This window comes from Vigna radiata, chromosome 9, assembly GCF_000741045.1.
Source record: "Vigna radiata var. radiata cultivar VC1973A chromosome 9, Vradiata_ver6, whole genome shotgun sequence".
NCBI lineage: Eukaryota > Viridiplantae > Streptophyta > Magnoliopsida > Fabales > Fabaceae > Vigna > Vigna radiata.
The window spans coordinates 1,277,472-1,346,188 of record NC_028359.1 but is presented as its reverse complement, the minus strand read 5'-3'; the positions used below and the strand labels follow the sequence as shown (position 1 = coordinate 1,346,188).

The 68,717-nt window shown below is 32.4% G+C and overlaps 10 protein-coding genes and 1 non-coding gene across 16 annotated transcripts in view; 6 read left to right on the top strand and 5 right to left on the bottom strand.

Moving 5' to 3' along the window:
• The window catches only part of LOC106773605 (stem 28 kDa glycoprotein), a 1,079-nt gene extending 800 nt beyond the window's left edge, over positions 1-279 (top strand). Inside the window, exon 3 of the mRNA XM_014660323.2 lies at positions 29-279. Within this exon, the coding sequence (XP_014515809.1) occupies positions 29-206 (178 nt within the window). The 3' untranslated portion in view covers positions 207-279. The remainder of the gene's footprint in view (positions 1-28) is intronic.
• A 4,888-nt stretch (positions 280-5,167) lies between these two features.
• Positions 5,168-7,954, bottom strand: LOC106773696 (protein IQ-DOMAIN 14). The gene is made up of 4 exons (XM_014660433.2): positions 7,564-7,954; positions 6,671-7,472; positions 6,068-6,274; positions 5,168-5,970 (listed from the first exon to the last, which is right to left on the bottom strand). The coding sequence occupies exons 2-4, from the start codon at positions 7,055-7,057 to the stop codon at positions 5,377-5,379; spliced, it is 1,188 nt and encodes a 395-aa protein (XP_014515919.1). The 5' UTR covers positions 7,058-7,472; positions 7,564-7,954; the 3' UTR covers positions 5,168-5,376.
• A 9,790-nt stretch (positions 7,955-17,744) lies between these two features.
• On the top strand, positions 17,745-22,637 carry LOC106774117 (nuclear poly(A) polymerase 4). 5 transcript variants are annotated; one of them, XM_014660971.2, is made up of 12 exons: positions 17,745-18,256; positions 18,351-18,428; positions 18,880-18,987; positions 19,234-19,296; positions 19,381-19,542; positions 19,662-19,775; positions 19,885-19,947; positions 20,064-20,393; positions 20,515-20,679; positions 20,809-21,322; positions 21,425-21,579; positions 21,987-22,637. In XM_014660971.2, exons 1-12 carry the CDS (start codon positions 18,143-18,145, stop codon positions 22,095-22,097), a joined length of 1,977 nt encoding a protein of 658 aa, XP_014516457.1. In that variant the 5' UTR covers positions 17,745-18,142; the 3' UTR covers positions 22,098-22,637. The 5 variants fall into 5 exon arrangements, with proteins under 5 accessions (XP_014516457.1, XP_014516454.1, XP_022642047.1 ...); XM_022786326.1 differs by having other exon boundaries at positions 17,746-18,256; positions 20,809-21,567; positions 21,987-22,063; positions 22,160-22,637; XM_014660969.2 differs by having other exon boundaries at positions 17,746-18,256; positions 20,809-21,579; positions 21,987-22,063; positions 22,160-22,637.
• A 227-nt stretch (positions 22,638-22,864) lies between these two features.
• Positions 22,865-27,460, top strand: LOC106773066 (hexokinase-1). The gene is made up of 9 exons (XM_022786327.1): positions 22,865-23,745; positions 24,252-24,402; positions 24,542-24,724; positions 25,186-25,260; positions 25,384-25,539; positions 25,664-25,762; positions 25,856-25,986; positions 26,501-26,582; positions 26,869-27,460. The coding sequence occupies exons 1-9, from the start codon at positions 23,474-23,476 to the stop codon at positions 27,193-27,195; spliced, it is 1,476 nt and encodes a 491-aa protein (XP_022642048.1). The 5' UTR covers positions 22,865-23,473; the 3' UTR covers positions 27,196-27,460.
• Positions 27,461-30,636: 3,176 nt separating this feature from the next.
• LOC106773928 (auxin-responsive protein IAA2-like) lies at positions 30,637-33,807 on the top strand. Its single transcript, XM_014660696.2, has 6 exons — positions 30,637-30,732; positions 31,346-31,825; positions 32,178-32,461; positions 32,951-33,146; positions 33,415-33,479; positions 33,569-33,807. Exons 2-6 carry the CDS (start codon positions 31,458-31,460, stop codon positions 33,586-33,588), a joined length of 933 nt encoding a protein of 310 aa, XP_014516182.1. The 5' UTR covers positions 30,637-30,732; positions 31,346-31,457; the 3' UTR covers positions 33,589-33,807.
• A 928-nt stretch (positions 33,808-34,735) lies between these two features.
• Positions 34,736-34,808, bottom strand: TRNAK-CUU. Its single transcript has one exon. It is a non-coding gene; the product is annotated as a tRNA-Lys (tRNA).
• A 3,660-nt stretch (positions 34,809-38,468) lies between these two features.
• LOC106774296 (lysM domain receptor-like kinase 3) lies at positions 38,469-45,227 on the top strand. Of its 2 annotated transcripts, none has more exons than XM_014661243.2 (11): positions 38,469-39,686; positions 41,087-41,164; positions 41,290-41,595; positions 41,963-42,108; positions 42,200-42,289; positions 42,401-42,500; positions 43,319-43,470; positions 43,567-43,664; positions 43,749-43,896; positions 44,465-44,572; positions 44,755-45,227. In XM_014661243.2, the coding sequence occupies exons 1-11, from the start codon at positions 39,089-39,091 to the stop codon at positions 44,917-44,919; spliced, it is 1,989 nt and encodes a 662-aa protein (XP_014516729.1). In that variant the 5' UTR covers positions 38,469-39,088; the 3' UTR covers positions 44,920-45,227. The 2 variants fall into 2 exon arrangements, with proteins under 2 accessions (XP_014516729.1, XP_014516728.1); XM_014661242.2 differs by having other exon boundaries at positions 38,471-39,686; positions 42,401-42,506.
• Positions 45,228-46,138: 911 nt separating this feature from the next.
• LOC106773807 lies at positions 46,139-48,387 on the top strand. Its single transcript, XM_014660560.2, has 4 exons — positions 46,139-46,410; positions 46,595-46,735; positions 46,821-47,577; positions 47,901-48,387. Exons 1-4 carry the CDS (start codon positions 46,327-46,329, stop codon positions 48,119-48,121), a joined length of 1,203 nt encoding a protein of 400 aa, XP_014516046.1. The 5' UTR covers positions 46,139-46,326; the 3' UTR covers positions 48,122-48,387.
• Positions 48,388-48,537: 150 nt separating this feature from the next.
• On the bottom strand, positions 48,538-52,970 carry LOC106774301 (protein PAF1 homolog). The gene is made up of 13 exons (XM_014661248.2): positions 52,747-52,970; positions 51,805-52,669; positions 51,551-51,619; positions 51,348-51,455; positions 51,083-51,263; positions 50,934-51,010; positions 50,715-50,834; positions 50,427-50,532; positions 49,996-50,082; positions 49,827-49,895; positions 49,629-49,700; positions 49,374-49,517; positions 48,538-49,291 (listed from the first exon to the last, which is right to left on the bottom strand). The coding sequence occupies exons 2-13, from the start codon at positions 52,614-52,616 to the stop codon at positions 49,154-49,156; spliced, it is 1,983 nt and encodes a 660-aa protein (XP_014516734.1). The 5' UTR covers positions 52,617-52,669; positions 52,747-52,970; the 3' UTR covers positions 48,538-49,153.
• Positions 52,971-54,175: 1,205 nt separating this feature from the next.
• Positions 54,176-55,706, bottom strand: LOC106773913 (histidine-containing phosphotransfer protein 4). The gene is made up of 6 exons (XM_014660680.2): positions 55,592-55,706; positions 55,299-55,429; positions 55,134-55,205; positions 54,921-54,992; positions 54,661-54,733; positions 54,176-54,446 (listed from the first exon to the last, which is right to left on the bottom strand). The coding sequence occupies exons 1-6, from the start codon at positions 55,649-55,651 to the stop codon at positions 54,399-54,401; spliced, it is 456 nt and encodes a 151-aa protein (XP_014516166.1). The 5' UTR covers positions 55,652-55,706; the 3' UTR covers positions 54,176-54,398.
• A 6,892-nt stretch (positions 55,707-62,598) lies between these two features.
• LOC106772878 (NADP-dependent malic enzyme) lies at positions 62,599-68,177 on the bottom strand. The gene is made up of 20 exons (XM_014659498.2): positions 67,957-68,177; positions 67,470-67,738; positions 67,241-67,361; positions 66,752-66,826; positions 66,435-66,586; positions 66,204-66,309; positions 66,059-66,124; positions 65,597-65,692; positions 65,417-65,488; positions 65,222-65,305; positions 65,049-65,147; positions 64,834-64,881; positions 64,710-64,763; positions 64,524-64,622; positions 64,353-64,442; positions 64,188-64,265; positions 64,017-64,091; positions 63,654-63,744; positions 63,435-63,563; positions 62,599-62,901 (listed from the first exon to the last, which is right to left on the bottom strand). The coding sequence occupies exons 1-20, from the start codon at positions 67,984-67,986 to the stop codon at positions 62,813-62,815; spliced, it is 1,923 nt and encodes a 640-aa protein (XP_014514984.1). The 5' UTR covers positions 67,987-68,177; the 3' UTR covers positions 62,599-62,812.
• Positions 68,178-68,717: the final 540 nt, after the last annotated feature.

Sequence of the window (68,717 nt, the reverse complement as noted above, 5' to 3'; positions counted from 1 at the left end):
ATTCATAGAAAAGTGGATTTTGTTGCAGGGATCCATCTTACCATGGTAAGACAGCAGTTATATACAAATCAAACGAAAGGAGGAAGCTAGAGGAACAGGGATACAACATCATTGGAAACATAGGAGACCAATGGAGTGATATTTTGGGAACCAATGTTGGGGGTAGGACATTTAAGCTTCCTGATCCCATGTACTATGTTAGTTGATACTGTAACTATAGCTTGCTCCTACAAAGGAAATAAGATATGTTACAATAATGGAGCCACTTGGTTAACCTTTGGCACCTGTCTATGTGACTTTTATGCCTTTATAATGTATTTAGAGAACATTATTTAAAGGAAAATGATATTTTAATACTTTTTTTTTACACCATTTTGACATTGCAAACGTGTCAAAATGTGGTTGGACGATTTCAAATTAAAAAAATAAATTTTGGTTTTTCTCTTCCAAATATACTTCTGTCTCAACTTTTTTAATTTGAAATTGTCCAATCATATTTTGACAATGTCAAAATAGTGTCAAAAAATGGTGTTAAAATGATATTTTAACACTATTTTGACACTGCACACATGTCCAAATGTGGTTTGGACGATTTCAAATTAAAAAAAATTGATTTTTTTCTTCTAAATATGTCTTTGCTTTAACTTTTTATAATTTAAAATTATCCAACTACTTTTTAACATTATACATACAGTATAAAAAAGTATAAAAAATTATGTTAAAATATCATTTTCCTATCTTATCATAGACCGAGCTGAATAAGCAACGTGGTTTATTTCTTGTTTTTTCTTCTCTCCTCTTAGTGGGACGTACGAATTCGATTTGACGTGCAGAAATTGAAAACCACAATGAGGTCATCTACGTGGCACAAGTATGTTGTTTTGTTGTCAGGAAATAATAATAATAATAAATAAAATAATAATAATAATAAATACAATAATGATACACTTTCAGACGAAACTTTAAGCTTGTTTGAACTTACATAGTGTTACCGTCAATACCAGGAGTAGATGGTTTTCCTTTTTACTACAATGCTTTTCCATCTATTAGTAGAATAGAGCGAGACCTATATATATTTACACTCGTATAAACTTATGTGTTAGTTTTTGTTAATTTAAAAAAACAAATCTAAGTTATTGTTAAATATTGTAATAATAATTAATGAAAAATATAATTTTTTGAATTAAAAAAATATATATTTATAGGATTAAATCATGTATAAAATTCACTTCTTAATATTATCAAAGTCATTCTAAGGTTGTCCGCATGATTTTGTTTTTGTTTGTTTATTATGTCACTTATTATTAAAATTCAATTATTCTTAAATCTATTTTAATAGTCATTACTAAAAAAGTAAAGATTCTTTTTCCACGAAAAAAAAACAAAGAAAGTAAAAGGATGAAAGGAAGAAAAGAAGAGAATTGATTTGATTGATATATGAATTTGAAAATGTGAAGTCGTTTTCATTACATAATGAAACAAGAGAATTGATTTGGAGCAAGATCCGCGGATAAATAGATGGAGACAACAATGATGTTTTTTTTCGAAAGGAAACAAAACAGTAAAGTACATCACCCACTTTTATATTTATTGGATACAAAATATAAGAGTAAAATATTATAAAAATATAAACTTTTGTATTTTTTTTAAAAAAATAGAATAAAAAGTAAATAAAATAATATTAAATAAATGTAAAAAAAATAAATATAAAAAGTTTAGATAAAATGGACCTGTTCATGACACTGTTAGACATTCATGCCTCAAATGGACACTTGTGCTCAAAGCCTATGTATGGGCTAAATGTTCACCCAAAAATAGGCTATAACATGGGCTGGGCCCTGCGGGCAGATAAAATGGGCTCTTGAATGCATAAGCCCATTGGATTGGACCAATACCATTTGTTCATGTCAAAATACTTATTATCTCCAAACTTTTCTTCTTGTACCTCCAAACTTTTCTGTATTTTTAATTTCCAAAAATAACCCTGTCATATTACCTCCATTTTCCTCTATAAGAAAAAATAACTTCATAGATATCAATATATGTATATTAACTACAGTAAATTTTATGATTTTTTTATTTACTTAAATGTTTTTTTTCATACAAAAAAGAAAAACATTATGATAGTGTAATAAAATGTCAAATATCAGTGAAAGATAATATACTTTGAAGAAAAAATCATTGAACAAACTAGAAGTAATGGAAATGATATTGATAAGAAAAAATAATAATTTGAATATTGTTTTGATATGATATTGTTGAAGTGACGAAAGCAGTAGCATAATGAAGATCCTGGAGCAAGCAAATTCAACATCCATCTTCTTGAACTAAGTGCTTCTGCAGAACACTGTATAAAATAATGTTCAGTAATGGTGGAATCAAATTTCACAGTGGGCATAATGTTTGTTTAAGAATGCACTTAATATATTAATCCCTTTTGGCCATTTCTCAACGTCTCTTTCTGTCTATTCAAACAATACAATTAAATACATATTCAAAAGATTCTTAATATTTTAATTATAAGTAATGCCAGAACATTAGTTAAAAAAATAAAAACAAGCATGTTCTCTTAAAAATAATCTTAGATTATGTGCTGCATCTTACAATATATCCATCCCAAATAAACTAATTTATTTTTTTAAAATTAAGTTAAATTTAAATTTACATTTTAAAATGATATTAAAATTATTCAATCTTAGTAAAATTTATCATTAATTAAACATATTAAAAATTTATTATTTATTAAATTTTATTTTGTCATGTTATTAATAATTTATTATTTATTAAACATGCCATATATAATTATTGATATGTTGTCAGACCATCATAATAAATAAAATAAATATTATTTAACATTCAATTATTTTTGTGGGGAAATTTTTTGAATTATCTTTTAATATATTTTTAAAAATATTGATTTTCGGTTAAATATTATCCTTTTATAAATTTTCAAATCATTGTTTGATATCTTCACTCTGCACGAAAATATTGACGATGATGTATGGATGAGGGCATAATCATTCTCTAACGAGCGGAATTACCTATATTACCCCTACAGTAACACTTTTTTTACAGTCGCGACCAATCACGTGGAACATCATAAGATGCGAATGTGATGCAATACTATAGAAAAGCCCGTTTCAAATCAAACCCTAATCATTGCTGATATGAAATTTAAGATTCAAACACTGCCTTCTGATTAGACTATCTCTTCATCCAACTTCACGCGCTTCTTCAACGGGTGTGTTCACATTCTATAATTATTATTTTTCTTTATTCATTTTCTCACATATCTTCAAGCTTTAATTACTCCATGGGTTGCGTAAATTGTAATTTTACTTTTCAAAAATGCTATCATATCATTGTATTGTACTTATGATTACCACCACCCAAATACTAAATCAATGCTATCTAATGCATGATTATGCATAGTGGAAGAGAGCTAAGATTATAATCACATAACATAATCAAAATATTAAAATAAGGTTTGTACCGTATATATATAATTTAAATAATTTTATCTTTAATTAATATAGAACTTTTATCACAAAATATGACATTTTATGTCAAGGATTAGAATACACAAATTATTTCTTAATTTAATAGGTTTCTGATATGTAAAAAGGAAAAATTAATATTTGGAGAAAAAAATATACAGAAATACTTGAAGGAGAGAGTCAATACGTAAATTTATAATGATATTTTCTATAAAACAATATTTCGTGTAACAATAGCAATATTTCTACTCTAGTGGGTTAGAGAATTTTATTTGATATTTATTTAATTATGATGATAATTAACACGCATAAGAAATATTTTAAGGCTTCTTTTTATATATATATATAACATTAACTTTCTAAATAAGTGAGAATAAAACTAGTGATACAAAAGAAAAAAAAATTAACAATTTTTTTTACAATATATATATATGATAATTTGTAAATAGTTTATTTTAAATAACCAGACTAATAAAATATTGACACGTAATTTATTATAAAAAATTGTTAATATATATCCATCTATATGCGTTGAATAGCGTTGAATAGCTGGTTGTATCATCTGTAATAGTCTTGTTATAGAGTTGATGAAAAATTTTCCTTCTAAAGAAATATAGACAAAAAAATTATAGGATTAAATATGTTTTTATCCTTAAACTTTTAGTGAAAATTGGAATTAGTCTCCTTTCAAAACTTTAGTTTAATTTAATTCCTCAACTTTAGAAAATGTATGAATTTAGTCATTTTATCTAAATTCTGTTAAGTTTATTTGATTTTTCAAGTACGTTTCATGATAGCATTTTGGTTGTTTACACTATATGACACATTTTTACTTCATTGTTAACTGAGAAACGTGTTTGAAACATCTATTAAAGTTAACAAAATTTGATTAAAAGGACTAAATTCATACATTTCTAAAGTTGGGAGACTAAATTAGACCAAAGTTTTGAAGAGGGACTAATTCCAATTTTCACTGATTAAAAGATCAAAAACATATTTAATCCAACAATATACTGTTTTTCCTTTGAAAAATCTGTGTTTTTGATTTAGAGCAACCTTTAAACTACACTAAAATCTAAATTTAATGATATTGAAAATTCCGTGGGAATAAATTGCCAACTGTGATGAGAAGAGACAAAAGAAGGGAACATATGTAGTAGTGTCACTGTCATTACCATTGTCGATGTTCTTCCCACTTGATCCACACTAATTAGCTGCAAATTTCAGTAGCAGCATTGAACTTTATAAATAAAATTAGTGCCAAACATACATTGGCTTCCTAATTTATTTATGACTCATAGTTTTTCTGAACACCCAACCAACGTTCTTCCACTGTTTATTGCCTAACACATGAAACACTATCAATAGCAAACACATTTTTCAGTGTGACACAGACATTTCAACCATAACTTTTCATTGAAACTAGTCCCAGTCAGCAATGCAATGCCCCACATAAACAAGACCCCACCTTTTTTACTGGACTTTGAATGCCACCGTTAAGTTTCCCTCACCAAGCTTTCCTTTTATGGCCACTAACACAAAGTGGTTTTTTAAGTTTTCTATTCTAAAGGCAATGCAGCAATAAGAACTGTCAAAAGGAAACTGTTTGAACTACAATCCAAACCAGCAATTAGTTAGTATACACCAGAAGAAAACCATGTTCTTAAAAATTATCAAGCCAAATTCTTTACTAGATGTAAATCATTTGGTACAACATGATTGAAAAAAGAAACTCTTTAATTAAAAGAATGTACACAAGCAGAATTGAGAATTTCGTCTCTGAATTTATAAGCTGTAAGCACAAATTCTAGATATTACTAACATCATTTAGTGTCCAATTGCCTCTCAAATTTTCCTTGTGATTGTGCAGCTGTGACTGTCAAAAATTCCAGGAGTCTTGAGTCTGGAAGAAATTGGATGATGGCCTTTGCATTCTAACACTGCTTATGCTGTTTCTTGCTGCCATCACTTCATTGAGTGAGAGCCTTTTCTTGGGTTCAGGTCTTTGTTTTGGAGCACTGTGAGACCTTAGTTTTGCCTTGAATGACTGAGTATTGGCCATGTAGTTCGGGAAATTGGAACAAGGTCTGAAGAAGGTGTCTCCACAAACACTCTTGGCTGGTGTGGCTGGAGCATTGGGACGGGCGTAGTTTGTGAAACGTGGTGTGCTATGAGCAGTGGAGAATCTACACTCATCAACGTTGAAGTACCAATCAAAATCTTGAAGGTGTCTGCAATCAGGAACCGAGATTCGACCAGGGACATGACAAGGTAGAGGGGATGACATTGCCTGACAGGACATGTCTTCTCCACACTCAGACATTGTAGAGGTAAAGCGCCTAGACCTTGATCGAGTCTTGTATGTGTCAATTTCAACAATCTTGGGGCTCTCATCAAAAGCATTCAAGGATGTTTCGTAGGATGTAGGTAGCCTTTTACTGTGTGATTCACTCCTTGTTTCATCAAATCGTTCCTATAAGAAGGACACAAGCACATAATAAGACATGGTCTTTTATAGATAAACGAATGAAGAGTTGGTATTCATTCAGGACTAGAAAACCAGGTTTTACCACAGATTTTCTTGCAAGAACTTCAGGTAGAAATCTGCTTTCTTTGCTCAAGGAACGACGAGCTCGCTGTGATCTGACAGCAGTTTGAGCTCTTATTAGAGCTTGCATACTGTGAAGAGTTGCAGCAGCCCTCTTTCTAACCAAGTACCCTCTAACAAGAGCCTGTATCTTAACCAATCCTTTCAGTGCTCTAAGAGCCTTCCGTGCCTGAATGGAAACAACATCAGGTAAGGTAACAAAATTATCAGCCATGCTCAAATTTGTCAAACTTTCAAATTTATCAGATATTGAATATGGTTTGAAAGGCATAGAATTAGAACAGAGGAAAAAAAAAAAGGTTTAATATTTGAATGGAATATAATGGGAGAGGCACTGTTTCATTAAGAATCTAAAATAATATTTGAGAGGAGACAAAGGAGTAGAAATCAAGCAAAGCACTTCACTTGCACCAACCAAGTATATTTGTCCGAGACAGAACCACCGCAATCACAAATCAATGCAAGCATTTTCAAAAACAAAGGAAGCAGACATACTCACACACATTCATACCCACATGACCAACACCAATTTGATTTGAACCATCACAAAAAAGAAGGCACATACCAAGTAGCCTCTAAAAAAAGTTTGGATCTTCACGGCAGCCCACTTCTCCCTGCTTCCACTGAACAATGCACCTCTGCCCTGGCTTGTCAGCCTCACAACCGCCACGGCAGCCTGAGCGGCAGCCACGGCAGCATCGGCGGCGGCGGCAGTGGCAGCGGCAACGGCAATTGCATGTTTATTCTGCTCATTCTCTGTATCAGCAATGTAGGATCTGAGCCAGGTGTTATCAGTGGCAGGAACCGAAGATGGCACATCCTTCCCTTGCTTGGCAAAACTCCACCTTTTCTTCTCCTTCTTGTCGGGAGCCAGCGAGCCTGAATTGTCGCTGTGATCCTTCTCCTTCTTCATCCCCAACAAACCCTTGAACCACCTGCTAGCTTTTCCCATAATAATAACTTGACAACTTTTGTTCAGTCACGATCTGGAATGAGAAGCGGTGGCAAAGGGTAACCGAAAGTTTGCCTCTTGTGGCTAAAGATAAGAGGGGTTTGCGTGGAAGTGAACAAATGTAGCAACCGAGTGAAGCCAGATGTTGTTTGAATATACCAGGGACAGGGTGAAAAAGAAAACGAAAATGAAAAAATCTTGGTTTTAAAAATGGAGGGACAAAGAAAGCAGTGGAGTTTAGTGCAAAAGAGAGAGTGTAAAGTTTAAAGAATCTAACAGAAGAGAAGTGATGAGAGTGTGTATGGCTGAAAAGATTAATAAACAACAAACCTTAAAATTAGAGTAAGTGAGTGGAAAAACGGATAAAGATGGAACGATTTTTGAAAATAAACCTCTGACAGGACCTCGTGAAGAACTGCATTAGAGGACAAAAAGCGGTCACAGAAAGTTAGCAGAGGCTAAAACGAAAAACATTAAAATAGTTGCTAAAAACTTTAAAACCTCACCCTTGGGTAAAGAGACAAGAATTACAGACAAAGCACAATGGTGAAATCCTATGAAAAAAGTGACAATAATCATAGGGAAAAGCCTCCAAAACCCAAGACAACACCTTCTTATCTGATCTTGAATTCAAAAAAGAGAAAGACCGCCGAATTCCCTTCCCTTCACACTTCAACAACTCTCTCTCTCTCTCTCTTTCTATGTTCTATATTGTTAGTATTATCCTACAAAAATAAACTGCAAATGCAATATTATTATTATTACTTTGCTGCTTTCTCTCTCTAACTTTCTGGAGCAACGTGTAGTACATATGAAAGATACCTACTGACAACAATCCCGTGAGCTTGGTTCAAAGGGGGCATTGAGTCCCTCTCCCACCCTTTCACTATCTTGCTTTATTTGAGAGAAAAAACTGGACTGTGAGTTAAGTTCTGCAACCGAATAACACCACTTTTAAAGGCTAAAAATAAAAACTTGCTACCATTGATAGTACACTGTGCTGTGTACCATTCATTAATGGCTATACCAACCAAAGGGTTGCTTTATATCATCTTTATTTGTCCTGATAATACCCCATTTTTTCCCTCAAAGGCTTTCTCCCTCACCATCATCATTCCATTGCTTACCTTCTCTGCCACACTTTCTTCCCCCCAAAAAAATCTGCCTTTCCAAACCCCTCAATCCACAAACCAAATCAACTCCTTCAATGCTGTTACTTGTTTTGTTTTGTTTTGATATGATACTCCTTCTAAGTTCTACCCCCTCTCTCTCTTTGGGGTGCACCCTAACAGCAAACACTATCTTCATCTGATTTCGATAATTAATTATAATTATCTGTCAAGATTCAAATTTTGAATTTAAATATTTTTTAATCAGTCCTTTTTTTAATCAACAATGTCTTGTGGGATTGAGGGTGTTGTTATTGGCTTGTTTAAGAGGGAATAATACTAAAAGGACAGAATAAAATTCTAGTTTTAGGAACCATTGAGTGGGTTTTATTAAGGTGACACGACAGAACATTGTGAGATAAGAAACATTTTCTCCGAAGATTTTGCCAGACAGTCGGAATCCTAATAAATTTAATTCAATGCGCTCTGCTGTGTTTATCAGTATGCAATACCAAATTGAAATGCATCTAATTATCATTATTGTAATTCGCTACAGTTTCGTTCCATTACTTGATTGCACGAATTAACACAAGTTGAATTTTTTTCACTCCCTAAGCAAACTGTAACGGGTCAATCCATTCCCAAAGACGAATTCTAACAAATCATTTCATTTCATATGATTATAACTTCCATACCAAACAATGCTGAGTTTCAATTTTCGGCTTCAACTTCAACCTTCCAAATCATCATAAACTATGCTTATATATAACACTATAGATATCCTTACTTGCTATGATGCAAGTTTTTGACAATCTTTTTAACTATACTAGACAATTTATATAGTGTAATCTCATCATATATCTAATGAACATGAGATTATAACACGAGATTTGACATAACAACATTAAAGTAGCAGCTAAAGCTGAATTCTAAGCAAATTATAATGAACTGCAGCACAAACTGGTTCTATCTGCATTGCCATTTTTGTGTATATCAGACCCTTTTGACTTTAGACTTGCGAATGCATGATAAGTGGATAGGAAAGATTGGAAAAGGAAAAAGGTTAGAAATATGGTTTGATTGTATTGTGCATGGAGTGTACTACGGAGTGTGTACTGTAGAAAATGGTCCAAAATGATTGCAACGAACAGTGGAGTTTGGTATGTGGTGAAATTCAGTGAAAGAACAGGGGACCCACCAAGAGACTTCCATATCTAACCAGAGAGAGTAGGTGGTGTTGGTGGTGTTGGACCACCATTCATTTCTTTTACGGCATTTGCCTTAGGTTGCAATTTGCTTCTCACAGCCTCAACTCTATCTTTGACTTTGCTCTTTTTGTCATGGGCTCGTGACCATTCTTCAGCCCAAATAGGCCTATCAAAAGCCCAATTTGTTTCTCAGTGACTATTGATATGAAGGCGATGAACTAATTGTGAAACCATTAATGAAAGATGGTCAGAACAGAGAAGAAAATGCCTGCATTACGGCAATGGTTGAAAGAGACAGAAGTGATCCAGCTAATATATGTAGTAAGAAGAGATTATGTCTTTAACTGAATTTAATATGTTAGATGCAACAACTACCATAGAATTTTAATTATAGCCTTTTTAGTATGGGCTCACATTAGGGTGGCTACTTCCCTCTTCTACATGCAAAACTTTGCTTTTAAGTATTCTGCATTCTGGTCCCTAAAACATTTTCTCAATAAGTTTTTTTTTCCTCTGAAAACTAGATTTTTTATTATGTATAAAATAAGTAAATTGAAGTTTTTTTTTCCTAAAATATACATTTATCGTGTCATTCTAGAGAATTAATTATAGATTGAATAGTTAAGCATAATTCAGTAAATAGGATACTAAATTCAGTCAAGTTATTAAACTGGTCGATCGACGTAAATGTAGATGAATTAAGTATCGACTTTGATAGTTAGTTATCGAAAGTGAATATTTACCAAACAAATCGTCTGACCTTAAATTGAATGGATCGACTTGGATAGTTAGTTACCGAGAGTGGATACTCACCAAACAGATCGTTTGACCTTAAATTGGATGGATCGACTTGGATAATTAGTTATCGAGAGTGGATACTCACCAAACATATCGTCTTATCTTAAATTGGATGGATCAGGATGAACAGTTTCAGAATAAAAACGTTGAACTAACTTTGACATCGAAATATCTTATACACTATTGAATTGATTTAAACACATAGTAGTCAACTTCTTATATAATATTTGAATTTTGGATAACATAGGTTAGTTTAAAGAATTGACCTTAACTCGTATTTTTCTATCTTTTAAAATTTAATTAACTATTTTTGATATATAATGTTCATCTTGGAGATGGATTAATAAGCTTTTTATTATTTCCACAAAATTCTAGTGTCATTTGTTACTGAGTCTTTTTGTTAGACAAAAATTATTAATCAATGCCGTATAATATAATAATCAGACTAATTTTCTTTTTAATTCTGTATAGGATAAAAAAAAGTTATGGAGACATTAAAATAGGTCACGTGGGAATCAATCAATTATGACCCAGTTTTCCTTTTTTTTCTAACTAAAACAAGTTGATATTTTCAACTAATTAACCCACTTATGCTTCATCCGGTTTAATCAGTATGTAATAAGATGAGTATTATATATATATATATATATATATATATATATATAATCAAACAGTAAGTTACATAAAACACTTCACATTAATTGCTTAGACTAAAATTAATACTGCGTGAATTAATATCAAATTATATCGTTTAAATCTCAAAATCAAATTTAGATCTAATTCTCAATATAAGGTTAAATATGTGAGCATCCAATTTTTGTTTAATTAATATAGAAATTATAAAAAAATAAATTAAGTTCCAGATTAACTAGTGCATTTAGTTTTTTATAGAGATTTTTTTATGTAATTTAGTAGAGGCTTAAAAGCATTAATTTGCTATAAATTATAGATATTTATTTATTTATTTTAATTATCTTAAACATGTTTTTTAATAGTATCTTAAGCAGGACATTAAAATCACGTTAACTCTTGCTTTAATAAAACAATAAACTCGTAGTTTAAAAATAATTTATTTAAAATCATGTTACTTAATATTTGAGTACATGACAAATACTATTGAGTCAGACCATGGTTCTTAACGGCCCATCTCTGACGTCCTTTTTTTTTCTCACTTACTTTAAATAATATCACAAGTGGGCTTAAGGCCCAATGTCTCTCTTTTTTTTTTTCTTCTTTCTTTTATTTAGATTACATAAATAAAAAGATTTTGTTTTGGATGTTCTATTTTTTTTTTCTCCCCCTTTCTTGCTCTTTCTTTCTCTCTTTATTTTTTTTTCTCAACGATCTTTTTTATCTCCATAATTTTTTATAACTTGAAAAATTGATTTTTTTTAACGAGTCTTTAAATTTATATTTAGTTGGTACTTCGGTTGTTTTTGGAGTTAAAAGTTCGTAGGTAGTGTTCTTTTTGGAGTTTTAGTTGCATGATTTTTTTAGTTTATTTATTTACTCTTTACTTCAATTGCTATTGAATTGAAAACTTTGATATGAGTTGTGAATTTCCATTCTTAATGTATCGGTGAACTTTATTAGGATTTGTGCTCAACAAATTCGAGAATAATCGTGGGATACAATTAAGAGAAGGTTAAAAAATGTAATTTAGCCAATTTATACGTGCAATGTAAAAATTAATGTAAGATATTATTTTTAAGTATGTATTGTATTTTGCTTTTTTTTATATGTGGGTTGAGTAGCAAATTACAAAGGAAAGTTTTATTACGTTATAACTATGATGTAATAATTAATTAAAAAACAAATACACATTATTATTTAAATTAAACTTGTCCAACTCCTAACAATCATGTGTATTTATCCGTCTAATTCGTAATAGTCATGGAGACTTACTCAAATGTATATGAACACTCGTAAATACATATATACTTATATTTGTCTAATTATAATCATATATCTAAGAGCATTGATGAAGACATATACACACTCATATAATCATTCTAGACCATTTATAAACATTTATGGGAACATGATTCACTTGTCTAATGACACTTCAAACATCTACGAACATTTGTGAAAACATGTTCACACTTGTCTCATCATACGTAGACATTTAAGAACATTCACGAAGATGTACTAACACTCGTCTTAGAGTATTCATGTTGACATGCTCATCACACATCATCAGGTCACTAAAATAAAACATGACAATGCATACTTTTAAAATGTAATCTGGCCAATTTGATATTATTTTAAAATATGTATTGTATTTTGTTTTTGTTTCAATGCGAGTTAAGTAATGGAAGAAATTCGTTTTGAATTCTTATATGGATATAATAACTTGAAAAATAAATACACAATGTTATTCAAATTAAACTTGTCCAACTTGTAACAATGAAGTGGATTTATCTATTTAACTCGTAATAGTCATGGAGACCTGCTTAAATGTATATGAACACTCATAGATACATACATGTATACTCGTATTTATCTAATCATACTCACATTTAGGAGCATTGATGAACACGTATTCACACTCGTATAATCAAACTCAAACATATAGAAACATTTACGAAGACACGAGCACATTCGCTTAAATCACACTCAAACGTTTATGAGCACCAAAAACATGTTCACACCTGTCTCATCGTCCTCAGACATTTAAGAACATTCATAAGGATGTACTCGCACTCGTCTTAGAGCATTCATGTGGGCATGCTTATCACACATCATCAGGTTACTAACACACAACATGAAAATTCATATCGATATTCATCATACAATCATACAAAATATTAAACTCCCCTCACTTGGTTTCAGTAAGTAAACACTTCAAAAGTTTCTTAGTATGTTCTTACTTATTCTTTCGCATATATTTAGCCATGGTATTTTTTATCGAGTGTACACTCTCTCACTCTTTTAATATGTATATTTATACGTATATTTATAGACTTCACCCTCAATCGTAAAATCATAAATATTCTTAAGAAATTTTAGATGACCTTTCTAATAACCACAAAATTATATATTTTTTCTAAATTTATGTTTTTGTTTCTAAAAAAATATTATTAGATATCTCAAATAAAATATCAAACCATAACGATAATCCTTGTAACATCCTTAGATTAAAATAAGAAAATTACTTTTGAGATCATTCTCATGCATTATACAATCTTCTTAAGAAATATTATTGGTTCATTAAATCTTTTTTCTTTTGACAAAGATATAAATAAATTCAAATTATACATTAAAATTCACTAATTTTTATCCAACTACCAAATATTTCTTATAATAATAATTTTCATAATAAACATATTTCCAATATTCTCCTTGATAATTATTTAAGTCTATAGTATATAAGGTTTTCAAAATAGATTAAAATTCACGATCGAATCTAGTCTACCAACGTAGATTGAAATTAGGTTAAGTTTAAAAGAAATTACAAATTTTGACACGGACAAAAAATAAATTCGATCCATTAAGAACTTAACTCACTAGGGTTGAACCCGTGGTGAGCTGATTTGCTCAGTAACCTACCTATAAATTCTAAATATTAAATTATGTAAAAAACACAAAAATCCTAAACCTAAATGCTCTCGGTGGTGTGATTTGAAGTAGTGCAAACCATGTTGATTCACATATTTGAAGCAGATCGTGCTTCTTTGCATGCTCTTGCGCGTGCTCCTTCGACTGTGCTCCTTCGTAAGTAGATCGTGCTCTTTCACATGCTTATTTTATTGTGTTCCTTGTTAGATGGTTTGACAAACGTACCGAATCGTTCAAATAATAAAACCATGGTAAGACCAATTATCGTGTTTCCAAAAGACTCATAATACTAGAGAATTGTGCGGTTAACAACTCATTTAGACTTAATAAAACATCATTCATTTACAAGCATGTGAAAAAAGATAAATTCACAAATAATTACAAGGTTGGACTTTGGTCATTGAAGACACTTGAATATGGAATAAACTAAAAATGGTATGAAATGTCATTATTAAGGTTAGTTTTCACCAATTCACTCTTGTGTATACCCAATTTCATCTCCTCTCCATCAATTTACTAAAGTCAATCCACAAAAACACTCTAGCCCTAATCCCTTAGGTGAAAAAGCCTAGGTTTTCCCCATTAAACTCCAATCCCGTGGAAAACCTAACAAGCAAACCCGCATTAATGAGTTAAGATCTTAAGACAACATGTGAATCATCTTCTATCGATAGAATCAATGACCACAAGGACTCTTGTTTCAGTTCTAGGTTCTATCGTACGTCCCAATAATCCATGAAACCCCAAAATCAAGTCATGAACATTTTTGCAAGCTTTAAGATTGGAAACAAGAATACTAGCAATTGATGAGAAAGGCATATATATAATCAAATCATTCAACAAATACACAAGAATTTAGAGGCTACATCTATCTCCAACAAGATGGGTTTGGCTCTCCATTTCCATGGAGAGCCTTTAAGCTGCAAAATGGCATGGGAGAAGATGAAAAACTAAAGAGGAAGAAGGGAGTGTTTCCCAAAGCCTTAGTAGTCCTCCAAGCTCTCCTCTGAGTGAGATGCACCTCCAAAGAACCAAAGACCTCTCTTCATTTGTGTTTTAGGTCTAAATAGATTGATTTTTCCACATCAGCATCGTCACCGCTCAGTTGCACCCCAGCCCTGACATTCCAGAGGGTTGCACTTAGTTGCAACCCAACTGTAGCTCAGCCGTAGAATTCCAGTGACAGAGCGCTCAGCTGCATCCTAACTGCACCTCAACTACAACATTTTAGAGATAGATATAGCCCAACTACAACATTCCAAAATTCTTTTCTTTTGCTTGCTTTTGTGGCTGGTTAAGCTTTATACATTGGTGGAGGTTCTTCTTAGCATAACATTAGCTACAAAATAAGGGGATTAGTTATGGTATTATATCAATGTAGCAAAAAACACACTTATTTATAAAAGCAAGATAAAAGAGAGGATTAAACAGTTTTCAAGCTAGAAAAGAGTTAATTTTGCTACTAAAATGATGCTTAGATAATGATAAGAATTAACATTATCATTCCTCTTTTCTACTTCCAAGATAACAACAACACATTTAATTAAACGAGGTAACCCATTTCACCCACTAACTCGTGGTAAGCTGAGTCAGATTTAAATTTTTTAAACTCAATAATAAGTGAGTCAAATTGAATTATCTCACTAAATGACAAATATATGATAAACTAGATCAAATGAGTCTTTTTAATAACTCTAACCGTATATAACAATAATCACACACTTCATAAATCTTATATCGTTTTTTAATAGTTTTGGTTAAAAATAACTATGACATATAAAATACTTATATTTTAATAACCACTTTGTATATCTTTTGAAAAAAAATTATCTAATACGTACCAAATCTTTTATTTCTTAAAAAAATCAATAAATCATTATATCTCTAATCATAAAATTTTAAAATAAATATAGTAAATCATTATATTTTCTATCTTTGAAATACAATAAATAATAGTAAAACTATTATATCTCTTATAATAACTTTTTAAACATATATTTTTAAAATATTTAACTATCACTTATTAATACATAACAATATATAAGAATATCTAATAATATTTCATAATATTAAATAACACTTCTGAACTTAAGAATATCTCATCATATCTAACCATATCTAATATTATTTTAATTAAATAAGTATTAAATCTTGTTGTCTTTCATTTAAATTTCAATTATGTATTTAGTTTAATTTTTTAACTTTCCTAACTGTTATAACTTTTCAAGATATTACATTTCTCTAAGAAATAAAAATTTTCGAAAAATGAAGTTACTATAAATAGTGAATAGTTGAGAGTATCTTGGTTCATAAATCTTACATCGTTTTAATAGTTTTGTTTAAAGAATAACTATGACATATAACATACTTATGTTTCAGTAACCACTTTATACATCTTTAAGAAAATTTATTTAATTTCCTTTTAGTACTAACTTACCAAATCTTTTATTTCTTAAAAAAAAATCAATAAATCATTATATCTCTAATAATAAAATTTTAAAACAAATATAATAAATCATGATATTTTCTATCGTAATCTTTGAAATACAATAAATAATAATAAACTATTATATCTCTAATAATAACTTTTTAAATATATATTTTTAAAATATTTAATTATCACTTATTAATACATAAAAATATATAAGAATATTTAGTAATATCTAAGAATATTTCACAACATTAAATAACACTTCTTAATATCAACTTAGGAATATCTCATTATATCTAACATATCTAATATCTTTTTAATTAAATAAGTATTAAATCTTGTTATCTTTCATTTAAATTTCAAATATTTATTTAGTTTAATTTTTTAATTCTTCTAATTGTTATAATTTTCAAGATATTACATTCCCCTAACAAATAAAAATTTTCGAAAAATCAACTTACTATAAATAGTTGAGAGTATCTTGGTTCCAAATCCCATTTCCTTATTCATAGACAAATTATTTCTCAAGACAACTCAAACATGCACATTCGTAATTTTTTTAAAATAACATTAGTAAATTTATAAAACTCTTTTTTATATGGAAATAAAAATTAAAAATCCTAATATAATATTAAAAAACGATTCTCAACTGTGAAGAAGTCGAAGCTCACTTATATTGGGAACAAAAGTGTTAGTTATATACATTTAATAAGTTTCTTCTTCAAGTTATATACACAAGATTCAAAGAAACAAAAATTTAATGAAATAATAGAAAAATAGTTATACTTAAAAGATAATTACTATAAAATGCAAAAAATTTATTTGTTTCTTGATAATCTTTAGATTTGTTTGTTTCATCAATTTATTACACACCCGAATTAATCATATTATGAGTAATGGTAGTTTAAAAACACAATAACTTTCTTAATTTTTTGTGCCTACAAATGAATAAAGAAAAAAATCTCAATTTAAATAAATATTAGCTCCGTAATACTCTTATTCTATTTTCTTTGTTTTTGTTTATATCTTTTGGTAAATATTTACTATCCTTCAAAAACACCTATAGTCTTAAAAAATAAATGTAATATCCTTATCACTAATCCAAAATAAATGTAATATATTTATTGATATTGTAAGATTTTATGTATAAACAAACAATCACTAATCTAAAATTAAGAAAAAAGTATTAAAAAATTAAAATACTACATGTATAGATATTGATATGATAAGGTTTCTATCTAACTAGTGACATAATATCTAAACTAAAAAGTAAAATTTACAGATTATAATATAACCGAATTAAGTATATCGATAATGTCACTTTCTGCTCATATAATGCAACATTTTCAAATTATTAATATTAATATTAATATTCAGTACGAATTTAAACTAATTAATTAAATAGATCGGTTGAAATATTTAACCCTAAAAAATCATGGAGAAATAATATATTTTTTGGAAATGGTAGATAATGCAGAAAAGATATTAAAATCGAATAAAATATTTTGAAGCAGTAACAAAATAAAATAAATAACCATGAATGGATAAAAAAAAATCTTAAATGTGCGATTCTATAAATAAATATCTGAGGGGAAAAAGATCTCGAAATTGCAAACCCCACCATTGCATTCATCGCGCTTTCTCTTCGCCGCTCGCTTCCAAAGCTCTCTTTCTTCCAACCTTCCTCTGCAATCCCTTCCAAACCTTTCAGATCTCCCCTTTCTTTTCATCCTTTTTCTTTTTAAGATCCAGGGCTTTTAATTTTTTTCCAATTCCTTGCACTTTTTCCTTTTTTTTTCTCCTTTCTTCTTGTAGGGATTGATTTGTAGTTAGATTTTCAATCGTGGGTTCCGTCTGAACGTTCTATACGATCGGTTTTTTTTAAAAAATTGTTTTACGGGTATCAGTTTTTTCTCAGGAAAAGAATAGGAAAATATAGAAATATTTCATTTTTTCTTGCGGGTATTTGGGTGTTGAGATCATGGGGAGTTCTGAAGGGGTGGGAACATCGTCGAAGCAATACGGTATCACGAAACCCATTTCGATGGCTGGACCAACGGTTTATGATTTGCAAAGAACTCTTGAGTTAGAAAAGGTTGGTTTTTTATTTGTTGTAATACGATATTGTTTCTTTTAAGTGATTGTTGATGTACTTATTCATCTGAAAAATTCTTTGCCATGTGTACAAGTTTCTCGCTGTTTCGGGACTTTATGAGAACAATGAGGAAGCTGCTAAGAGAGAGGAGGTTCTTTACCGACTTGGACAGGTAACGGGATATATATAGATGCTTAGATGATGTAATTGCACGATGGCAGCAATTTATGCGAGATACTTTTACGTATTAATGGTTATGCTTAAGTAGCAGTTGTAGGGGCAAGTGATGAACATTTTGTTTGATCATGGGGGTTTATTTCTTTTATCTGGAGTTTAGTCTAATTGAGTAGTTGATTTATGCTTATTATTGTTTATCAAAATTGTTCTGGGAGTTTATTTAGTCATTGAGGGAGAGCATTTTTAATAATTTATTATGCTGATATTAATCATTATAGTTTGAATTGCGGTTGATAATAATAATAATGACAATAAAGAAGAAGAATAATACTAATATAATAGTATCTTATTGTCCGTTACTATCACTTTGTACAGAACTATTTAATGCAGGATGCAAAACCTTCAGAGTTAACCATTTATGTTTTAATTTGTTTTCTTTATTTCAGATAGTAAAACATTGGGTGAAGCAACTCACTCGCCTAAAGGGATACACTGATCAAATGGTGGAAGATGCAAATGCTATCATTATGACTTTTGGTTCTTATCGCCTTGGTGTGAGTACCTCACCTCCTTGCCTGACACGCACACCTTCATGACTTGGTTATTGTTGTAGAATCAGGCAAACATGTTTTGGATCTGTTTACTCTGCTTGGGAATGTTATAATTTTACAGTTTACTAGATTGTATTGATTTTTGCTCTTGAAAAATGTTTTCCTTTGTCAAGTTTTGCATGCGATTTGCTGCACCTATTTTGCATTTGTGGATTAGTTGATCCCGTTTCATCGAGTTTAATGATGCAGGTTCATGGTCCTGGGGCTGACTTAGACACAATATGCATTGGACCTTCCTACGTGAATCGCGAGGTAGAAATGTGAATGCAAATATTTTTATTTGTGTGCTCCATAAAAATCATTTTTTTGTCTGGTTTTTCATGTTTTCATCATCAGGAGGATTTTTTCTACACATTGCATGATATCCTAGCCAACATGGAGGAGGTTTCTGAACTGCAACCAATTCCAGATGCTCATGTCCCAGTTATGAAATTCAAGTTTGATGGAATATCAATTGACCTCCTTTATGCCAGTATTTCTCGCTTGATTGTACCTGAAGTAAGACAAACAATTTTATTTTGTACTAATTTCGCAAATGTTTATTTTTCCAGATCTAGTTCTGTATCATTTGATTTTTTGCTATTTTTGAACTTTGTCTTTTACTAATAAATCAACAGGACTTGGTTATATCTGATATCACTCTTCTACACAATGTTGACGAGCCTACTGTGCGAAGTTTAAATGGCTGCAGAGTTGCAGATCAGATTCTAAAGCTTGTTCCTAATGTTGAGGTGTTTCTTTAGACTGTTGTTTGTCATACACTTCTCTACGTCTTCCTTTTAATATTATTTTTTGAGTCCCTAATACTTTTAATATATTTACAATTTGTATGTCTTATAGCACTTTCGTACAACACTTCGTTGCTTGAAATTTTGGGCCAAAAGACGAGGCATTTATTCCAATGTGAGAGATATTTTAAAATTTCCCCTTCTTTACTATTCTTGCGAATATGTTTGTTTATTGTGAGTCACTTACATAGTTATTGGCTAATTTATTTGTGCTTTTTAATGTTTTTTCAGGTGACAGGTTTTCTTGGTGGTGTTAACTTGGCACTTCTTGTAGCTCGAGTGTGCCAGTTGTATCCAAATGCTGTTCCGAGTATGCTTGTTTCTCGATTCTTTAGGGTATATACACAGTGGAGGTGGCCAACTCCGGTCATGTTATGTCCAATAGAGGAAAATCAACTTGGTTTTTCTTTTTGGCATCCTCGTAAAAATCCTCGTGATCGATCCCATCTCATGCCAATTATTACTCCTGCCTATCCCTGTATGAACTCTAGTTATAATGTTTCTACAAGCACACTTCGTGTTATGATGGAACAATTCCAATTTGGCAACAAGATCTGTGGGGTAATCACTATTCTTTTTTGTTGAGTTTGATAGAAATAATTTGGACATAGATATTTATTTGTTGTTGGTCATTGGTAATTGGTAATTGATTCCTTAGTTTTTGTCAAAAAAAAAAAATCAGGATGTAGAATTGAACAAAGGTTGTTGGGAGGATCTGTTTGAACCATACAGCTTTTTTGAAAGTTATACAAACTACTTGCAAGTTGACGTAGTTGCTGCTGATGTTGATGACTTGCGCAATTGGAAAGGTTGGGTGGGATCACGCCTTCGGCAGTTGACCTTGATGGTATTTTCATTTGTTTTATCTTTGTGAAACCAAGACATTTAAATTGACACATTAGAATTAATGTAGTTCACAACACGGGGGTACATTTACTTACGTGTGTCATTTGATTAATTTGATTCCTGTTTGCAGATTGAGCGTGACACTTTTGGGAAGTTGCAGTGCCATCCCTATCATCACGAGTATATGGACACCTCAAGGCAGAGTGCACATTGTGCTTTCTTTGTGGGTTTACAGAGGAAGAAGGGAGAAGTAGTTCAAGAAGGCCAGCAATTTGATATACGAGGAACAATTGATGAATTTTTGCATGCAGTCAATATGTACATGTTCTGGAAACCAGAGATGGAGATTTTTGTTTCTCATGTTCGGAGAAGGCAAATTCCATGCTATGTGTTTCCTGATGGTTACAAAAGATTGCGATCATCAAGGCCAACCTCAACACGTGAGAATCATAAATCATTTCCTAAAAATGAGGTTTCTGGGACTGACAATGTTGAGAGAATTCGTAAGAGGAAGAACAATGATGGGTTGGGTGTGAGGGAGGATGCAACACTGAAAAAGCAATGTAGTACTCTTCCTGAAGGTAGAGGGGCAAGTAGCAGTGTGTCTGATAGTCAACAGTTGTCAAGCAGTGAGCAAGAGTTAGGTAGAACGGAGTCTCCTGAACCTGCCTCTAATTCTAGTGGGTTTGCTTCCGTTACAAGTGATAGTGGTTCTTCTGAAGATATTGGAGCCGATTCTATGGCAGGTTGTGCTGAAGATAACACCGGGGGTGTTGATATGATGAACAACAATGGCAGGTTTGAGAGTAGTACTTACGAGAACGTTTCTGGCACACTGGTGAAGAACAGATTGACAAGTTCTGAGGGAGTATTTCAACACGAGCTACAGGTGCAGTTGCAGGTTTTGGCTTTCAATTCCTTCCCGCACATTTCCTTACTCTGTAACTCTTTTATTACCATCTTGATATAATCTCTTGTCTGGGTAGTAGTGAAGTACTTTTAGCCATTTAATCATTCTTTCTTTCCTTATCATACTGTAACTGTGTAGAGATTGTACTGCAAAGTGCACTGTCGTGCAAGACCTTCCCTGAATCTGTAAGGCCAAAATGATTACATGGCTTATGGGTGAGGCACAATTTGGAGTGAAACATTAAATAGGATGGATAATAGGGGGTGCAAACGTGCACATTTGCAAAGTTTTGCATATCTACCATTATATTTTTTTCAATTATAACTCTTTTTAGATTATTCTGAACAATGACGTATACTGACCAATTAACCATTTTTCTTTGCGGGGTTTTTATGTAGCAAAATGCAATGTTAGGGATGGTTCTTGATTCTACAGGAAACGTTCATTCAGAGGTGGTGCAAGAACCAGTAATAAGGCATGCTCTCATGTTTAATAATCACCGTTTTTAGAGCTTGACTACTTGTGTTTTGTCTTTATGTTGTCTCTTGTGCTTCTTTGGTGTATATAACAGGAGACTGGGTGTGGCATCTGCAGTGTGAAGGATGAGTAACAATGTGTAAGACTGGACACTTATGCAGTGGAGAAATCAAGGGGAGCCAGTAGTTTGGGTAAGTAGTAATTTAAATGGCTGGCTTTCATTTCTCTATTTTTTTCAGGCTTGCTTGGCCATTCAAGCTTGCAAATTTTGCAACTGATCACATCAAGCCGAAGAGCTGGAGCTGGGATTTGTCAGCCGCCACTTGTACAGTTGCATTTTTTATGCCGTTTGACTCAGCTAACCTACACTATATCTTGTTTAGGATCCTCCTAAACTTTTAGGGCATATTCAAAATGTGCTGTACTAGGCCTTTGTTGACCCTTTTGGGTTTTCTTTTTCTTTTTCATCTGGTTTTTATAGGGTAGGCAGAGAGCAAGGGCGAGGGTGGGAATTGGGTTATGTAGTGTTTTCTAGCAGAGGCTACTTTATTATACTCTGATATTCTTGGTTACTTGTCTTCCAGAGTTTTAGTATATAAACTTAACACTGTACGGCAACTGCCTTCTCAATCATTCGTGTTTCCTCCTCCTCTAACAATCATTCATATTCATTCTACCAATGTCGTGATTTGATAACGAGAAACAAATTAATAATTAAGAATTATTAACTAAGTAAAAAATTTGTAATTTATTGAACTTGATTATTTCTTGATAGCTTTTTGTGGTTTCCGGTACTTGAAAATTTTAGATGTTTTTGAAGATTACCTTTTTAGTAACTATATTTAATCTATTCTTAACAGGCCAGTTAATATCTACTGCGGAACTCAATTCACCAGAAAATCATCGTTAATGAATGGAAAAACGCTGCGGAGTTATAAATACTATTCTTCTCTATTATTAATTTTTTCAAACTACTACAATCGAAAAAATGCTTATGGAGCTTCGGTGAAGCAGTGTTCGAGGAAAAGATCTGCTCATAACAATTTTTTTTAGTATATTTGTAAAAAGGTTGTGAACAATTCTGTGAATTTTACCAAAGTTTAAATGAATACGATGAAATTTCATTTTCAGCATGAATTTTGTATCTTTTATATTGTAATTGGCACAGCGTTATTTGTTGTTCCAATTCTGCGTATCTTTGCTTTCGCCATCATCCTCGTACACACGTCACTCTGTTTATTTCCAATTAAACAATGACTTAAGCTTTAACTAAAATTAATTAAATTCGTTATTCGTTTTCCTAATTAGCCGCACTGGTCAATAGTGTGTGTATATTTCCGCTTTCTATTTATATGCAAGAGCATGATATTACCAAGGGAAACACTTGGTTGCCCATCGTCAAAGCAAAATGAGGAAGGTGGTGCTGTGTGCGACGGTGATCGGAGCCGCGACGGCCTGCGCCGTGGGTGCGGTGGCGGTGCAGAGGTACGTCAGGAAATGCCGACGGTGGGGAAGAGCCTTGGAAATATTGCAGGAATTAGAGGAGAAGTGTGCGACGCCGACGTGGAAGCTGAAGCGCATTGCGGATGCCATGAACGTGGAGATGCACGCCGGCCTTGCTTCCGAAGGTGGTAGCAAGCTCAAGATGCTCATCACCTACGTTGATAAGCTCCCAACAGGGTATTATTCCATTCTTTTCTTCCTCCAATCCACGATCTTATTCAATCTCTTTATCATCCTCCTTATCACTACTTTCTTCGATCAGTTAAACCAGTTTCCTTCTTCACGTTTCTCCATACACGAATCTACTGGTACGAAAGTGTTTATAGTAATATTATCTAGATGTTGTTGAAATGGTAGATTTGTTATTGTAATGTCTACAAAAGGAAGTTGTGCATTACATCGCCAATGATGTGCCTTGTGCCACTAAAATGAGTGCTAGGAAGCAACGAGCATACTGACTCTGACCTTTCTTTGCTGTAACACGACTGAAAAATGCAGTGAATTGTGAAGTGACAATGACGCTGTTGAATAAGGTGTAATTGGTTTTCCATAGCCATGTTTAATATCCGTGAATTCACATTTATGAGATTCTTGCGAAAGAGAAGTTAGTGACTGTACATACTTCTACTACTAAAGTGTTATCATGCAGTTGGTTTGTTCTTATGCATCCCTTCCCTTTCTAGGAATGAGGAAGGACTATATTATGCCGTGGATCTTGGAGGGACTAATTTTCGGGTGTTACGTGTGCAATTGGGAGGCAAGGAAGGAGGTATCGTTAGTCAAGAATTTACTGAGGTGTCAATTCCTCCTGATTTGATGGTTGGAACATCAACTGTAAGTTCTTTTTTTCTTCAGTCAATTTGAAAATCTTCTTCTTTGCCTACCTCCTGTTTTGTTTATTTTCGAAACAGTTGCTGCTCTTTGTGCAAATCGTATATGAAACAAGACCAATCTAAAATAAATTGTGATCCAGGCACTCTTTGACTATATTGCAGCAGAAGTTGGAAAATTTGTTGCCCAAGAGAGTGAAGATTTTAAAGTTCCTCCAGGTAGACAGAGAGAGATAGGTTTTACCTTTTCCTTTCCTGTCATGCAAACGTTAATTGCTTCTGGGAACCTTATCAAGTGGACAAAAGGCTTCAACATAGAGGACGCTGTAAATCCCATTTCCTGATTGCTTTGATGCCTTCTCCATTCTTTCAGATTGAATATCTCCTTGTCTGTTGATTATAGCCCTTCAGAGATATAACTTTTTCATGATTTATTCNTANGTATAATTGAATCACAATGTATATTACAATACAGTGTTATCTCATCTTTGTGCACTACNCAACATAATGAGGGCAAGTTCATTGTTCATATTGTTCATTGTATATTTTAAATGTTCTATCAAAACTTGTTAAAAGGATTCCCTATATATCTTTTGGTATTTTCAGACAGTGTACAAGAATTTCCCTAAATTCNTTAATGTGAAAGTAGTTTAATTCGGAAAGTCATCAAGACTTTNAAGTTTTATCTATTAATCAGATAATAATACTGCTGGAATGAAGGGTTTTAGACTCTAGAAACTTACTTCTTTCACCTTTTTTGTACTTAGTTTTGTTGTTGTTTGAATAGGTTGGTAAAGATGTTGTGGAAGAACTAATGAAAGCCATTCGGAAACAAGGTCTTGNTATGCGTGTAAATGCTCTGGTAATTGACGGTTTGACCTTTTGCAATCTGCATAACAATAGTTAAATCACAAGACTTTAAATATCTTTGGTCTTTTATAGGTACTGACTCCGTACTTACGTATTGAGTATATATCTATGCTAGGTCAATGATACAGTTGGAACATTAGCAGGAGGTCGATATACACACAAAAATGTCATTGCTGCTATTATTTTAGGAACTGGAACAAATGCTGCATATGTAGAGCGTGTTCAAGCAATACCAAAATGGCATGGTCCTTTGCCAGATTCTGGAGAGATGGTGAGCAGTTCCTGTCATTGTTTCATTTTGGTAGAGTGTATATATAGTCTTAACAATGATTGCATATGATTTGATATGAATGAGATTGATATGAAATCTTGTCTGGTATGTGAGATGACTCTAGGTTATCAACATGGAGTGGGGAAACTTTAGGTCATCATACCTTCCATTAACTGAGTATGATCATGCCCTAGATGCTGAGAGTTTAAACCCTGGTGAACAGGTTAGTTTCTGCTACTTCTAAGTTCAATCTTCTTTTAGAAAAGGAGGTTATATATATATATATATATCATTTTTTTTTTCAATCACACCTCAGATTTTTGAGAAGATAATTTCGGGCATGTACTTGGGAGAAATTGTTCGTAAAGTACTATGCAAAATGGCCGAAGAAGCTTTACTTTTTGGTGACAATGTTCCCCCAAAACTAAAAGATCCGTTCATATTCAGGTATAATGTCAGGTTTCTGTAAAACATTTTGTTTGAATTTAATTATGTAAAACCATTTTCTTTTTAATTTCTTTTAAGGGAAAACATTCATTTAACTGTGTAAAATCATTTTTTACCATCAACTTCTTTGATTATCATCAAAACATCTTCATTTTTATTTCGGATTGTAGGATAAAAACTACTCTTTCACACTTTGTCGTTCAAGTCTATTTTAGTTATCACATTTAAACATTAAATATTCAATAAATGTCATCAATTATGAAAACTTTGGAGCATTCATCAGAGATACTTAGCAGTAGTTGGATTTTACTTTTTTTTTTCTTTTTCAGTAGTTTATGCAGAAACAACAGTGAAAAAGACTTTATATTTTCTGCTTTCACTATTTTCTACAAAAAAAAAAATTATGTTTAAGTAAACTGGTGAATGTTTTTTCATGACCTCCTTGTGTTGTGCTGCTCATAATTACTGGTATTGTGCAAAAATTGTCTGATGAACTTCAACACTGAATGTACAGGACACCTGACATGTCTGCAATGCATCATGATTCCTCGGCTGATCTCAACGTGGTAGGAAGCAAACTGAAGAACATTTTCGAGGTATATAAAATCCTGTTCTATTTGGATTAAGATTTTCCAGCAAGCTTTTCACAGCTTCTTTATGTACTTATAAGTTATAATAGTTATAACGTATCTGATACAACGATACATTAATTATTTTATAGATTCATAAGACATGATATATATTATTACAAATCTGCTATTTCAAGAACATACTTTATTCTTATTCATTAAAGACAATGCACCTATGTTTTTACCATGCACATGCTTCTATGTTATCACGTAGATTTTTCATCTTTACTTTGTTGTCTGAGTTGTAAATTAGATATCTGATAGCTCCCTAGAAGTGAGGAAGGTGGTTGTGGAGATCTGCAATATTATTGCTACCCGTGGTGCTCGTCTTGCTGCTGCTGGAATCTTAGGTATCTTGAAGAAGATGGGAAAAGACAATATGAGTGATGTTAATGGTGAGAAGAATGTGATAGCCATGGATGGTGGATTGTATGAGCACTACACTGAGTATAGCAAGTGCCTAGAGAATACCCTTAAAGAATTGGTTGGTGAAGATGCCTCAGAAAGTATCATCATTGAGCATTCCAATGATGGTTCAGGAATTGGTGCTGCCCTACTTGCAGCCTCACTGTCCCAGTAACTTGATGCTTTACAATAATGAACAGCATCATCATATTAGGGTTTTTATCATTTATCATCCATTTATGGCCACAGTTGACTTTCTCAGCCTCTAATTTAATCCAATCTTTGCCACCATTGGTTTAAGCTTATGTATTCAATTCTTTCTGCAGGATTCTGCATTTTTTTCTCTTCCCTTGTTAACCTCAACACCATATTTCATCTCTTTCTTTTCAAGTCTCAATATTTTTTAATAGTTTTGTATTGTATCTGTTTACCAATAAGCTCCTTCTGCACCACTCTTTTCGAATACATATTTCAGATTTTGCTTAGCAATTCCTTCGTTTTTCCAATGAACTCATATTCTATCTTGTTTGGACGTGGCTTTTGTCACCACAGTTATTACTTCCATCTTTCTCTCTGCAAAGTTGATATATAACAAGTAATAAGGGAAAATGGTATTTTAACATCAATTTTTGACACCATTTTGACACTACACACGTGTCAAAATATAGTTGGACGATTTTAAATTAAAAAAACTGAAACAATGGCATATTTGGAAGAGAAAAACCAAAGTTTTTTTCTTTTTAATTTGAAATCATCCAATCACATTTTGACACGTGTGCAGTGTCAAAATGATGTCAAAAAATTGGTGTTAAAATATCATTTTTCTAAATATAATGTACCTAATTTATATATATTATAAGTGGATTTTATGATATTAAAAAAAAATTGAAAGTTATCATTATTAAACTCATTCAGAACCTATTTTAATAGAAAAAAAATTGAAAGTTATATTTTCACATTCAAAATATTCATTTCTATGAAATAATACTTAATTTCATTCATATTCACAAATTATAATATATTATATAAAATAAAGTATATTTTTTTACATGATTAATACAAAATAATTTTTTCTATCTTTTATTTTGGTTTTAATTTTCTTTTAGAAAATATTTTAATATTTTAAAATTTATTAATTATGTCCTTTTACATATAAAATACCAACAAAGAATTGCTAAGAAGTAAATATTAATAACTATATTAGTTAATTAAAATTTATTACTCTAGTGCCAAGACCATTTCATGTATAGGAAAAATGATATTTTGATTCACACATATTTTTTATATTTATTTGATATTAACCTTTATTACTTTTTACTAATATAAAAGTTCACTATTCAATGAGCATTTTACTCTTATAACTTATATCAAATGAACGTAAATATAAGTTATTCTACTAATACTAGCATCTTTAGACTCAATGGTATAGTTAATAAGAAAGAAAATATGTACAAACATTAATACTTTGTGATGGCCAAATCAATAAATAATACATGTGCATTTATGAATTAAATACAATATAATAAATTAAAAAAAAAAAATAGCGAGATATTTTTTGATTGTGGGAACATAAATTAAATTAGGTGTTTAAACAATATATTAGTGATGTGTGTGCAGTAGTGAAATCCACAACAGAAGTACAACAACCCTCTAAATACGTTACATTACCCTAACCTAATTAGCATTGCCACAAATTAAAACCTATGTTAGGCATTTCCTATATGCTACCACATACCCCATTTTCTATTTATATTCTAAATATATTACAATATTTTAGTCTATATTAAAATGATAAATTTATACAATTATATAAAATTTGTATTTTCAACCATGAAATTAATTTTAACTTCAAATATTGATATACGTTTCAATAAAAGTAAAAAAAAATTATTTATTTTTAAATATAATTATTATTTTATAAAATGGGTGGACTCGTAAGTTTATAAGTTGGTTCAACCTAAAGTAGAAACAAGCAGGTATTTAAAGTCAAATTAAAAGTAATTTATATACTTGCTTAATCCACCTATATATATTTAAGAAACAAACCATGACAAAAACATCTAACTTTAAAGGTGAAAAATAATATGTCTAATATCATCATTAAACGTAACAGTATTATTTTAAAAGAGTTAAATTTGAGCAAACATAAACAAATGCACTAGTGTCGTAAAGAAAAAATTTTTTTTAACAATTCTTTTTTAACAACTTTTTAATAATGCGAGACAGTTTATAATTGATCCGTTTTAAATATTTTTTTAGAATAAATTCAAAGACACGTATTCTATTATCAAAAAATTGTTAAAAAGAAGTTATTAAAATATTATTATCCTATGATAAATGGGTAAAAGAAGAAAGTCAAATATTTGATTGTTGCATCTTTCTCAAAGTAAAGAAACAGTACTACTAATAGGATTAGTCTTTGGTCCACACTACTTGTAAACATTAAGCATCTCTATTCACCACAAAATATGTAATGTCACAAACATAAAAAGAAAAAACAATTAATGTCACAAAGGGACCATAGTATCGTGGGTTTCCGATTTACCATCAGACCAACATTTACGTGGGAAGTTTCAAGGATCTAAAGGACAACAATTAGGTATGTTTTAAAGTAATGCTTTAAAGACAAAAGAATACAATTTTGTTTTTAGAAACTTTACATTCATTGCTTTATACTTTAATTTATCTCTTTTTTTACAAGTATAAAGTCAGCTTTTTTTTAATAATCATAATACCTTTAAAAATGAAAGAAAAACTGAAAGAAGCAAAACAATGAATAAATTGTGTGAAAATAATCCAAGAAAATTTATCTTTAATTCCACATGTCCATGTGTATATGTTGGGAATACAATAGTCTAAGTTTCATATAAAGTAAAAATGAAAAAAAATGAAACATTGTATAAAAGTAAAAATCTATTAACGTATTATATTTATTAACTCGTTACATTAAAATTTTGAATTGAAAGTGATTTTAATTCTTTTTATGATTAGGTTAATTTTTGAAAAAAACTTTTATATTATGTATCAAATAAATGTAAAAGTGTGTAATGATTACTCGTATCTTTTGTATCACTAGGTTAAGATGTGATCGATGTTTTAATCTTCTCTCCAATTAAACCTAACATTATATTGAAGAAGACGTCACAAAAGGCTAACACTTCATCAAAATGATCTTTAGTGTCGTCACCAACTAGTAATACAATAGGTTCTGCACAAAAGGTATCTATCTATTGAAAGAATGGTGCAGAACAGGCTTATGTAAATATTGAAAGCAATTCATAAACAGATGCAATTTAATGAAAACTGAGACTTGAAAAGGAACTGATCAAGCAAGATGTTGAGATTAACAAGGCAAGAGAAAAATGCAGAATCCTCCTGAAAGAATTAAATACATGAGCTTAGAGAAATGTTGAGAAGTAAATGGTGCAAAGACTGGGTTAAATTAAAGGGCTGTGCAAGTCAACCCTCCCAACTCCCAAGACTACTGAGGCCATAAATGGATCATGGCCTACAAACCCCAATATCACCATGATGTTCATTATTATAAGCATCAAGTTACTGAGAGTGAGAGGCTGCAAGAAGGGCAGCACCAATTCCTGAACCATCATTGGAATGCTCAATGATGATACTTTCTGAGACATCTTCACCAACCAATTCTTTAACTCTATTCTCTAGGCACTTGCTATACTCAGTGTAGTGCTCATATACAGTGGTATGTATTGTATCCTACATATATATTGAATCTATATATGTTTAAAGTAATGTATTTTTGTATCATGATACATTATAACTATATATTATAACTTGTAAAACTACATAAAGAACTTTGACATCAGTATCAATTGGAATAAGCTTTCTAAACAGCACTGTAATAAACTAGCTGTAAAAAGCTTGTTAGTTTGCTTCCAACCACATTGAGATCAGCAGAAGAATCATGATGCATTGCAGACATGTCAGTGTTTATGGTAATGAGACAATTTTCACACAACATCGGTATTATAAGAAGCACAACACTAGGAGCTCATGCAAGAACGTTTACTGTTTTGCTTAAATAGACCTTTTTTCTTTTCAGAAGTTCTTAGAGAAAACAGTGAAAGCAGAAAAATATATGATGTTACTTTCACTGTTGTTTTCTGCACAAACTGTTGAAAAAAGAAAAAGAACGTCAAATCAAACTACTCGTGAGTATATCTGATGGACGATTCAGTGAATGCTCCCAAGCTTTCATCATCTTCTATATTGTCTACCAGTGAATGGTGTGATGATATTTGTCTTGGATTTGGTCTCTTAATACGTGGCATGGTTCTCATGGATTCTTTTGACAGGTGCTTTTTCAGATATATCAAAGGTTCAAGTACTTGTGTTGTTTCAGTCCATAAGTAGAAGCTTGTTCATAAAAAGAGGCAAACATAGGAAGAACACAACATTGCAAGCAAGATGTGGCAAAGAAGCCACGGGTCTTCGGAGGAGAGGAAACTGGAGCTTAGGCTTGGTCCACCTAGTGAAGATTCTCTCAATGAAAGCATCAAAAAATGCATCACAGAAAGAAACGAATCACCACTTTCTCTTGGTTACTTCTCAACTCACGAAATTTCCGCTTCTGACAAACCAGGTCCAGGTGGGGCTATGGTGCCCACTGCATGGAGTTCCGCATCTTACCACCAACACCAAGCTAAACCATCATTTTTTCAACTCCAATCAAGGCCACAAAACGTGTTAATGATGAGAAAGGAAGTGCCACAACTTTGTTGTGTAGAGAACAAGGCATTCTCACACTCTTCTGCAGATGCAGCCGTGTCCACAAGGTACTCCTGCTTTTCTCTTTTGTATTGCTTTTGTTGTTTTGTCACAATTTTTGATATTGTCGGAAAATGGGAACAAATATGGCCTATGCAACCGTAATTGTGATTGGAGTGAGTCAGAAAACCTTGATGTTTCAGGCAATACTGCAGTTGCAGACCCTTTTTGAAACTTAACTTGTATTCATATATTTATTCAACTTTTCAAGACTCTCAGATCACCTTTGGTATTGTTGTAATCCATGCAAAGCTTTGTTTCTACAGCATTTTGGATTATAATTATGTAAATCGCTTTTCCTTGAAAGATTTTCACTGTTCATGTTGCTAAACTTTTTGCATATGGACCCACGAAAAGCAGAACTGCTTCGGGTCCAGTAGTGGGTTGGCCTCCAATTCGTTCCTTCAGGAAGAACATTGCAAGTGGAAGCTCTTCAAAGCTGCATACTGGGTCCCAACAATATCAACACTTTGTTCCAGACAACGTTGCTATCCAAAAACCTACTCACAACTGTGGCAAAGGCTTGTTTGTGAAGATCAATATGGATGGTGTTCCTATAGGAAGAAAACTGAACATCAATGCTTATGACAGCTATGAAAAACTTTCCTCTGGTGTTGATGAGCTCTTTAGAGGCCTACTCGCAGGTATCACTCTTTGCCTTTTAGTGCTGTGGATTTACTCATGTTTGTTGTTGACACAACAAAATTGTTTTCAATACAGAAATTTGCTTCTACAAGAATGAAACTAATTCATTATCCTTGTGTCAGCTGCATATTTTCACCAACTAGTAAACATGTCATAGAATTTAGGCAAAATGTGTCCTGTTAATTGGCTATGATAATTCAATAATATAACTCATAACCTTGTCACGAACTTTCTGATATGACACTTCCAGGAACACCTATAAATTTTATAAGGAGTCAAATTCCTATGTCAATCAAAAAGATCTCACGAGATGCTAATCTAAAAGAAGCCTAAATCTCAACCTTCATAACCACAGTTGAATAGGCATTAGCTTTTGTCAATCTTTTTGCACCTCTCAGAATTCTTTTAAAGCTAAATTTCTAAGCTATGTTTTATACCAATTAAGTTTCATTTTTCTTTTTCATTCTTTTCTGATAATCTTATTGCAGAGATGAAGTTATCTCATATTGCCTCTTCCCACTGTTGTTCTGCACAAAGAGATTCCTGTGCTGGTGGAATTCAAAACAAGGGAGAGGAAGAGAAAGAGAAAGCCAATACAAGTTTTCTGGTTGGAAGTGGAGAATATACTCTTGTTTATGAGGATAATGAAGGAGACAAAATGCTTGTTGGAGATGTACCTTGGCAGTAAGCACCTTATCAATAATAAAGATCTGATGCATTTTTTTTCATATTCTATTGCATGACTATACTTTGAAGCCAAGATAAACACAGACTACATTGCCATGCAATTGATGTAAACACCAGACTAAAAGTAACTCTTGCAGTTGCCTTTTTCTCTTTGCTACAGTTTAATTCTCCTTTTGTGGTGTACTTATTGCTAGAAATCTATGATTCTTGGAAGCTGTCATTGCTATTATCATGTTATTCCTTTTATAATGTGTTTGCTTTGCAGCATGTTTGTGTCGACAGTGAAGAGGCTGAGGGTGTTGAGAAGTTCTGATCTTCCTGCATTTACACGTAAGTTGGACTCTTTTAACTTGATTGAGAATAACTGGTTCTTCTGATTTTTCTCTGTGATCAATGATTGAACATAGTTTTTTGTTCAGTTAGTAGTAAGCAAGACTAGTTGATTTGGCAATGAAGAAAGAAGCGGTTTGGAGCATTCTTCCATTCTGAAACTCGAAGACTAAAGAGTGTTTTTATTTGAAATTTTAGTTTCTTTTTCAATGTTGAATATTATGCAAATGAAATGTTCAATTAATAAGCAATGTTTGTATGAAGTTTTGATTTGTTTCTGCACTTTACAGTAGTGCAAGGATAAACTCACAGATGTGTGTACTCATGATTTTGCCCTTAACTTAGTTCTTATTTTGGAAATAAAGGATGATTTTTCTTTATATATAATATTTATAAAAATAAAAAAACTGAAACATTAAATTTATATTATTGTTTTACTTGTTTCATTTTGTAAAGTTGGTAAATGCAAATTTTCTTTTTTTCTCTTCTCATTAAAACATTGCTTTAAAACATACCTAAATATTGTCCTTTGGAGCTTTGAAACTCCCAAATATGGTCCCTTTGTGACATTAATGTGAACAAGGAAGATATTAGGAAGAATTGACATGCTTCATGTTCATCTATATCTTCAATCTGTCTTTCTACTATTTAGTAATTACTTACATTTAATTTCTAAATTTCAACTTTTTCATAAATCTACTATTTATTTTGAAGAATTTACTTTCAAATCAATTGTCTGATAATATTTTGAGTTTATTTTATAAATTCAATTTCTCTAATATTATTAAAAAATTTAAATGAAATTTTGACTAAACTATTGGTATGCTTTGGATTATTTAACCAATTTAAATTAATGTTATAGAATAAATTAAAAGAAAAACTTTAAAAAATCTTTATTTTAAATTGTCGCTGTTTATTTTTTTATTGTAGTACAAAAGAGGAAGAAAAATAAATATTTAGTGGATGAAATTTGTATTAGAAATCAAACTAATTGTGCATTAACTTGGTTGAGGAAAATTATATAACATTTATGGAAATTAAATTAATACAATCGTGCATAAAATAAAAAATTTCATAAGATTTAATTATTTAAATTCATATCATTTCCGGAATTCAAAAAATAGAATTAAATGTCATTTATGCAAAGGCGTTATTGGACTAACAGTGATCCATCTAGAATTGAATGGGTTGAAAAAGCCCAGCCCATTAAGAGAGTACAAGAAATACAAAAAAGTGTTTTTAAAATATAAAGGAAACGCCCACCGTGGGGCTCGAACCCACGACCACAAGGTTAAGAGCCTTGCGCTCTACCAACTGAGCTAGACGGGCTTGTTGGCGATATTTATCTATGTTGTTACATAATTTAAAACCTGTAAGGGAAATTGTCTGTGGCTAAATTTGTTATTATTTTTATTTTAATTTCAGTTGCATATTTTAAATTTATATATTATAATGATTATTATTTTTAACTATTATGCGATTAACACTTCGTATAATATTTTACAAAATTTGCAAAAGCAACATAATAACAATAATAATAATAATAATTATTATTATTTACCTAAAGCAGTATTTTTTTTCTGTGTTAGTAATTGTTTTATACATTTTAATTAATTTAAGTTACATGCTCTTATTCATGTTTTCTAATTTTAGGTTTTGTATACTCTAAGAAAATATTGTAAACAACAATTATAATTATATTTAACATTTTATTTTACATGCATATAACCCTTGCATGACTTTTGCATAGTCATAAAATTCGTTGCTAAAAAGTTATATAGATTTACACTGTCAACTAATAGTTTTATTTTATAGCACTATCTAAAGTTATTTCCTATCCCCGTGGTTGGTGCCAATGGGTTGGGCCTCAATCAGCTTTATTGTGATCCACATGCCCAATTTTACTATAATGCTTAATTGGGTTTGTTTTGGGCACCCCCAAAATTTAACCTGCACTCCATAGGGGATGGTGAAATGATCGATCTTTCCTTCTACAAGTTCATAAATGGAGTTCAGTTTCTTCCTCTGTATTTCCTCTCGCAGACTTTGTTAAAGCTGACAAACTCTTTCTTCAATCACTGGGTGATATCTTTTGTACAAACCTTATTTATTCAAAAATACATTTTTAATGGTATAATTTATAATATATATTGTATTCTGAAATACATAATTTGAAATATAAATTTGTATTATAGACTATATTTTTTATTATACAAAATATTCAATGCCTCAAAAATATATAATCTAAAAGGCAATCCATATTTCAAATATATAAGTAAGATAACTTATATCTTATAAATTGTAGAGTTAAAGTATTTAGATCAAGGATGAATTAAATTTAAAGTCTTCCAATATATTTGATTTGGTTAGTATTTTTCACATCTTATAATGGAAATAGGACGATACGAAGTATTATCATTTTACACCATGTGATGAAAAAATTAATATATAAAAACTATCGGAGTTGACAACGAACGATGATGATGAGTTTGTCTAAGATTAGTTTGGTTTTTGAAAAGAAATTTAATTTATAATATCATGAATTGGGTGAATAATAGTATATATTTTTATGTAAGTTGATGATTAGGGATGACAACAGGTCGGGTCGGGAGGGATAGTGTCTATCCTCACCCGTTATCTGATCTGATATTTGTTTGGTATTTGCATAAAAAAAATTGTGGATTTTTTTTTAATCCGGGAATACTTGTTTTCAACACTCAAATATTTAAAAAAAAAAGATATATTTTATAAGTTTTTAAATGAAAATTCAAATTAAATTGAAAAAAAATCTAAATAAAGTAAATGGATAAGTAAAGAGGTTGTTGCATAGATGTAGAAAGAGGAAAAAAAATAAAACATAATTTAAACTAAAGGATAAAAATGTAATTTCAATTTTTTAGCAGATAACGAGTATTGATGCGTCGAATAGTGTAATACATATACCAAACCCGTTTATAAACGAGTATTAAAATACCCATTACCCACAGATAGTAAATATCTATGAATACTAACTATCCGTTAGAAATATTCGATAACACATAACTTTTTACCAGTTCCTATTGATGATCATTCGCAATAAGATTCAAGTCGAGGAAACATGGTATTAAATATAAAAAATAAAATCACAAACAAATTTTTTATATTGATTTAATTTTTTTTCTTCTAAAGATATAAAAGTTTACCTTTTTTATAATCATTTTATTTTTATGATATGTGTAAATTACAAATATTGACGAATCACATTATTTTAGATGCAAAAGGAATGCAAAACTTGAATGATTTTTGGTTAATTTATTAAGACGAAACGTAAATAATGAGTTGGTGTATTATGTATGATTGATGATGGTTCTTGGACACACATGGTCTGGTTTGAGGTTGTCGACTCTGGAAGAAAGGTTTCACATGCAAGTGACGTAGCTTATGGGCCCAACATAATTTGCTAATCTTTGATTTCGTATATGTTCCATGGATTAGGTTGATTAGGTATTATTAACAATTCAGGAAAAAACCTAACCTAACTTTCTTTTTCTTTTCCAACACCATCTTTTTTTATATCTTCAAAACATATTTTAAAAAGCACTTTTTCAACATTTATACGTATCATTCATCACACTCTAAAGAAACAAGTTACACTAGAATGATATGTTTCGTGGTCTTGTTTTTGTCGTTGAGAATATGGCATGTTTTTGTTGTTAAGAATATGACATAAGAGGCGGAGCTTCGCGGGGTGGCCATGGCCATGCCCCTCCAAATTGTTTTAAAAATATTATATATATTAAGAATTTTTATTTTCTTTTAGAAGATTTTAAATAATATATTTTTATTTTTTCTTGTTACTATCTTTTTTAGTTTCTTACAAATTCTACTCATATTTCATTTTCCTTTGTTTTTTCTTTAAAAAATAAAATAAAATCTAAACTCATTAAATTACTTTAAATAATAATTCTATATAAACTCATTAAATGGATATTTTCCTTTGACAATATATATAAATTTGAAGTAAATTACTTTAATTCTATATCAATCAATAGTTACTATCTATAATCACACTAAGTTGAATTGAAAGGGGTGATTATGGTGGTGGGGTATAGTTACTGATGCAGAGCCCACCACTGTTTCATCTTCCACTAAATGCTGCCATGCTTTTTCTGGAGACACCCACACTTTTTCTTCACTTCAAATTCATTCCTTAACAAATATTAATATTATAAATTAATTTTTCAACTGAATTTGTAAAACAATAAAAAATTTATAAATAATATACACTCTTACATTAATTTAATATATAATATTTAAATAAAAAAATAACATTAAATAAATATTTAAAATTTAGATGGTTGAAAATATATCTTTCAAAATTTATCTTCGGAATCATATACGTTCATGATGATGGCTCTGTTTCCGTCGGTTTCGGCGAGTCAGACAAGATAAGGTCAACGAGGAGTTGAGTCTCCGATGATTTGAGAATTCCTCCTCGGCGAGGTTTTGTTTTGGTCACATCGGACAACCCTTTTGGGTGGCCCCACTTCCCAAACTGTCCTTTTCCTTTTGCCTATTGCCAGCTATTTCCTCTATTGTGCCTTCACCTTTCCGTAACCATACTTTTTGTTTCCCTTATTACCCTCAACCATTAAAATATCAAACAAGATTTTTGTCGCATTTTTGCACAAATGTTTAGTTAACAATTTCTTAAGAAAATATATATAAATATATTTCAAAATTAAATTCATAATATATATATTGAGAGATTTATTGTTTTTTACAATAAATATTATTTTAAAAACTAATTTTTAATTGATTGATATTGTTATTTTAAATGATTAAAAAATAAATTAATGTGGACTTACCTGATCAGGTAACAGAGATGTTGAAGTAATTGATGAGTATGATTGAAAAAAAGACATATTAGTGAAAATATCCAAATATAAATGTACTTGTTTTTAATTGGGGAAATCCATATAAGGGAGGGGTAAAAATGTCAAAAGAGAAATGTGTGTTGAAGACAATGGAGTCTGCCAGGTGAGGTGGGTGGGTCTGAAAGTTCTCTCTTTGCAGGTCGCTTTCTCTTTTACTGTGTTGAGTAAGGGATTTACCAGTTACCACAACCAAGCAAAGCAATGCAGCATTAGCCATTCCGATTCCAATCACATACGAACATATTGCAATTACAAATGCTCTCTTTAGACTCTCTTCATTCACTTTTTCTTCTTCCCTTCAGCTTCAAACCCCCCTAACTACTGCCTTTTCCACCTTTTTGTTTCCCGCACTTAACCCATCTTCTATTCACTAATCTCTCTTAACTTCCATTCCTCAACACTGATATTTTTCCTATTTATATTTTGTCATCTTTCATCAAATTGTTAGAAAGGACCAAAAACAAGTTCTTCTGTCATCTAAGCTGGAGCATCAAAATCCCATCACTTTGCTTTCTTCTTTCTGCACAATCTGGATTTTCCTTTCCTTTTTCCCAACTGAATTTGTACTTGGTTGTACTATTCTCCTTCAAACTCAGATCAAGTTGCTTTCTTTCTCTGGATCAAGCTCGCTATTTGCTTCATTTTCATTGACCCTTTTGCTTTAAATACCCGTCACTCATATATTACCAGTCAATGATGACTTTCGGGAGAAAACCCCATTTGGGGTTGCTTCTCTTTCTTCTCCACCTTCACTTCAGCACCTGTTACTCCACAGAACCTATGAACTGTACGGACACAGGCCGCGTTTGCACTTCTTTCATTGCTTTCAAGCCTGAGCCAAACCAAACGCTTGCTCTGATTCAGAGCATGTTTGATGTGTTGCCTGGTGACATCACAGTTGAAGGCAATGGATGGGGTTATGTGTTCATAAGGAAGAATTGTTCTTGTGCTGCGGGTATCAAAAAATACTTGTCCAATACCACGTTCACTGTGAAGTCCAATGAGGGGTTGGTGTATGACGTGGTGATGAGTGCCTATGATGGCCTTGCTGTCCTTCCCAACACAACCAGGAGGGCCAGGAACGGTGCTGTTGTGTCTCTGAGGTTGTTTTGTGGCTGCTCCAGTGGACTGTGGAACTATTTGGTCAGTTATGTGATGAGAGACGGGGATAGTATTGAGTCCTTGGCAAGCAGGTTTGGGGTTAGCATGGATAGCATTGAGAGTGTGAATGGCATTAGTAATCTGGATAATGTCACAGTTGGTTCACTTTATTACATACCACTTGATTCTGGTTAGTCTTTCCTTGCAATCTTCCTCAATCATTGTCTTGTAATCTTTTGGAATCAGTTTCTTCACAAGTGTTTTAGAAAAAAACGAATCTGACTTTCCAATAAGCTAATGCTAAGTTAAAATAAAATAAAAAAACAATTAGAAAAACTATACCAAAGAAGTTCTACAACTTAGCTCGTGTTTAAGCTAATTTTAGACAAGTTAATTTCAATTTTTTTGTTATTTTTCTTTTTGAAAGGAACTTACGAAAAAAATTGTCGAAACATACCTTATGTATTAAAGTGTGTGTTTATAGCTTGAGAAGGCCTTATTTTGGTTATCTTCAGTTTTGGTTGAGGATGTTTTGGAGTTAAATGTTATGTCGCTCTGTGCATCTGCTTACTGTTCATTTCTGAAAGTCTTGATAGGATCTCTGAGGTGGGGCTGTTGAGGGTTTTGTAGTTGGGATTTGGAAATAAAGTGGTTGGATATGACAGTGATTTTGAGAATTGTAATGTTAAGGTCTTCTTAAGTCACTTAAATAGAAAAATATACTTTATCAAAATAAAATAGAATTTCAGGGTAGGTTATAATTTACAAAGCAGCTGGCAAATGAAAGATGATATGTACATTTAATGAGCTGATTATGAATTGAAAGTGATTTCATTGACGTAGTTGGGAATTGGTAAAATTCTTGGTTTGGCATGACTGGTCGGCTAGTGGCATTTAATGTGTTAAGAAAGAAAATCGTGCGTGTGCGGGAAATACCTACTACTATCAATTGCTTGAATGTTGGAAGAATTGTTTATGTTTCATGCATTGGTTACTTTGACTGTTTGAGGAAATAGATTGGAGGGGTCACGGAGTACATTTAAACAGACTTTTCTTTGCATCTTCTCTTTGCCTTGAACACAGCTGCATTCTGTTTCCAAAGGAGATTGGTTTAATATTAAATCAAGTTGTAAAGTGTTGTGTTATCTTGGTAGCAGATTGTTGATAAAGAGTGTTTATGGTAGTTTCTTCATGCAGAGTGAATGTTGAAGAATATCATATTTTCTATGCTGCTAATGTCAATCTGTCTGAGATCTTGAGCTTTAAGTCAAGGAATGTTCTCTCTGGATATATATTAGTTTCCTTAGGTTTAGGATAAATATGATCGGTTTCTTTTGAGGAGGTGGAAGTTGCATTTCCGTAATACAGTTTAGTTGGGAGAATATTCACGGGATGACCTTTTTTATTGAATGGCCAAGCTGAAATTGTTCATTCAAATATTTGCCCATATCACTGCTTCAATGTTTTTCGTCCAATGGATTTGTCTATATTCCTTTACCATTATTTAGTGATGAACCAGTATTCCAATTGTATTAGTGAAGTTCTATAATTTAGGCAGCACCGAATCCTTACCATTTCAATGGATTGCAGTTCCTGGTGATCCTTATCCCCTGAATAATGCTGCTCCACCAGTTCCTGTTCCTGCTCCATCCTTTGATAATTTTTCAGGTACTGATCAACATATGTTGTAGAAAGGAAAATATCTTTCTCTTGAGCTTGTAGTTTGTCTGTCATGTCCCCAACCAAATACTACGCACTTAATTTATTTGACTAATTTAATTTTTTGGTTACAGCTGATCAAGTTGACCACAAGGCTCATGTACCCTACGTATGGATCATTGGGGGCTTAGGAGTTGGTCTAATTCTAATTGTCTTAACTGTGATTCTCTGTGTTTGTATGAGATCATCAAATTGTTTTGCTGATGATGCCAGAACTCATGAGAAAGATGCTGAGGGCAAAATTTCTCATAAATTCCATATTCTGAGGAACCCAAGTTTTTTTTGTGGTTCTGGAAGGTACATATGTGGCAAGCATGTTGAACAGAAGCAAACAGATGCTGAATCCAGCAATCACACGATAACCATTCCAAAAGCCTCAAGTAACTACCTTCGTACTGATTTCTCAAGTGTTTATCGTTCCTATTGATATCTGAAAACTCTGCTTATATAACCTGCATTCATTTTCATTCTGGCTGGCAAATTGATTTTAAATTGCATTTTGGTTTTCTGACATTAAGATGAAAAGTAAGAAGCATTATTAACAACTTGTGTGAGTTAACTCTCCCTTGGTTTTAAATTTTGAATATTATTCATTTATATGTTCTTGTATGGCATGAATACATGCAATTCTTTCAACTTAGATGTATACCTGTTGGCTTCTATCATACATCTGTGTACTGCCAATATTAATGATTTGTCGGTTCAAATTGGAATGGATGGATAATGATATGCTCATTACTATTGCAGCTCTTGGGCCTGAAGTATTTGAAATGGACAAGCCTGTTGTCTTTACATATGAAGAGATTTTCTCCACATCTGATGGTTTCTCTGACTCAAATCTACTTGGTCATGGAACATACGGTTCTGTTTATTATAGCCTCCTTCGTGATCAGGTTTGGGGTCATATACTTGAAGAGTTGAAGTTTATGATATATTTTGGGTATTTTTTTTTTCTCAGACCAATTTTACTTGAATCCTTTGCAGGAAGTTGCTATTAAAAGAATGACTGCTACTAAAACAAAAGAATTTTTGTCAGAGATGAAAGTTTTGTGCAAGGTTCATCATGCTAATCTGGTAATTTTCTTTCTAACTATCCAATCAAAATAAATTATATGATTTGACTTTGGATTCAATTGCATGGCACATTTCAAAAGCCTGAGTTGTACTTTTGATTGTATTGTCAAGGTAGAATTGATTGGCTATGCAGCTAGTCACGAGGAGCTTTTCTTAGTTTATGAATATGCTCAGAAGGGTTCACTTAGAAGCCATTTGCATGATCCTCAAAGTAAGGGTAAGATTATGCATCTATGCTCTGGTCTGTAGAATATTAATCACCACTGTCTGTATGGACTCGTGCTTTTACATTTAGATTTTAAGTTTCTAAAAATTTAATGGAATGCTTTCCTCAGTACTATTGGAAATTAACTGCTTGCAGCATTTTGCCTTGTTATTGTGATGAGACGTGCAATAATAAAGTAACATGAGATTTTCTTTTTCCTAATTGGTTTAAGGGGTTTAATCTCATTCCAGCATTAACTTTGAAACCTAAATAGTTTTTTAGACTGGATTTGTCTCATTTTCATCTTTTCCATCGTGTACCTAACTGTTATTTGATATTTTGTTGTAACAATTCAGAAAGTTGATAGTGAAAGAATGGCATTTGTGCTTAACCACCACCTTATGACTAATTTTGAACTCAAGGAATGCCATTCTTTTTTCAATCTGATGCCTTTATCCGACTTTTCCACTATATAGAGATTGTGTTCAGGGTTTGTCCAACCCAGTCAGCGGACTACCATTTTTAACTATTAGCAATTGATTATTTTCAATACCTTTTGTTTGGAGACGTTGCAGCCTTTTAAGCAGATTCAGATATTAAGTTGATACTTCAAGTGGCAGCTAGCTTCTGTTTCTCTATGATGCAATTTTTGTGTGTTGAAATACATGAATGAAAACAGTAGAGTGAGTTCTTACAAAATTCTTATGTTATTCAAAGAAGGGGCTTGAATTGTTGTCAAGACTGCCAAATTTCCATGTATTATTGTATGAACAAGTTTAAGCTATGCTTTTATGGTTTATTTTCATTTTTTGAGTTGCTTACAGGTCATTCCCCACTTTCTTGGATCATGAGGGTGCAAATTGCGCTTGATGCTGCCAGGGGCCTTGAATACATACACGAGCACACCAAAACTCATTATGTACACCGTGATATCAAGACCAGTAACATATTACTTGATGCTTCCTTTAGAGCAAAGGTAATAAAAATGTATACACTGCTACACTATTTTAATTTCAAAATGTTTCACATTTCTTGGTTGTCGTTTGTCTTAGATCTCTTTTGTCTTCTCTAGATTTCAGATTTTGGGTTAGCAAAACTTGTTGGGAAAGCAAACGAGGGAGAAATTTCAACTACCAAAGTTGTTGGTACATATGGATATCTTGCCCCAGAGTAAGTAATATCACTACCAACTTTTGTTTTTTCACTCATTCTTCGTGCATGAAACAATATTTTTTTATTTCTTATATTTTGCAGATATTTGAGTGAGGGTCTTGCGACAACTAAAAGTGATGTCTATGCATTTGGTGTTGTCCTTTTTGAGATTATATCAGGAAAGGAGGCCATCATTCGATCAGAAGGCACAACAACAAAAAATCCTGAAAGACGTTCATTGGCATCTATAGTAAGTTCTACTGAAAATAGTTCTGCCTGGCTTTACCTTAAAGATTTTTAAGGTTTAATGGAAGTAACTTTAGCAGTAATGATCTCGTCTTATCTCCAATAATCTTTAATGTTCAGAATGTCAGTAGGACTTGATATAACTTGATTGTATTCCCCGGCACCTTGACCCCAAAAATAAGTAAAAAAGTTCTCAGCAATATATGCAATATAATATTTGAAATTTATAAATTATAAGAAAAGTGATTCATGTCATTAACTAATCTGCAATTACTTACTATGTCAACCTACTGAGATGGTTGAGTTGTTCTCTAATGAAAACATACATATAGAGCACATAGATATGTTGTATGAGCACATACATATAGGAACACATACATATATAGTACAGAGATTTACGTTCAAAATCTTACACTTGTTGGTTATCATTAGGTCAACCTTGTAGCTCAATGCCACTTGTTGGTTATGTTATGCAAGTTCTAAACATCTTTATTTCTTCTTATTAGAAGTTCTTGTATTTTACAATTGCAACTGTGTTCCGGGGTATACCCTTGATGTTTGTTAAATTGCAGATGCTGGGTGTTCTCAGGAATTCACCTGACTCCATGAGCATGTCAAGCTTGAGAGATTATATTGATCCAAATATGATGGATTTGTATCCCCATGATTGTGTATTTAAGGTTAGTTTCTCCTTTTCTCATTTTGGATATCTTGGGTCTATTAACCCGGAAAATTGATGAATCTGTAGCTCAAACCTCAAAGAATAGATATTTTCATATCCGAATTAACTTTGTAATATCAGTAACATTGTATGAAGTTTAACTTTTGTACTCATTTGTTTTTTTGGTGTATGTTATATTAGCTGGCTACACTGGCAAAGCAATGTGTGGATGAGGACCCCATCTTACGACCTGATATGAGACAAGTAGTGATTTCCCTCTCACAGATTCTTCTGTCTTCTGTTGAATGGGAAGCAACTCTTGCTGGAAATAGCCAGGTTTTCAGTGGCCTTGTTCAGGGAAGATAGTTTACACAACCAGATTCATTCTTTTTCATTTTTTTCTCTCTGTATCCAGCTCTATACCTTTTTGGTTGGTTGATGATAGTGATGGATCCATAGGAACAGGAACATGTCGGTCAATATCCATTTTTGGCCATTTATTTTGCTTAATGTCTTATGGGCCATACCTTGATTTTTGTGTAGAAAATTTTGGATGTATTTTAGAGTGTGATAACGAAGCTAAGGAAGGATCTGATAATTTATTGTTCTGTGATTTGTAATGATATAAGTTGTAATTCGACATTGAACTATGCTATATTCTTTGATTCCTTGCATGTCTTCTGTTTGTATAACATTGTCTTAGGTTTCATGGAGAGGCATGTAATGTTTACTACTTTCATGCTGCGTTGTATAAATAATTGTGTAAACAAAATTTACAGTATTGGGAAAGAAGAAAAAACAGCAATATTTTTTTAATACATTTTATGTTGTTTATTGATTAAAATTTATTCAAAATTTTAAAAATTAGGAGTAAAATTCATTAAATAAGTTGTGGTATTTACAATAATAAAAGTTGTATGTTTAAGTGAGTTTTAACGGATTGTTCATGTCTGCACCCATTTAACTTAAAAATTAGAGGTATCGAAACGGGTAATCCGATCCTGTTCATCACGGGTTGGTTACTTAGTGAGTTAATTTAACTCGGTTCATTTATTAATAAGTCAAAAAAATTCGAATTCGGTCTGATCCACCACAAGTTGGTTCACTCTTAATTACAATTTTTTTAAATAAAAAAAATTACAATTTTTTTTTAATTCAAATCTAAACAAATTTTATTATCAAATTTCACTTCCAACATGGTGTTTAATTAATTTTGAAAATAGAAAACTTAAATAATTTTTTCAAGCAAAAAAAATAATAAATATTCTTTTATAAAATTAAAATTAAATTTAATAAAATAAAATTAGACAAGTGAGTTAGTGGTTCAACCCAGTTCATCATGGATTTAACCCGCATGAGTTGGGTTTAAATGAGTCGGATTAAAATCTGACCGCATAAAAGAATAAATTCTTTTCAAACCCAACCTGTGGTGGAGCTGTGGGTTGTGATCTATTTTGACATCTCTATTAAAAATAAAGAAATTTATTTGAAATCGTGGTTAATAAATTTCTAACGTGCAAATTATTTTATATAAATAATGTATAACCTTAAAAAAAAGTGCAATCATTTTTAATATATTTAGTATGAATTTAAAATTATTTAATTCATTTAAGGAGTCATAAGCCAAACAAATTTATGGGCCGAAAAGTCCAATAGAAAACCCAAGAAAACGACATAGTTTGGTGCAATCCCGCGTTGGCGAAAAATTCAAATAAGCAGAGAGAGAGAGAGAGAGATTGTATAGAATAGAACGTAGAAGAAGAAGAAGAAGAAATGAAGAAGATGGGTTTGGGTAGTGAGGTTGAAGACGGTGATCTTCATCGTCTTCGCTCCGATCTTTCTTCTCTTCTCCATCAGGTGCGTCATACTTTCTCACCTTTCTTGTCTTTCAATTCAATCCTTTCACACTTACAAAATTTCATTCTTCAATCTGTTCGAATACCAGAGAACCAATGCAACCATTCATTATTTATTAACCTAACGCCCAGTTTTTGGGAACGTTTAATTATAAAAATCCATAGTTTAATTATTGGATTCGCAGATTGATGAGCTTGTCGTGCGTGCCATTGAAGTCAATAATAATAATAATGTGAAGAAGAAGAAGAATGGCATAAGCAAAGATGACAAAACGCAAATTGAATCTTTCTCCCGAGTCCTTTCTGACATGCTCTCTTCTTTGAAGGTGAAACATTACTCGACCCTGTTCTTTGTTTTTTTAATTTTAGTGTTTTTCTTTTTCTTTCTAATTTGCTTTGCTCTAATTGTAGTCGTGGGTCCCCAAATTTCAAATTGCACTTCACACGGAAGAAGAGACAGATTCATACGATGATGAAAGCAGAGCGTCTGATAGTCCTGAAGAGACAACCTTAAGTTTGGTGTCTCCTTCACCGCTTGTGTCTTGGCGTGCCAATTGCACTGTGAAGAGAGGTAGACAAATGTTCATGCTTACACCTCTTCCGTTATCATCCAAACACCACAAACAACCTAATCCTCAGTTCCCTCCTTCCACATTAGCCACTTCTTTCATGGACAATGTAGCAGTCAAACCAACCCCAATTAAGCACCAACTGTCAAACAATCAAGACAAGGGATCCATGCTTCTTGTCATGACTCCCTGCCTGAAAATGTCCCCTCCCAAATCCTGCCTTTTGCTCGAACCTATTTCCGAAATGAAGCATTTGGGTGATCACCAGTTTCGCAAGGGCACTCCCTATCCTGTTGGGATGCGTTACAGCGACTCAGAATCTTCTGGTGTTGATGATTCTTCGCCGGATTTATCCTTGAAGTATCCGGAGCTCCTTGGGATATGCCGCGATTCTAAGGCAGGAATTGGAAACAAAACAGTGGAAGCATCGCCGGATTGGTTTACCTCACCTCCTAAAACATGCGTCTTGATGGAGCCACCTGATGATAATATTGATGATCGCTTGTGTGTACACGTAGCTGCCAACCTTCTAAATCAACAAGTCGGCAAGTGTAAAGATGGTGATGGTGGTGATGTTTGCAAAGATCATAGTAACCGAGGTAATGCTTATTGCAGTTGCTCGTGTTGTTTGGATAGATTTATCAATGAGAGCATATAGGAGAAGAAAATAAAAATAAATGAAAATATCCATCTCAATTTTTCAAAAAGTTAAACAGAGCATCTTTTATGAAATTTGAATTGTATCTGTTGATTTTAGATTATGGCTTGTGAGAGGAACTTCAAATCATCTTACTTTTTATCTTCCACTCTTGTAAATGTTTATTGAGGATTTTACCCGAATATGGCTTTATTGCAATCGTTGGTTAACACTGGACATGGATTTCACGCATGAAAATAGCTGTTATTTTCCTCTTCTGTGCAGATAATTTTGTTGGGAGCTTAGACCACGTAGAGAACACTCCCATACCTGAAAGCTCATTTCAAACTGGAAAACGACCTGGTGAAAATACTCTGAAAAGGGAGTTATGGACAAAGTTTGAGGCAGCGTCCGCTTGGGGGTGTCAACCTAAGTTACCAACAGATCAAAAGAATGCCCACAAAGGGTTTCTTGACCTACTGGAAGAAGCTTCCTGCGATGAATAGATTAAAGATATGTGGTGCCAAGATATGAGCAAAAATATAATCTCATTAGAAAATTTTGACTTGTAAATGCTCCTTTATGTTTGTAAGATTTGTAGCAAAGAATTCGTTCATCATGTACTTACGGGCAATGCGTGCCAAATGAGCATTGTTATTTTCTCTATTATGAAACTTCTCTGTATCACTATTCTATGTAATTTTATTTAGTATAAAAGAATCATTACAAATTAATTTATGGAAAAGCTTATTTTGTATTATTTTTTAAAACTTTTTCTATTTTTATATATTGTTTGACATGGTAGTGATGAACCTTCATAAGTCTTCCAAAACTAGGGTTGTTAATCTACACAAATAATATTTCAATCCATGTTCAGAAATTTAGGGTCTTGTGACTGCAGGTTTCTAGAAATACCCCAGCCTCCACGAGTAATACACTTATCAACTATTCATTTGTGTTTTAAATAATAAATAGCTGTCTAAAATGATTGAAGTTAATTCCCATTCAACAATTATTGGAGGCGATCTTCACTTGCCAATAGTAGAATGACCTCCACACCAGAAACCCGCCTTCTCTTGGCACGACCAGTACTTTTTACTGGCCTCACTCAAATTTCACCATTTGCTAAAACCATCACAACGTCAATCATGTGCACAAAAGCAAACATGTCTGAATCAGAATGCCACAACATTATGGGCAGGGATGACCATAGGCTGTGATTTCATTGGCAAGCAGGTCACGATTAACATTGGGCAATAACGGGATTCTATTTGGTCTGACATGCTTTTTACACTTCATTATTTTTCAATCTTTTCTAATATAATGGTATTGAAAAGAAAATCTATATTAATTCAACAGCTGCCTACACTCTGAATGTATGTGCATCAAGTTAAAAATGGTCATACAAAAATATGGGATTTGTCGTTGGTATTCTTCATTGAAGCACAAAGGCGCCACGAAAAATTCTGCAGGCACTCATCCAACTACCATTTCGTTGGACCAATTTGCTTTACGGTGGCAGCATTTGCATCAAATAATCACTCAGACATGTAATCTTCAGCTCCACTAGACTGATAGTTGTCCTGATGTGAAGCACCTCTATGTTGGTGTTCTAGACCATCGTCCATGTCTAGACGAGCTCTCTTTGAGGAATTGCCCCTTGAACTTGTATAAACCTTTAAAGCATTATAATGTATGAAATTATATTTATGCATTCAAATAAACAGACAAACTTAATAGATAAATTCAGTTTAAAACCTCAGTATCCTTCCGCTCAATCGCAGCGACACTAGACCTCCTTCTTACAGTCACTCTTGAAGGTACTGGACATTGCTCAACCTCTTCTCCTGATCTTCCCTCTTTAGCCCTCTTTTTTCTTAAAACAAGTTTAGTCGGAAGAGGCTGCATATCAAATTTACCATAAAATTAAAAGATCGATATTGTGTAAGTGTAACCAAGAAACTATGTTCCAATCCTTAAGTTAAAAAGACAGATGAAGGCTCCAGGAAATACCAAGTAACGTGCTTCTGAATCATCAAATGCAACCAAGAATGTTGTAGGATCGTCTGCATCATCACCCCGAACCTATTAAGATGATAAAAAATTGTCAGAATAGTGTTAAAAGGGGGAATCTTATATTAGTTATGGAAATTTAAAGCCATTCATTGTGTAATTTTATGGTCTTTGAACTAATAAAATGATTCTACGTACATCCCAATGATACTCGCGAATCCAAGAGTATGAGACATCTTCATTTTCATCATATATATCCTTTGACAGCTGCCATCACAAAGTTCAGACATTTCCAGAAGTTAATACATAATTATGTACAATAACTAATGCTTCAAAATCAAAATCCATATATAGATTTAATGCTTACCTCTCCTGGTGCTGGGGCCATATATGCCAAAAACTTTTCAGGATTAGCAGGATCTGAACTTGTTGCAACGTAACTCTTCATAACTGCCTGCAAGCCACAAAATGGATAGGAATCAATCTAACAACATTCAGCAATTGGCACCATTACTCATAGGAGACAAAATATTATTTACTTGATATCTCTCATCGGTAGCTACTTTCAAACGCATACAGAACCAAAAGACCAACAATCAGGTAGCTAAGAAACTGGTAATTTAGCCAGTACTATCGTATTGACAAACAAAGGAAAAATGAATTTTCAATGCTAGATATCTCCACCACATATTGAATCAAAACAAGAGAAAATACAACAAATGATGTATGAAACCTTGCAGACAATTTGTGACAGTGTTTCCTTTTTTACATTAATACATTCATCTTTGCAAAGCTTACCTTTGATTCAAAGGCGTCACGAACAGATTTGTCCAACTTAGCATACATTTCTGAATCGGCTGTGGGAGCATTATCAAATGCAGCAACAACAAACTGATCATCATACCTGCAAAGAGGTCAGTAGATAGAACGCAGCTTTAGTTATTATGAAATATGAATGTTGTCTTACAGTTTGCATCGTCTATAATCAAAAGATTAGGCTTTAATATCACAAACATAAAAGACCGATCAATAGAAGAACAGGGTGAGCAATAATGTTACTTTTGGAAGTTATATATGGTGTCGTACCTATCAAAATCGGGCAGTAATGGCATAACCTCAACAGGATACAAATCCTTGTTCGTTGCATGAACAGGATCAGACTTAGCTGCTTCAAACGATGCTTCAATTTCCCTAATTTGTCTTTCCCTAAAATAGAGATTTCAATTTTAGTTAGAAGATACAAATTACTTTCACATAGTGATCCAAATGCCGACAATTGACTTTGTAATGGTGGAATATACTTACCTACTGTTTAGATTGTCCAAAATGCCACGGCCTCCCTTCATCTCTCTCAGCTCCTTAGCTTGTTTTTCAGTTAAAGACTACAGAAACGTTCATAAGTTTATTGCTTGTAGAGTGCAATGCACCATCGTGTCAATATATAAGCGTAATACCTGTTTTGTGGACTCCATGCTTAGAGGAGATATATATTGTGTTTTGACAAGCCACGCTACACCTTTATCAGTAGGCCTCTCTTTTCTTTTTATGCCATCTTTTTTAATAGGTGTAGCAGCTTCATCATCCCGCAACAGTTCTTCATCTTCTGGAGCAAGAGGTTGTCTGACACTGGGAGGACTGTATAAAAAGGTTCACCATACCTTCTCAGTCCGCATAATTCATTCAAGTATTCAAATTTACAAAAGGAACAGAGGACAGTACTTGTAAACACTGAGATCAAGCAGGTCCAGAGGTATCCCTAGATCTGGCTCCACAAAAAGCTTTGGTTTGTACATTTTCTCCAGGGATGTGATTGTATATTTTGCATATCTGCCAACAATCATAAAATCACCATTAGATTACATACTGATTTTTATCTGTATATTTCCTAGCTACAGATGTTAAGTGCCAGTAAGATTACATACTGATCTTTATCTTTCTTGAAAGCCATAAGCTTAGGTTGAGCACTTGGATCTGGAAGTTCATTTCGAAATCTTAAATGAGAATACACAAAGAAAAAGCGTCAGTATTAGAAATAAGCATGACAGGACCACTAGATGGCATCATCCATAAAATAAACATAACATTTGCCCGCCTTATGGATCATTACCACCACCAATACAATGTAAATTGAATTGAAAAAACACTCTAAAACATAAAATGATATCGACATACTCACTTGAGCTTACACAAAAATGTTGTGGGCTTCTTCAACCTATTTTCCACCCTCTCGGCACTCAACAATGGAGTGGATCTCCTTTCTCCCAATCGAGACCCAGCAATCATGCCATGCCCCTTCCCAGACGACAACAGGTGAGTCTTCTGCAGAACAGTGTTCTGGGACTCCTTGAGCTGCTGCCTATGCTTTTCCTCCTGCCTCTGCTTCTCAAACTCCCTCTTCTTCCTCAACCTCTTTTCTTCCTCCGTCTCAGTTCTGCCAGGAGGCCCATTCACCTTTTTTGCTGGCACGGGAGGCTGGTGCTTGTGCTGCTTGTGAGCAATGCCATGATTGGAAGGATCATATTCGCGGCGGCCGGACGTGGAAGGGTCCTTGAAGCGCCGATCTTCATTGTTCTGAGTTGCCGGGGGAGGAGGAGGGGGTGAAACAGGAGGGGGTGGCGGGGGTGGCGACGACGGCGGCGGTGGCGGAGGTGGCTGGTTGCTGTACTGGCTATTAGAGGGATAGTAGACGGGAGGAGGTGGCGGCGGCGGAGGCTGGTATGAAGCCTCCGGTGGCGGTGGAGGTGGTGGAGGATATGGATAGCGAGGGTGATGGGGATTCGGAGGTGCATAAGGAGCATGATGTTGATTTTGATGCTGTTGTTGCTGATGGTGATAATTGGAATTTGGAGGGATTTGGGGGAATGAAGCATTGGAGGGATCTCCGTAAGCACCCCAATTTTGATTATTATTAGTATACTGATGATTCCCACTTGGAATAGGGTTTTGAATTTGACTCGATTGCGGAGGGAAGGGCCTGTATGAGGCCATTCCTTCGAACCACGAATCGCAGGCTAGGGTTTGAACTTCAACACAGCTGAACCCTAGAACAAACAACGGCAATATTAATAATGATCAAAACCAAAGTAGGTTCCCATTACTGAAAATCATTGTCCTGTACCTCAAAGTCGCAGAAAAGGAAATCGCAGCACACCGGCGATGTAGAAGTAGAAGGTGGTGATGCAGACCAACACAGAGCAAAGCAAATTCACGCAGTCAGAAGAAATTTGTTTTGCTTATGAACACAGCTTCTGCTACAATCTTTCTCCCTTTTCCTCTTCCAGTAATCATTCCTAGGACTCGAGGGTTTCCTTTTGAATTGGGGAAAAAATCAGTTAATGTAAAAGGATTTATTATCAAATCCATTCTTTATTTTATATAGCTTTTATAGATTAGATTGAATTTACCTTTTTGTCTTTTCCTTATCAATATAAATATGATGAAAATTAAAACAAATTACATTACAGAAAAAATATAATTTTAGGGTAACGAAGAGATCACTCCATTAATAAAATTGGCAAACTAGAATGACAATTTATACATTTAGAGGTTAAAATAAAAATTACTTTATTCATGGATGTTAAAACATAAAAAAATTATTTATAGAGATTTCAAGAAAAATAAAATTATAAGCACTAAAAATAAAATATAACTTTGATAGCATTACCATTAAGATGACATTACTATCACTATGAAAATTTTGTCGATATATTATGTTCGGTGTGTGTGTGTGTTTTCTTATATTGGTAAGATTTGAATATACTTTGAAAGTATATTATATTTGTAGACGAATTATTAATTTAGATGATATTTTAAAGTGTTTGTATGAAGTTTACTTTGTTTAGATTAAATGTAAGAAAATGTTAATGATGATTTTGCAAGGATTTAAAAACAGTTCAATAAATAAAAATGGTCATATAAATTATACTTGAATATTTTATTATTAAAATGTCTCAATACAAATATAATTTATATTAAATGAATTTTATTTAGAAAAACTTTTATTTTTACGGCTTTTTATCTAAACTTTTTATTAATTATTTTAAGATTATGAATTTATTTTTATTTATTTAAAGATCTGAATCCATTTTAAAAAAGAAAAGACATTTATAACCAATCGATCAAATTTGTGATTAAAAATAAGTTTTATTTTTATTATTTTTCTTAAGTTAAACGATTATCTTGTTACATATGACTTTTCATATAATTATATTTTGTATTTTTATCACTTGTTAAAAGAATATTAAATTTTGATTTTGGAGAATATATATATATATATATATATTTGTCATAACTTTTATTATTTTTATGAGTACTAGTATATATATATTGATAGTTTATTATAATAATATGAATGCTAAAATTGATAAGATAATTTAAAATGTTAATTTTATATTATTAAACCTGATGTTCCAAGATTCTGATACTTTAGTGATGCCTAGAGAAAGACAATCACAATTTGTCTGTTGGTAAGTTTTGAAAAAGCCTAAAAAGCCTTCTTTTAACCAAATATTATAATGAAAATAAACTATGAAACATGTGAACTAGGAACATGTTATTGAACAGAGTTACATTACATGTATATATGATATAAATAGTTAGTATAAAGTACATTAGTAATATTCCTGTAACATCTGAAAAAAAAAAATGATATTTTGAAACAAAATATCTCAAAAGGGAGAACATCAGTTCTCTGTGGTGAATATATATTCTTCTATGCTACAAAATTCACCAATTACATTTGCCTTATTTTGCAGCTCTCATCAGCTCTCTTTATTTGGAGCGACATGCTGTTTCCTGGGGTCCAGCTTGCCTTGCCAACTGCACGAAACAAACAACACTGCTTTAACAACACATTATCAAATACAGCAATTTTACTGCACAGTTTCACTGTTCTATATGTTGGAAGTGGGTTCTAGGCCTAATTCAACCTTACAAAACCGACTTGTAAGGTAAAATATCCACTTCACTTATATATTATAAATTGGCCTTATCTCTTTCCGATGTGGGACTTCCAACACTATAATCTTCTCACCTGAAAATAAGCTTCAAGTTTCTTTCTAAGTGCAGCGTATTCTTTCTTCAACTGTTGGAAGCTCCTCATGCATCTGCATATCCAAGCAAGAACAATAGCATCATTGCTTCGGAAAATTCACAATTGGGTCATGTTAAGTTTATAGAAGAGGAGGTTTACTGGAAAATACAACACCAATGATATACTAAAATGCATTAAGTTTTCAGCTTTTGGCCCTGGTTTGGCAGCTTGTGTGAAAAGATCAAAGAAAGATATATTACCCTTCTGCATTTCCTGCTCTGCAATATTCCCTAAACAGATTGCACTCTGCTTTCACCTTTTTGGCTCCTATGCTGCAATCCATGTAGAACAAACAAAAGAATTGAAATATTAATCAAGATTCTTTGTTGTGATAAAGTCAACACAGTATGTTCAAGATGATACTTTTCAATAACATTTCACCAATATTTTCTTTTGGACTATTTTATATGTACCTTGAGCTGCTTCCTTTGAACTGATGCATAAGAGTGTCCAGCTTGTTAAAATCCAGAGGGTTCCTCTCTTTTCTACAAACACAAAAACGAAGAAATCCATTAATTAATGAACTTGCTGTGAAGAAAAAGGAAAACACAAGAGAATGGTGAAATCAATTAGCTTACAGAGCTTGGTCTATGCTTGAGATTAGCCGTGATGAATCACGGTAGTGAAGAGTGACAATTTCCTCAACGAAGTTGGGATTTGCATCATCCTGCAATTCCTCCAGTTGGATAAACTGTTCATCCAGTAACCCCTGCAGAGAACCAATGTTAAAATCCATCATATTCAACTGCTACGTATGGAGGTAGCAACAGAACACAAGTTAAGGTTTGATATTTCGGACATCATGAAAATCAGTGTCATGATTTAAAATTCATTAAAAGACAATGAAGAATTGAAAGAAAAAGGGAAGAACCTGATCAAAGAGGGACTGTTTCATTGCAGCAATCTGCCTGCGGGATTGGTTTCTGTCCATTGGAAGAGAATGTTAGTTTGAGAGTGAGAAGATTGAAGGAAGTGCATGAAATGAAGGTGGGAAGAGAAAGGGTTTTATAGGAGAGAAAAGATGTCATGTGTCTAGGATCTAAGAAGTGAGAAGTATAAGACAAAAAGCTTCACCTTTTGTTTTTGATCATTGATCAAAAATTGGAATGTTGCATTGCATGCATTGTCATTCTCTTTCACACATTTACTTCATAAGCACTAGGAAGAAGAGTATCTTCTTGAATGGTATTTGCACATTTCAATCATATTTTCTTTCTTCTCCCTTCACATGACATGGATGATGCATCACGTACTTATTCTTGTATTTAAAAAAAAAAAAATAGCATATTCTGCTAAAATATTTACAATTCTTCTGTTTTTTCTCTTTTTTTTTTTATAATCAATTTTTTAGTATAGTTCCTCAAAACAAAATTGAATTTATTACAATTGTTTGGTCAGCTCGGTCTAAACAGTTGATCATCTAAGAGTGAAACAATCCGTAAAGGGGGTTACTTCCTGTACTTCCCCAATTCTAACCCCCACCTTCCATTCCATTTTTAAGATTTGTTTTATTAGTTTACTTTTTATATTAATTTTCAGATATTTTAATAATGGAATTTATATGTTTTGATGTATTATTTTTAAATATATTTTTATCGTATAAATGGGAGAGTGAGAGTTGCAGAGAGCGTTTGGAGGAGGAGCGTTTCAAAAGCTTTGGTAGGGGTGGAGGTGAGAATACGAAGGAGAGAAATTTGAGTCTGTGTGTTTTGACTGAGGCAGACTGTAAAAGAGTAGGTTAACTTTAGTAAATAGGTGTAAAATGGTAAAAATAAAAAAAACATAAAGATTAATTTTGTATTTAAAAAAAATCCAAAAAAATTGGGGGGTGGGGGTTGGAATTGGGGAGGTACAGGGAGTAACTCCCATCCGTAAACCAATCGGTAGAGCTGTCAAAATGGGTCACAACCCGCGAGTTAACCCGGCTCACCACAGGTTCGGGCCGGGTTGGGTTTGAAAAAATTGAATTTTTTTTTATGCGGGTCAAATTTCAACCTGACTCATGCGGGTTGAACCCGTGGTAGGCCGGGTTGGCCCGTCAACTCACCTACCTTTTTTTTAAGTATGTTTTTTTGTTTTTGTTTTTGGATGACATTTGGATTATATTATACTTTTTATTATTATTTTGAATTGTCTTCAGTTTAAACGGGTTAGTGAGCCAATCCGTGATAGGTCGAGCCGGGTTAAGATTTTTCTGGCTCGTTAATAAATGAGTCGGGTTGGGTTAGCTCACTAAGTAACTAACCTGTGGTGGGCCAGACCAAGTCGAGCCGAGTTATTCATTTTGACAGTTCTACCAATCGTCATATCAAAAGCAATATTAACCATCAAAAGTAATTATGTTAACTCTAAATCAAGTGATTAGTATATGACCATAATTGAGTCAATTTTAATTAGAAATGTATTATGAATATCTATAAATATAGGAATGTTTTTTTTTTTTTTCAGTGGATTAAACCAAACAATATAAGAAGAATTAAGAATCTAATTTTGACGTAAGTTTGAAGTTAAAAAATAATTTGTGTAAGAAAATTTAATCTGAACTCATGAAACATTACTAATAAAATAATTAATTTGAATTTAAAAAGGAATAATTTATCGAATAAAATAGGAAAAAAATGAGGATTATTACGTGGGGAAAATAAATCGGTTGGAAAAGATGAAACTGTAGTGAAGATGTAACAGATTATTTTACAATGGAAAAAAGGTGAGTGTACGGAAACGTTGCGCCAGCGTCGAGCATCGCATTAACTCGACGTTGTTGATTGCGAATATTGCAACAGAACATTGAGATGACATTTATATATAGACGGATTTTCGGCCAAATCCATTCCATATTTTAACTCTTTTATTCTTTATTTTTTGTAATTTTTATATTGGAAATATTACAAGTTCCAGAGTATTGTTACTTTGTTTTCTGAAATTTACTTAGGAGAACATACTCACTGTAGTAAATTATAATTAAATAAATTTTGAGTAATAACTCTTTTTAGATAATATTTATTCTTACAAATACTAGAATAAAAATTAATTAAAATGCAAATTTTATAAATTTTCTTTTATCAAAGTAAAAGAATTCTTAAAATATATTAATTATAACTCTAAACAAGGTAAAACCTATAAATATGACCTAATATCCAACTATTCCCAAAAAGAGATGTGGTGATTATTCTTTGAGTAATACAAGGGAAATATACATTTATATTTATTTAATATATTATAAATTTTTGTATTTTTAAGAAACAAAAAAGAATAAAATATTAAAAAAAATAGTGACAAATAAATGTTAAAAACTTGTGTTGGTTAAAGTATTATTTGTTTTCTTATTTAGAGTTTAATATCATGTTTATGAAAAAAGGAAAAATTTAAATTATTTTGTCTATAAGAATGTAATTGTTAAGTTTAAAAACTAATTGCTTTACAATGTTATATAATTATAAACATGAAGATTTTTTTTTAATATAAAGGAATATAAAATACTTTAATTAATATCTCATCTGAATTTATATATAAGTAGACAACATTGTCTCGTGTCATCACGATGTGGCACCACGTAGAAAAAAAAAAAGTAGGTTATGGACATTGGATGTGAAAGAAGAAAGAATAACTGCAATCTTTTTAATATCAGAAACACACCAAATTGACATATACTATGTTCTCTATATTAACTCATATCTGGATGATTTTGAAATAATTTTTGTAAATTGAAAAATAGTTTAATAATAAAAATGGTAAAATATATTATTCGTTTATTAATAATTTGTGGTTGGACATTAAAAATAGAAATACCCCTAAAATATGGGTATCGCATGAGACAAAGAATTTATCCTAAATAGCTGAAAAAAGATAATTGCCTTTGTTAATTGCTGTTTGTATCATCACCATGCTTTCATAACAGTATACTCACATTAATTAAATAAGATTTCTAGAAGGAATAACTGCGAGAAAGAAGAGTGGAGCAGACCGTTGATTCTATGAAAAGACATTGATAATATTAAAACCTGTTATTGTCTGATCGTGACACATTATCCCATTCCTTAAAAAAATTATATGTTTTTCATATCAGATGTGATACAATTATGGTTAAGAGAGTATAATAACAATGTAAATGTCACAAGTATTAGGAAAATAGATCGTTAACATTAATTTTTGTAAAGATGAGTATGATTTTGAAAATTCTTATGCTTTCAAATGCTCTGTGTTGTTTGAAAAAACAGAAACTATGCACTCGTATCTGCCTTTATACTCGTATATACAATAATTTGTATACATTTCTGTTGACAGAAAAGGTGAAGAAGGGACATGAAAAAAGTCAACTGCTTTCACTCTACCAAGGATTTTTCTAGGACACGTGCCCTGCTGTTTGTTGCTTCCATTAGAATATTATTGAAACACGTTGCAGTTTAACCATGTTGAATGTGATTGCAGCAGTGAAATGCAACTCCAAATTTAACAGTGATGAAGTTGTTTATTTTGTTGCTTCTGTGCTTCCGTAATCCTTCTTTTTTTGCCTTATTAGTGCATCTTTTTTATGAGATGCAATCATCACCATGAAACAAAACCATATTACTGTGGGAAGGGATGTTGCAGAGAGAATAAGAGAGAAAAATTCCCAATGATTGACATGAGAATTTTGGCATGCAGCTGAGTGGTCCATGATGTCCTTCTCAACAATTTCGGGAAAGGGAAAGCTTTAAAAGGAGAAATAAGTGTTGGAGAAGAGATACTTTCTTTATTCTTCGGCCACACTGAAATGAAAGGACTAATTCAGCCCTCTTCCCCTTCTTGCTGCTCCTTTTCTCCAATAGCATATTAATTGTTTGTTGTTTCTCCTCTGTGACTGAGTGGTCACATCTGTTTCTTTGTAAAGAGTTAAAAAAAGCTTAATGTTTTGAGTGAGTGGTGGAAGGAAAGGGATCAGAATCTGGTTTCTTAGTCATTTTCAAGTTTGGCAGATTCTGGCTTATTTTTTCCTTTCTCTCATTACTATCTCCTATCTCCTATCTTGATAAGGATCCACCCTGGACAATCATCATTCCTACCTATACTTGCATCACCAATCTAACACCAACTACCTGGAAAATATCTTTTCTCGTTAACCAATTGTAGAAATTCTTGTCCAAACCATTTAAAGCTTTTATAATACCAAATGCAGCATATGCTGATGTAAATGTTTCTGCTACGACCATGCAGAAGAATCACTGTCAAAGAATTCAAAAAATATCAAGTAATGTTATTTTTTCATGTCCATAGATTTTGAGTAGAGAGCAGTATCAATCAATCCCTTATGTGGTTGGATTCAGATTTCATTGGTATTATGTCTTTCAGTGAACCTCTTCTTCAATAGATTCATCACTAAGCAATAGCAGTGTATGAGACTGCATATACTATTAGTAGTTTGTTAGCAGCATAGTATCTTAATTTTTTGAAGTTAAGAAAAAGGATTATGTGATATGAAGAAGATTAGGAAAAAATGATAAATAAATTGTGGAATATTCTGTGAGAAAAGGGAGATGGAGGCATTGTATTCTACGACATATGGGGTGCCACGTCAAAGAATTAGCTTCTGAAATGGGTTGCCACGTTGAAGCATAAACAGGAGAAGGACCTGAAAAAAGGGTATGCCTATTCTTTGCTTTCCTCATCAAGAATGTCGTGACACGTCTATGGGAGTGGAGAGAGAGAGAGAGAGAGAGAGAGGTTAGAAGTTAGCTGAAGTTGCTTTCTTAGTGAGTGTGTATTGTATTGTATTCTGTTCTGGCAGCATAAATTCTGCTCATCTTCTTCACAGCAGAATCCATTGCTACCAAGATTGTTGAAAGCAGCTAGCATGCCACTAAAGACAACTTTTGATCTGTTCTCCAAAAAAATTATCCAACAAAAGATAAGATGAAGGAGACATGTTCCTCGTAGTAAAACAACATGAAATGGCAATGTTGGACGATAGATAACTGGCCAAATCAGTGAAAAGAAACAGAGCCCCTCAAGCAATCAGGTATACTTACTACCATCATCACTCACAAATGCAGTTGTCAGCATGTCCAATAGACACACAATCATGGTTTCATATGCTCTCTACTATGTTGTCATAAAGTTCTTATTCTTCTGCACAACAATGGTAGGCAAAATGAACCATCCTTCACTTAATCTAGCTTTCTCAGCAAGGCTCAATAATTGTCTATACGTTATACATATTCCTCTAAACTAGATTATGATCTGCCACAATACCAAATCACACCAAGTGTAAAACATCCAACAAATTATCTCAATATCACGTGCCAGATTGATGCTTAGATCCTTTTGAATCTATTTCTTATTGAGTTGTAATCGTTTTAGAACGATTAGCAAAACATTTCAGAGGACAAGATTTTTTGGGATTTTTCCATAGTGAGACAAGTGTTAAAAGAAGGATACTTGTTAGTTTTAAATGCTAATTAATGCTGTCATTAGAGTGAAAATCTGTATTCAAATTTATTAATTTAATCACTAATCTTTCTATATATTAAATTTGAAGCTTCAATTCAATAAAGACTTATCTCAATATTGTTCCAATTCAAGTGCAAACATTTGTTTATGTCTAGATAACTGTTTTCTGTGACTATTCTGGATTACTACAATAGATTAATAGGTTACTTCTATTATTATTACAACTATTATTTTTTTGTTATTATATTTTTTCCTCCATACATAAAAGTTATTATAATTTATTAATGAACAAAAGTTTTTATTAAAATAAATATTTTATTAAATTTTAAAAGAAATATTCTTAGAAAACAATTATAAAAATAGAACAAAATTTAAAGAGTAAAATAATTTATATTAATAAGAGTAAGATGAGTAGTGAAATCTTTATAGTAAAAAGCAGTTATTTACCAACATTATTCCTCTTTATATATACTTATAAAATTATATTTACATTTGTTTTCTTACTATTTTAAATGTAAATTAAATAATATTTAAAAATAAATAAAAATTAATACTTTTTAAATATGAATTAATTCTTAAAAGAATCATTCATGATGTTATCAATAATCAAGTACATATATATAAATATGAAATCAAAATATCAACTAATAATTAAACAAGTTACATAATTGTGAAAAAAATATTGAAGGTGGTGTATCAAATCAGTTAGAAACCTAGTAACAAAAATAAGTTAATAAAAATTTATAACTCAACTAATAAAATAGAAGTATTTTAGTAATTTAAAATGGATAAAAATAAATACGTACATTTTTATTCTAATGTTGTGTTCAATTTAAAAAATTAAATATTACACATTCACATACAATTAATAAAAAAAATTCTTTTAAAATTGAATCGAATTCGATCAATGTCCACAAAACAAGTTTTCTTTGTTATCCTACTTCTTAATTATTACATGAAGGAATCAAAAGAAATTACACACACACACACACACACATATATATATATATATATATATATATATATATATATATTATTTTACATTTTAGATTACTCTAGAATATAAAACTTGTATTATAAATTATATATTTCAAAACATTTTTTATTGTGTTCTAAAGCTCAAAATAAAGAAAAGGGTAAAATTAGAATTTTCAAAAGTATGAAGGTGCAATAAGAAATCATGAAGGTGGAGGAAGAAGCTGCCTTTGTTTAAAAGGAAATTGGACATAAGGGCAATAATGACCAATCTCTCTATGTCCAATAATGATATAGCACAGAACATTACGAGTCATCTGATTTTTTTGAAAGATTTCTATGCTTATTTTTTTAGTATGTAGCACTTAAGGTGCACAGAAGTTTGATTATTTTAATTTTTCAATGAATAAAGGAAAAGAGGCATGGAAAAATGATATACCAGAATCTAAACTATTGTATGTGTATGCTTACAAATGCTTCATTTTCTAATTTAAATTATTGTCAAATAAAACTTAAATCCAAATACAAAATATTTCAAGCTCTACTTAAGTCTATCTACCTACATTAACAACAACATAAACTCTATTTCACCAAATACAATAGCATAAAAGAGCAGGAAAAGGATAAAGAAAACACTCTATAATAGTTAAAAAAAAAAGCCCAAGAAAATGAGAAATGAACTATTGTGACTTTAGATGTAGTTTCTATAGGCTGGTGTATACATAGAGTTCTCAGCAAACTTCACCAAATCTTTTGGTTGAGGAAGGTTAGTGGCCAAGCCTGTTCAAGGAGAAAAAGTATTAGAAACATGAAACAGAAAATCTGCATGTTTCCATTAGAGAAATTATACTTTAACATACATAAATTTTTTATATTTATCTGACATTATTCTTTTTTACTTTTACTATTTTTTCTTTCTAAAGTACAAAAGTCTACTCTTTTATGATCATTTTATTTTTGTAATGTGTCAGATTAATGTAAATGTGTGTCATCTTACTATTATTCTTTGGATTAACATTGGAAAAGTTAGGACATTCTTTTACTCTCAAAACAACTTTTTTCCTTCTTCATTTGGTGCATTGAATTTGCAGAATCACTTTCCAGATTTTAATCCAAACATAGCCAAAGTTTTCAGATACAGAAATGATACTTTGATACAAACTTTTAACATTCATTTGACACTATTTTCTTTACTTTTTACTCTATTTTTTTCTCTAAAAGTATAGAAATTTACTATTGTGTATCAAATGAATGTAAATATGTATTATTCTATGATTATTCTTTCATATATGAAAAGAAAAAGTAAAGTGTACCAAGCTCATAGGCCTTAGCAGCCACCTTGGCTGCTATGTGTGCTGAAATCTTTCTGATGTTTCTGAATGGAGGGTATATGAGCCCCTTACTATAGTCCTCTTCAGTCACCTGTGAAGCCAAAGCTTCAGCTGTTCCAAGAAATAGGATTTTTCATTTAAATTATATAAGTATCCCAAGCTTAACATTTTAAGTAAATGTTTGAATTTCTTCTGCATTACCAGCTGCCAGAAGAAGGTCATCATGCACACGAATGGTTCCAGACATTATTAAACCAAGACCAAATCCAGGAAAAATGTATGCATTATTAGCCTGATTAACAAAGAACACATCTTATATTAAAAAAAATTCATTTCATAAGATAGAGAAATTTTTAGAATAATGATTTTTTGACACACCTAAATTTTTTACATTCATTTGACACCATCCTTTCTTATTTTTTACTTTCTTCTTTCTTGAAAAAATACAAAAGTTTATACTTTTATAACCATTTTATCTTTGTATTCTGTGTCAAATGAATGTAAAAGTGTGTCGTGATACCATTACTCAAATTTTTAACATTTGCACAAACAAACTCCTGAGACCTGGCCAGGCACAAACACTTTTCCACCATATTCAACAGGGTCAAAAGGGCTCCCACTAGCAAAAATGGCACGTCCCTGATTGAGATAAAAAATACATGAAAAATGATACAAGTTCTTACTCATCCATTCCAACCAAATAAGTAGATAATAGCTTTGTCTTCTTCATATTACCTGGCTCCAGGTGTAAGCTTCTTCAGCAGTGCATTCTGACTGTGATGTTGGGTTGGAAAGGGAAAGAATAATAGGTTTCTACAAGCATTACGAATGATGGATAGATTAGCTTCTGTGGCATCAAAATGCACAGTAGGTTGGCAAGTGGATTGATTAACATGTTACCTCATTGATGGAAGCCATAGCTTCAATCACTTCCTTGGTAAAAGCTCTCCCTTGTCCTGATGTTCCGATTAAAACCGTTGGTTTAATTTTCTGAGAAGAAAACATTGAAATGTAAGAAATTTGAAACTACTTCTATGTGGGTGAGAGAGAAAGAGAGATGGAGAGCCATACATTAATAGCATCTACTAATTCCTTAACAGGTTCATGTTCATGAGCCCACGGTCTCTTGAAATGTTGAAGTGAGTCTTCCCGGGATTTCACGATCAAACCCTGCAAAAGTGGGAATAAAAGATTGATACAATGGTAGAATAAACAATTGCTTTCCACAGGAAAGAGCTAAATTGGCTTTTGTAAAACCTGTGAGTCCACCAACCAAATGTTCTTGCGCAATTCTTCTACTGGGACATTTGTCTGCCAAGACAATGGTTAGTTTCTGGAAAAATCTAACTCGTTCGTTTAATGATCATGTAAAAAATCTAACCCGTTTTGAAGTTTCAAGTGCTAGGAGTTCAGCTATTCCAGTGCCAGCCTGCAACCACAAACCATGCAATTCAAGTGAACAACAATTCAAAGGAATCTGACAACGATCAATACTCTCTTCTTTTCACTTTTTTCTCTGTTGTGAAATGATTAGGCTTTCTTTTCTGTAGGAAACAATGAAGAAGGAAACATAATCCCAGAAGGGTATTGACTTACCTCTCCAGCACCAAGGAATAAGAACCTGTGATCAGTCAAGTTTCCCCCAACCAATTTCAGAGCTGAAACTACTCCTGCAAGAACAACTGATGCTGTTCCCTGAAACCAAGTGTTACCAAAGTTATTGGTTATCGAAGTATCTAACTATTTAATTTAAGAAAGGAATTTCTCACCTGAATATCATCATTGAAAACAAGATGTGTTGACCTATATTTTTCAAGTAGAGAAAAAGCATTGTGGTTTGCAAAGTCTTCAAACTAAAATATAGCAAGGCAGATGAAGAAAACAGGAAAAGTTGAAATTAGCAAGTGCTGCATACTTCATGTCCAATTACGCAAGAAATGATGTCTTTGTATACTTCTTAGTACCTGAACAAGGACTTTTTCACCATAAATCTGCTTGACTGCATTCATAAATTCATGCAGAAGTTCAGCATATTCCTGGAAGCCGAAAAGGTGAAAAGAAATTCATTATTGCAGTACATTAGATGACAGAACGCCTGATGTTAAAACTGAGGCCAAGTAAATAAAGACAAATTATGAACCAACCTGCCCAGTTACTCGTTTATGCTTGAGCCCTATATATAATTCTTCATTCAACAATTTTTCATTGTTTGTACCCACATCGATGGTAATAGGTAGGCACTGAAACAGTTTGACAATATAATATACAGCTTTGATAAGAAGTGGAAGACTAGACACTTTTTTATAAACAAGTGCAGAGATCATAGGAGGCAAGCAAACTTTGAAATAGAAAATTGTAACACTGCTTCAACAATATAAAAGTATAAATTGCTACTAAGAAGACTAGACACTTTTTTATAAACAAATGCAGAGATCATAGGAGGCAAGCAAACTTTGAAATAGAAAATTGTAACACTGTTTCAACAATATAAAAGTATAAATTGCTACTACAAGTGTATTTACTTTTCTGCAGAAAAATTATGGCAAATTGTCCAAAATAACATATCACAAGAAGTTTGTAAGGTATGGTAGACCAAAAATACTTACTGCAGAAGGACGAACTCCACCAAGTGCTGAATATAGAGAAAGTTTTCCTACCGGTATTCCCATTCCCTGGTAATACAGCATTAGTTACCAAAAGAGAGATTACAAAACATCACAAATTTTATTCATGGTGAGTATATATTACTACCTGACAGCCAAGATCCCCAAGACCCAGAATTCTCTCTCCATCAGTTACAACAATGACTTGAATGTTCTTCTCAGGCCAATTCCTTAGAACTTCAAGAATCCTCCCTCTTTAAAACCATTCCAATAGAAATGGAATAATTTCTTTCAGACAATTAATAGACACAGTACATTTAACTAAAAGGTAAGGAAAGGAAATTGAGGAGGATGAAAGTGCAACTGAGCTCAAACTTACTTCTCCTTCAAACTTATATAAAGTCCCTGAGGTTGCATGAAGATACTCCCATATTTCTGGCATGCTTCACCAACTGTTGGAGTATAGACAACTGGTAGTAACTCCTCAACATGATCAAGCAGAAGCTTGTAGAACAATCTTTCATTTCTCTCCTGCAACCCAGCAAATAATTAATGAACATTCAATCCACATTATCCAATGTTCCCAGTAACTCTTGTGCCAAAGTAAAATCGAAACGGAGAGACAGACTAAAAGCAGTTTTCTTTTTTTATAAAAATCTGCCAGAAAGTAAGAAAAGGAAGTGCTCTCAAGGCCACCTGAAGATCCATCATTGCCACATACTTCTGCAATGGAACTTGATACTGGCGTATGTGTTGGATCATTTTTTTTACCTGAACAAAAGAAGCATTGATGACTATCACACATAATTTCAACATTTTATTTATTAAGATGAAACTATACACTCAGTCACTATAGTTGTCTTCATTTTAAATTTCAATTCCTACACAAGAAAATGATAAGCTGTAATCCATGCAAACTCTTTTTCTTGCAGCAGTTAATCATCTATGTAAATTCTTTGCAGAAGGGTTTTCTCTGATAATACTGATAGAGATCAAAAGAGAGCAGATCAATATTTTAACCTTATCGAGAATCCAATAAATTTATTCATCCAGTTCACACTCACTACTTCTCTTTTCTGTCAAAAGATCCTACTGGTTATATTAATTTATTGGGTTTTCAATATATCATATTACCCTTACTAAAAAAAGATTACTAGGAAAACGTGATGTGATGAGATGATTAACCTGAGTTTCTTGAGAAATAACAGATGGGGGAAGAAGGCCACGCAGGAAGTGTGCGTCCCTCTCTTCTTCAGTGAAGGCGAGTCCCTTGTTGAAGTGTGGATCTCTAATCAAAGTATACCCACTAAAAGCCGACCAACAGTGTCCCATTCATTCATTCATTCATTCAACCACAAACAAGAAAAATTGAAGATCATCAAAACAAGTTTCACTCACTCACTCACTCACTTACCTGGAAACAGAGACACTCCATGGAGTCACACACTGATCCTCCGTGGCCTTATCTTCGCCGTACACGTCCCGGACGCCGCCCCCAGAGGTTGGGGTTTCGCCGACCGCCGTGGGAGTCCCATTTGCCTCTTTATCCATCACAAAGCCGCCGTGAGTTTTGCCGCTGCTCGAAGTTGGAGCGCAACACGTCACTCTCGATGGAGCAGAACGCCTCCTCTGTGAAGCAGAGAAGTTACTGCACGAAGACCACCCACCTACGCCCGACTTGCACTGCGCGTAAAGTTCACACGAAAACGGTAAAAGGGAAATTTTATCAATGCCCGGCCACAGAAATCAAACGATCTCGAGAAAATTACAAGAAAAATGGCTTTTTTTACGTTGCTGCTATACTAGTTTTTTGCTAAAAATAAAGAATATAGTTGGTTAGCTTTACTGGATTGTGGATCAGTGAGTGTGTGGAATGTTGACTGAGAAGTGTTATATTGTACCATGAAAGAGCATGCATTGGAGGAGAACATGATGATGTTTAAACAAGTGTATGACAGAGAGAAAGTTGCGGTTTGATCACTCAGTTGAAACAAAGGGAGAGAGAGAGAGAGTCTCGAGGAGAAGGAAAGGACAATAGCTGAATCTTTCCTCGTTTTTCTCTTCTCTCAATCTCTCTCACTCTTTCCTCTTTTGCCTCTGTAAGATACATATAACCTCCATAGAAGAGAAGGAAGGTACGTCATCGCCATCATAGTATCTATATTTTTTGTATGAGTTTTTATTAAAGTTATATTATTATTCAATTAATAATTATAAAGAATATGGTTTTCATAAAAAATAATAATTAATTCCCTCCGAATGTACCATTTTGAATCTAGTTTTAAGAGAAGACAAAGTCTTACTATTTTATTAAACTTTGATAGCAGTTTGACTTATTGTTTTAGGAAAAATTAAGAAATAAAAATTTTCTTTGTTTAAAAGTATGCTATATTTTTTATTGATTATATTTATTGGGAAGTTGAAAATATAAGAAAACTAATGTTGAATAATTGTGAAATAAAAAAATAAAAAAGTTGGTAAGATTTACATAGAATACTAGAATTCCGGCGAAAAACATAATGGTTTGCGTGTTCTTTGAGATTTACATAGAATAGTGTCTTTTTGGGTGCAGGAATGAATGAAGATTGTGATGGTGTGAGTGAGAACAAAAAATTAGGTTAAATTTTGGGATTGTTGTGCATCTAAACGTTGTCGTTTAGTG

Bases quoted from the DNA above. Each gene is read 5' to 3' on its own strand.
- LOC106774296 (XM_014661242.2), top strand. From the start codon at position 39,089: ATGATGACTTTCGGGAGAAAACCCCATTTGGGGTTGCTTCTCTTTCTT. The intron at 41,596-41,962 runs GTAACTACCTTC...TTACTATTGCAG, and splicing joins AACCATTCCAAAAGCCTCAA to CTCTTGGGCCTGAAGTATTT. The intron at 43,665-43,748 runs GTAAGTAATATC...TATATTTTGCAG, and splicing joins TATGGATATCTTGCCCCAGA to ATATTTGAGTGAGGGTCTTG.
- LOC106773928 (XM_014660696.2), top strand. From the start codon at position 31,458: ATGTGGCAAAGAAGCCACGGGTCTTCGGAGGAGAGGAAACTGGAGCTT. The intron at 31,826-32,177 runs GTACTCCTGCTT...CACGAAAAGCAG, and splicing joins GATGCAGCCGTGTCCACAAG to AACTGCTTCGGGTCCAGTAG. The intron at 32,462-32,950 runs GTATCACTCTTT...ATCTTATTGCAG, and splicing joins CTTTAGAGGCCTACTCGCAG to AGATGAAGTTATCTCATATT.
- LOC106772878 (XM_014659498.2), bottom strand. From the start codon at position 67,986: ATGTTCTCCTCCAATGCATGCTCTTTCATG. The intron at 64,764-64,833 runs GTTAGATTTTTT...TTGTCTTGGCAG, and splicing joins CACTTGAAACTTCAAAACGG to ACAAATGTCCCAGTAGAAGA. The intron at 62,902-63,434 runs GTACACTTTACT...CTCCTTGAACAG, and splicing joins TGCTAAGGCCTATGAGCTTG to GCTTGGCCACTAACCTTCCT.
- LOC106774301 (XM_014661248.2), bottom strand. From the start codon at position 52,616: ATGGCCTCATACAGGCCCTTCCCTCCGCAATCGAGTCAAATTCAAAAC. The intron at 51,620-51,804 runs GTGAGTATGTCG...TTCTCATTTAAG, and splicing joins ACATTTTTGTGTAAGCTCAA to ATTTCGAAATGAACTTCCAG. The intron at 49,896-49,995 runs GTAAGCATTAAA...TTGTGATGGCAG, and splicing joins TGGCCCCAGCACCAGGAGAG to CTGTCAAAGGATATATATGA.
- LOC106773696 (XM_014660433.2), bottom strand. From the start codon at position 7,057: ATGGGAAAAGCTAGCAGGTGGTTCAAGGGTTTGTTGGGGATGAAGAAG. The intron at 6,275-6,670 runs GTATGTGCCTTC...GTTTCCATTCAG, and splicing joins CTTTTTTTAGAGGCTACTTG to GCACGGAAGGCTCTTAGAGC. The intron at 5,971-6,067 runs GTAAAACCTGGT...TCCTTCTTATAG, and splicing joins TTCTTGCAAGAAAATCTGTG to GAACGATTTGATGAAACAAG.
- LOC106773807 (XM_014660560.2), top strand. From the start codon at position 46,327: ATGAAGAAGATGGGTTTGGGTAGTGAGGTTGAAGACGGTGATCTTCAT. The intron at 46,411-46,594 runs GTGCGTCATACT...TTGGATTCGCAG, and splicing joins TTTCTTCTCTTCTCCATCAG to ATTGATGAGCTTGTCGTGCG. The intron at 46,736-46,820 runs GTGAAACATTAC...CTCTAATTGTAG, and splicing joins ACATGCTCTCTTCTTTGAAG to TCGTGGGTCCCCAAATTTCA.
- LOC106773913 (XM_014660680.2), bottom strand. From the start codon at position 55,651: ATGGACAGAAACCAATCCCGCAGGCAGATTGCTGCAATGAAACAGTCC. The intron at 54,993-55,133 runs GTACATATAAAA...CATGGATTGCAG, and splicing joins TTCAAAGGAAGCAGCTCAAG to CATAGGAGCCAAAAAGGTGA. The intron at 54,734-54,920 runs GTAATATATCTT...TTGGATATGCAG, and splicing joins AGAGCAGGAAATGCAGAAGG to ATGCATGAGGAGCTTCCAAC.
- LOC106774117 (XM_014660968.2), top strand. From the start codon at position 18,143: ATGGGGAGTTCTGAAGGGGTGGGAACATCGTCGAAGCAATACGGTATC. The intron at 19,948-20,063 runs GTGAGAGATATT...ATGTTTTTTCAG, and splicing joins GACGAGGCATTTATTCCAAT to GTGACAGGTTTTCTTGGTGG. The intron at 20,394-20,514 runs GTAATCACTATT...AAAAAAAATCAG, and splicing joins TTGGCAACAAGATCTGTGGG to GATGTAGAATTGAACAAAGG.